We start from the raw sequence: 72089 nt of genomic DNA, 5'->3' as shown, positions 1-72089 counted from the left end.
TTGGAATATTTCTTGCCATTCTCTTCTTGCTTGAAGCATTTCAATTGAGAAGTCAGCAGCTAACCTTATGGGGCTCCATTGTATGTTACTTCCTTTTTCTCCCTTGCTGCCTTTAAGATTCTCTCTTTGTCTTGGAATTTTGCCGTTTTAATGATGATGTGTCTTGAAGTGGGTCTCTTTGGGTTACTCTTGATTGGAAATCTCTGTGTTTCCTGGATTTGTGTGACTTTTTCTCTCATCAAATTAGGGAAGTTTTCCATTATTACTTTTTCAAATAGGTTTTCTATATCTTGGTCTTCTTTTTCTGCTTTTGGTTTCTCTATTATTTGGATATTATTACATTTCATGCTATCTTGCATTTTTTTATCCCTCTTCATTCTTTCAGAGCCTCTTTTTCTTTTCTTGCTCTGTCTTAGTTTTTTTCTACTTTGTCCTCCAACTCTCTGACCCAATCTCCTGCTTCATCAATTCTGCTTTTGATTCCTTGCATTGCGTTCTTCAGTTCCCAAACTGTATTCTTCAATTCCTCTTGGCCCTTGCTGATAGTTTCTATTTTCTTTTTCATGTTGATATAATTTGAAATGAGTTCATTATAATTACCCTGCAGTTTCTGGTAGCTTATTGTGAGCTCTTTGAACTTCCTGATAGCCAGAGCTTTGAATTCAATATCTGATAGCTGACTTGCCTCTATTTCATTTAGCATTATTTCTGAAGCTTCCTCCTTTCCTTTCACTGGGTGGTTGTTCATTTATCTTTCCATTGTTTGTGAGACTATTCTTGTTAGCCTCAGCTTCTTAAATTGATTTGTTCTGGCTCCTTGTGTTTTTGGTGTGAACTTCTGTGGTATAATACCTGTAAGATTCAGTGGTGTAGTCTCCTTGATCTCCCAAGCTCACTGGGCTTAGGATGTCCTTTACGTTGGCTCTGAGTTTACCTTTGGGTTTTTGTTGCTTTGGATCTTTCTTTTGTGGCTGCTTCCCACCAGCTAATGAACTCATGGTCCCTCTGTCCACCACCCATTTTAATTTGTTGTGCTGGTGAGGGTGCGTTTTGTTGAAGCTAGTTCTTCTGTGTGTGCAGGGTTTTGAGAATTCTCTTTTGCTCTTGTTCAGTTGTTTACCCTGGGTAGTTTCTCCAATGTTTAGTTGTATTTCCAGATAGGTCTTGGGTTAAGGTTTGTGTGGTTTCCATTCTCTCCTTCACCTTCTTCTCTTGTTATCTGTTGGTGGTTCCTTTGTTGTTGGGTTTCCTCTTTCAGTAGGTATCCTCATGTTCACTGATTCCACCTACTTTTCTTTTTGTGTGTGATTTGTTGGAGGGAAAGGCAAAATGGTTTATGACAGCAGGAAAGTATTCTATGATATCTACAGTAGCAGCTGGTAGAGAAGACATAGGAAATTCCTCTGGCTATGTACAGTGATAACTATAATCTTCAACCACACTAGCCACTTTTTAGAAAGTATGGAAAGAAGATAGGCTCTTGTTGAGGAGGGAAGATTTGTGAGTTAGATCTAGAAAGCAGTGAGGTTTTGGGAGGTCATATTCTGAGATAATATGAGAATAAAGGATCATAAATAGGTGTACTGTGAGAGAGAATAGAGTTAACCACTACAGTATTATAGTTCAGACAACAATTAAGGGTGGGGTGTTGTCTAGTATTTACAATAGCATGTAACAGCTATTATTTACAATAATATTAGAGCAACAATCATATGACAGAATCTATGAGATACCAAGATTAGGGAGTATTGGACCTTTAATAGTGTGCTAATGGAGCAAGGGGAAATAAAGGACAGTAAATTATCAATACGCTATGAATGAGAGGACAGGGAAACCTCTCAAGTGATACAATATATCTAGCCAAGGTAAAGAAGTCTATAAGAAAGAGGAGGATTACAAAGATACTATTAAAATAAAAGAGGTAGCTAATGAAAAAAATACAAATATGCAGTAACTTGTAGTTTTTCTGCTATAGCAAAGTGAAATTTGTTTCTTTGTCTTTACTGTTGGGATGCCTTCTCATTGGGTCTAACTCTGGTCTCTTTGCAGTTCCAAGTTTTTTGTCTCACTTGTGGGGGGCGGGAGAAAAGAAAAAAAGGCAGCAGAAGGGAGGATAAAGCAGTAAGTTTGGAAAGAAAGGAAGAAGGAATAAAATAAGAAAGAAGAAGAGAGAGGGTAAAAGTATTGAAAGATAAAGCAATAATAAAGTTAAAAAATAAAAGATCATTTCAACAACAACAACAAAAACCTCTTGTTGGTTTCCAGTTGGCCAAACTATTTTTTCTGGTATTACCGGCTGCAGCAGTATGAGCGGGGATTGGTGTGGACTTTCTCCATTCTTGGTGTACTTAGCAGGTTTCATAAGTGCTCTCCCAAGATCTGGACTGGTGCCTCCCCCCAGAGCCCCACTGAGAGCAGACTTTCTTCAGGAGTCACAGTCCTGGGCTAGGGTGCAGGCGCATGACTCCAGGCAGGCTTCCCTGGTCTCCCAGGCTTGGGGGAGAATCTTTCCTAGTTCTATGGGGGAAAGTAAGGGCGACTCTCAATTCTCAGAAGCTGGTGATCACAGACTCTATGCATGATCAAGGTCCCCTGTTTGCTTCCTCATGCCCATTCCTCTTTCTGACACTTCAAGCAAACAGGTCTCTTCAGGCATTTTTCAAACTTGCCTGGCTGTTGTAGACCATTCTGCCTGGTTTTAGGAATTGTATCTTGGTCCCTTGTGGCTAAGGGCAAGGGACGACCTCTGGAATGCCAGCTGCAGGAGATAAAGCCTGTCTCTGGTAGCAAACGCTGGCTCAGTTCCTCTCCCTGCCCCCAAAGTTTGGTTGGAAGTCAATGATGGGTAAGACCCCTCACAGTGGGGGGCAACCTAAGCCAGACTTGATCACTTCATGACTTCATGGAAGGACTGGGGAGTCTACAACATAGAGCAATGGATTCTCGCCTCCGGCTTTGTCAAAGCCTGAGTCCCCATGTCCTCTGGGAGAAGCGCTTCCTGGCCCTAATCCCCTTAAGCCTGAATACCTGTTTGGGAGAGGTGCAGCTCCTTGCCTTCCTAGAGCAAGTCCTGGGAAAAAATCTGGCATCACAAAGACTTGCGAATAAACCTGGGAAATCTGCTTTGTTAAGAGTGCTTTCATTCATATGATAAGGGTTCAGGAGGAAATGAGTATGTCTTCCAAAGTTTCTGCAACTCTATTTCTGACAGACACTAAGTCATAGTAAGCCCTCAGATATCTTTGAAATGTTATCTACTGTTTGATCCTTGCCACCCTGTATTCTTGTGTATTACAACCCAATAAAAGGCTATGGAGCAGGGGGTTGGGGACTTTTTCTCCTTAGAGGAACTGGCCACTGCTGGCCTTTGTCTCCCCTGAGAAACTGGCCACAGCCCACTTCTCGTAACCAAACAGATCCATCATGTCTCAGTCATATTCACTCATGTCTGTGGTACTCGGGAGGACTTGGGAGAAAGTCACTCCCACACCCGGTCAGGTAGGGAGGGAGCTGATGACCTGGCTCTCTCCCAAGGACCCTGCTGCCAGCCCTTGGCCCCCAGAGTCTGAGGCAGACCTGGCCCAGGCCCAGTTCAATGAGGAATGCAAGGGCAACTCTCAACTCTCCCAAGCCCGGGACCACAGACTATATGGGCAGTCATAGTCCCCTTGTTTGCTTCCTTGTGTCCATTCCTCTCTGACACTTTAAACAAACAGATCTCTCCTGATGTCCTTCAGACTGTGCCTGGCCAGGTAGAGAGGGAGCTGATGACCCGGATTTCTCCCAAGGACCTTGCTGCCAACCCTCGGCTCCCAAAGAGTTCCAGGCAGACCCGCTGGGCCCTGGCGCTGCCCAGCAGAGGCAGCAGCCTTGGCCTGTGGCCTCTGTGCTGTTCCCTCCAACCTTATTGACGTGTAGCCATCTTCTCACTGTCTGGTCATTCAGTGTCCGCTACAATTTCTGGACTCCTATTTTTCTATTTGCTGGGTCACTGTTGGCTATTTGCTGTGTTCCTTCGCAGATCGGCTGGGTTTTTTCCCCATGCATGGGGGTAAGTTGAATTCTTTGTCCTGCTGTGCTGCCATCTTCTCCTATCTCCTACTTATTTTCCATTTATTTCCTTTTTCTCATTTTCCATTTCTGTTTTTTAAGTATTTGCCTATTTGTTGGTTGCTTGAACATTTTTTAGGGTTATGTTTTAATTTATTTGCAGTGTTTTGATTATATCACTTACTAAGTTTTCTTACAGGTCATACTAGGTTCTCCAGAGAAACAGGACCAAGAGGTTGTGTGTATGTGAGAGAGAGATAAAAAGCATTTACAAAAAAATACAGCTACCATTCTTAATAATGAAAGATTGAATGCATTCTATTTAAGGTTGGAAAGTGTTGAGATCTGGGAAATTGAGAACATAGCCTGACCACAGCAAAACAGGCTGATTGTAATCTGTTTAGTTTTGAATTTTGAAACCCCACCCTGTTCCTGTCAGCAGTCTCTGTCAGCAGATAGCTAACTGCCATGTCTGCTTCTGTTCAAGGCGTCCCTATATAGAAACTTAGCTGTAAGCGCTCGGCCTGGCTCTCATCTGCAGCCCTTTTGTGCACCGTGCCTCTGGGCACCCCAAGAGTTCACCCCTGTGCAGGTTAAGCTTGGCCAATAAAATAAGATCAAAACCCTGAAAGGTCTTTGAAAATTATTCTCGCGTCTGGTGGATATAACATTTGGAGGCCCCAGCGAGATCTCCCTCGGCGGAGTTTCGGTTGGAAGACCAGACAGGTGGCTTGAGCTAAGTAAGTATCTGGTGAGGATCCTTTTTCGGTTTCTGGGCTTCGGAGAAAATAGCCCTGTGGTGGTAGGCAGGGCGCTGCCGGTAGCCCACCCAGGGACCTTCAGAGGCGGGAGGCCGCCCCTGAAGTCTGGTTTCAGTAATCTGGAAAGTGACCGGTCACGTTAGGGTTTGCGCTGCGCTTTCACGGGAGCACGAATTGTCTGAGGTGCAGCTTGCATGCCAGACACCTCGGATTGCTCTTGTATCCGTGGGATTGTGTTGTGTGTCTGGCTGTCTGTCTGTGTTATTGTCTGCTTGTGGGGAATCATCTCTTTTGAAATCAAAATGGGACAACAGGAATCGTTACCCGGATCCCCACTTGACTGCATTTTGAAAAATTTTTCCGATTTTCAGCAGTGGGAAGCGCTGCCATTTTGCCTCTGGCGGGAGGCGCCGCCATTTTGCCTCTCCGGGAAGTGACCTTTCACAAATTCGGGCCAACTTGCCGCCGGCTGGATAAGCCAGTGGTGGTCGGAGTTCCAACTGGAGAAACGGGGGCCCACGTGCCCTGAGATTTCTCAGACCCTGTCCAGTTGGGGACCACGGCGCCAGCGGGCACTCCAGATGGGAAGCGAGGGTTTTGGACTACAACCTGACCTGAGACCAGGGGCGCCAAATCTATAAGGGCGCCAAATTGGTAAGAGCCCCGGAGACAGGGGTCGGCGGGCGGGAGCCAGGGGCCCGGCGCGGCTGGGGGCAGGGCAGACTGTCTGCAGTGCGCCCCGGCTGGTCGCGCTGTCCGGCCCAGAGAAAGAGGTTTCCCCGAGGGCCGGCTTGGCTGGAGGCCCCGTCTTCTCTGGGAGCGCCCTCCATTTTGCGCTGCACACGGCACCCCCGCCTGGGGCGGCTCGCTCTCCAGGCCCCGGAGGGCCCTGGGGGATGCGTGTCCTCGGCCGGTGACCTGCGGGACTTCGATAGGCCCTGGAGGGAGGGAGAGGAGGAGGAGAGTCACAGCGGTTTAGAACGCTGACAACCCCAGCACGCTACACCGGGCAGCACTGGCAGCCGCAGTAGGCCGCTAGCTGTTTCCTAGCAACAGGTAAGATTTCAGCGAGCGGGGTGGGGCTGGTAGCACTGAAGCTGGTTTTCCAAGTGCAGCGTCTTACAGTGTGAGAAATTTTTAGTTCTAAGATATTTGCCAATAAAGACCTTACAATCCAACTGGTCTGGCAATTGTAAAACGGGCTCATCATACTTTTAAAAGAGTCTTGAGCCTTCTCCCCCTCCCAAATTTAATTTTATTGGCCATTTTAACTCTTAACTTGGAGAAGAGGGTATGCTGTTTGCTTTTCAGAATGACCTTTAGAACTGCAGGCGATGAGAGTGAAGCCATATCACAGAAAAGGCTTCCCCAACAGGTGAGGGACCTCCACACATTAAATTCTCCTGATCCTGATTTCTCCAAGCTGTGTGGAATTCCAAACAACACCCCTGGAGTGGTCACCTAAAAGAGACTTTTCCTACCAACTTAAAGGGACTAAATTAATGATGCAGGACATTTAACGCTTAACCAAGCAGGAGTTTTTTCAGATTCTTCATGCTGAACTGTCTCACCCTGAGTTCAGATACTAGCCCTTGCTGCATATCTTTAAAGTAACTTTGTAAAGTCTGTGCTAATTCTTCCCAAAATTGAAATGTAACCAGACCTGTTCCTTTTGTCTTTCCCATGCATTTATATCATTTTTCAATGGACTGAATTTAGGAATTTGAATTATAACAACCTGGGAATACCTGTTTTAATTCTTGTTTGTACTCTATGATGTATATAGAAGTTGTTTCTTGTAATTGCATTTGAGAATAGCAAATAGCAGACTTCACAGGCCTATTTCGATGTAATTTTATAAACAAGGATAGAGAGATATTGCCGACAGCTCTACCTAATTTCAGGAATTGTACCTCTACCCTCTGGGGCTAAGGGCGAGAGACAACCTCTGGAATGCCAGCAGCAGGAGACAAAGCTTGTCTCTAGTAGCAAAGGCCTGAATGCCTGTTGGGGAGAGGTGCAGCTCCTTGCCTTGCTAGAGTGTGTCCTAGGGAAAATCTGGCGTCACAAAGACTTGCTGATAAACCTGGGAAATCTGCTCTGCTAGGAGTGCTTTCATTCATATGATAAGGTTCCGAGGGGGATAGGTGTGTCTCCTAGGGTTTCTGCAACACTCTTCCTGACAGACACTCCCTCGGACCTCTTTGAAATGTTATCTACTGTTTGATCTTTGCGGCCCAAGAAGGGTTAATTAGGTCTGAAAGGGGGGCCTCACCCCATCCCCAGAGTGGATGGAGGGGGACCTCAGACAGCAGGAGCTCCAGTAGTGATACTGCCCTCTAGAGAACTGAGGCCCACTACAGCTCTCTTGCCCTGCAGGTGGGAGAAGTCTCCACCACGAATTCGCAGCCTCTGCAAGTAGGCTCTACTCACCTGCTGAACCAAGAGTTAGGAGAGGCTTCCTTGACTCCCGAAAACGGAGCTGTAGGGCCCCCACCTTCAGAGGCTGGTGGGACCTCTGTCCTGCCTCCACTGGTGACTGCAGCCTCAGTAAACCACCCCAATGGGTGGAGGGTGGCTTTGTGGTGCCTCCACACCCACAGGTGGAAGGGGCCTTGGGGGCTTCCGGGGTTCCTGAAACTGGAGCCCTGGGACCTTCACAGGTGGGCTGAACCAGAGTTGGGGTACTGCCATTGTAGGTAAAATAGATGAGCCACGTGAGTGCCCCACCTGGATGACAGAGCATGCACGGGCGTTGCCATCTTGGACCTGGATAAGGCTTCTCTTTAGATTATAGGCTGCATGCTACTGCTGTGTGGGCACTGCAGCAGTCAGGTTCTCTGTGTAACTGGTTCTAATAGTAATGGCTCTGGTTTTGAAAGTCATGAACTGAGGTCCAAGAGTGACCACCTGATTTATAGGGTATTTACAATGTCTAAGCTTCAGAAAGGTGCAAAATGTCCCTGGGAATCTAGGGACTTTTAGTAGAAGATGCCTACCTAAAGTTCTAGGAACTTTTAGCTGCCACATACTGAGTTTAAGTATAGTTTTTCCCAGTGTGGGAAAGGAACCAAGATTAAAAGAGAATGATGATTAAATCTATATGAGTAGAAATATGTATAAAGGATATGAAAGTTTTAAACCTAGAGTAAAGGAAACCTCAACTACTTGTTTTCTGGTTTTGTGGGAAAAGAGCAAATTTCTCTGCCATTGGTTGTTTCTGATCAGAAACCCTGTGTATCTTAAGACCTAGAAAAGGTCACTGTAGCCGGTTGGAGAGGATGCCTTTGCCACCCAGGACCCAGGAAGGGTCATTAGGGGCTGATAAGTATTTCAGCCTGAGGCAAAGCAGCATGTCTCTGCCATGAGACCGGGCCTGAAGGAGCATGTCTCTGCGTAGAGGCAAGAGAATGCCTCTACCTGTGTACTGTTTCAGAACTCTGTGTTTCGGGTTTTGCTCTGTATCTGCTCTGAAAATGAAATTGAGGATTCCAGAAAAATTTGAAACTTCATACTCTGTAAGAAAATGAACAATAGAAAGTATAAGATTTGTAAATGAAAGGATGTAAAAGTTTTTTGGATGTTGCTGAAGGTCTGTGGAAAGCTGTGCAGATAGAAAAGGGTATGTAAAAGGTTGTAGAAGTTTGCAAAAGTCTTGGAGAGGAATTATGTTGAGTTAGTAATGGAAGGTATAAGGTATGTAGATACACTCTTAGTAGGTATCAGAAGGAAAAGGATTTTCCATCATGTTTTGTATTTTTCTCTCTACCTGAACCCTCCAGAATTTGGCATTCTGAAGGAATGAATGATAACATAAGGTTTCTTTGTATAAAACCAATAAGACCAGTCATTAATAGTAGTTTTGTTAACCAGGACTTTGACTGGAATGTCATGCCTGAAGGAGGCATATATGGGTTCTGGTCATTACCAGAAAGCCCTGAGGAACCAGGATTGACCTGTGAAGTTAGCGAAAGCCCACGAGAAAAGCCTGATACTTTGGCTGGTTGTGTGGTTCGTGCCAGTCTTTTCAGGGAAGTCACAAAGGTTGCTTTCCTGAAAGATGGCTAAAAAGGAACCTGTAGGCACAATGGAGGCTCAAGGATTTGAGTGAAACAACTGGTACAGGCAAAGCCAGATGGCAGGTGTGTGGTTCTGCTTCTGTGCCCTGAGGGGTGGACTGAGAAGTCAATCTAAGAGTTCCCTGTGTGAGTTCCAGCAAAGCAGACTTAAGGATCAGAAGTGATCCAGGCTGCTCTTGGTTTGTTTATGCAAATGAACAGTCAAAATCAAAAGCAGGACCCAAAGTAGTCCCTGTAATAACAGTGAGGGTGATCTTAAGGAGAAAAATTGTAGTTCAAAGAAAATCACAATGCTTAGTATTGGACATCAGAATGGTGCAGGTAACTGTCTTGAAAATTTGTTTTCATTAAAGAATTGAAACCAGGTTTGTGATATCACTAAAGATGTACAATTTAGAGGTGCAAAGGACCTTGCAATGGAATGTCTTCCCAAAAGACAGTCTCACAGGTGCAGAGACTGGTTTGGAGATTGTTGTGTTAATTAACCTGTATGTTCTTCTGTTTTCATAGGGCATATGCCTATGACCTGCCTATGCCTATGAGTAATTAGTAGCAATACGAGCCTCACTTAAGGAGCCCATCTTTGTCATTGCCCTTCTGAGAATCAACAGTTTGGTTGAACTAAGTAGTTAAGTTAATAAAAGATTGGGGCAGTCTGTGGGCTTCACTTTAGAACTGATTTTCCCTTTTCTGTCTTGATAGCTTGGACAGAAAGGGCTCAGAAATCTGAAAGGAGGGAAATCCTAATGTATTCCCCTCAGCCCGAATAAAGTATAGTAGGCCACAAGAGTCTTGGATAGGTGTAGCATACCTTGTATGCCTTCCTCCAGATAGACCATTCTTTACTGAAGTCCCTGCCTTCGTCATTTAATAGTTATAATTTAATTGGGCTTCCAATTTCTTGCCTAATCTGTCACCTCCAGAATATGACCTGACCAGAAGGCCAACAGTCCAATAATTCCAGCCTCTGGATGCCAAGCCTGCGACTTCCTGGTGACAGCCAACTGACCAGGACCCTGTAAGGTCTTTCCCCTCACAGGAAGGACTCCCTCCATGCTGCACCCCCCCCCCCCTTTCAGGGCACCTCTGACCCAAGGGTAGGTAGGACAGCGTCCATTTCCAGCCGGAAGCAGTTAAAAGAAGATGAGACCTTCATCCATTTTCCTTTATATGATTATAAAGTGGGTGTAAATCTGAAAGGAGGAATATTGATACAGGGTGCATCCAAGGGGGGGGGCCCCGGAAAGGATTTGGGATAAAGTCTGAAGTTCAGGGTGTCCAAGAAATATTGAGATGTCCTCACCCCCCAGGGGGGAGGGATGAATAGAGCAGGGCCATTGAGAGCTGTTTTGCATAGTAACGGTTTTGCAGCTGACCTCTAGAGTGATTATTGTTTTAACCAAGAAACCTTACCTGAAACCCCAGGGAGTCTAACTGTGAGTAAGGCCCCAGAGGGACTCTGGTTCATGTGTACCCAAGGTATTTTTAAGTGCATAATTTCTACCCATCATAAGCTCTGCGTAAGCTCCTATATTATCCCCCAGGTATATCTATATGGGGGAAACCCTGAGTTTCTAGTTGCTCCACCAAGACGAGCAAAGCGAACCCTGTTCCTCATCCCTATAGCAGCCACAATAGGAATAATGGGATCTGTTGCCGTAGGGGCGGTAGCACTCATCCAAGGGGAAATAAACCTTAGGCGGCTGTCTCAGACCTTTTCAAAGGATATCTCACTCCTCCAAGATCAGATAATATATTTAGAGTGCCAGGTAGACTCTCTCGCTGAAGTTGCCTTGCAGAATAGAAGGGGGCTAGACCTCCTTTTCCTCCAGCAAGGGGGGCTATGCGCTGCATTAGGGGAGGAGTACTGTTTTTATGCCAACCATTCTGGAGTCATAAGAGAAAATATTAGGACCCTCATCAAAAGATTAAAGAATAGAGAAAAGGAAGAAGATGACTCCAATTGGTATGCCTCTATGTTCAAGACATCCCCTTGGCTGACCACCCTCATCTCAGCCATTGCTGGGCCCCTTTTACTGCTTTTATTTGCTATTACTTGCTATTACCATAGGCCCTATTATTCTCAATAAGATCCTTGCCTTCATCAAGGAAAGAGTAGAAACAGTTAAGTTAATGGTACTTTCCCAACCATATACCATTCTTCCAGACTATGAAGAGTCAAGGGTTTGACATACTCCCGATGAAAATGGGGGAATGTTGAGATCTGGGAAATTGAGAACATAGCTTGACCACAGCAAAACTGGCTGATTGTAATCTGCTTAGTTTTGAATTTTAAAACCCCACCCTGTTCCCACGGGCGGTCTCTGTCAGCAAATAGCTAACTGCCATGTCTGCTTCTGTTCAACGCTTGCTTGCTTGTCCCTATATAGGGACTTAGCTGTAAGCGCTCGATGCGACTCTCATCTGCAGCCCTTTTGGGCACCGTGCCTCTGGGCACCCCGAGAGTTCGCCCCTGTGCAGGTTAAGCTTGGCCAATAAAATAAGATCAAAACCCTGAAAGGTCTTCAAAAATTATTCTCACATCCAGTGGATATAACAGAAAGAATGATAGGAAGAGAGAGCAAGTGAAAGAGATTGGCTTACATATTGATTGTGGAGGTTTGCAAGTCTAGCCTATGCAGGCTATGTTGGCAGCAGGCTGGTGACTCAAGGAAGAGTTGATGTTGTATCTTGTGTTTGAGGGCTGTCTTCTGCCCCGATTCCATCTTTTTAGGAGAAATCAGTATTTTTATTAATGTATTTAACTGACTGTCTGTGGCCTATCCACATTATAGAGTATAATCTGATATATTGATACACAAAATGTACTGATTAATGTTAATCTCATTTATGAAATGCCTTCCTAGCACCATCCAGATTTGTATCATCATCTATCTGGGAACTATGGCCTAACCAAGTTAATTCATGAAATTAGCCATCACACTAGGTATTGCCGAATTACTCTAGGTATTAAAATGTACACATATACTTTGTCATAGTCTGTTGGTATCAATATTTACCACTCTGAATAGAGTAGAAATATTATCTTTCTTTCTCCACTTTCAATATATAAAGATGTTAAAATATTTTCAACATCTGAGGTCTGTCTGGAAAAAGTCCAGCTATTGTTCACACAAGGAGAATGGTTTGTGTGATATAATCTGGCAGCCAAGGAGAGTTGACTGGAATGCACATGTGAGAACAATGACGACTTCATTGTAGTAGTCAGTGGGGTGGTAGAAACCATTGACTGATCATGTGTACTGTGTGTCCATTGCATTCAAAATGATTGAGCAAGTAGACCAATAAGTCTGTATCAAATTTTGTGTTAAGCTTGAAAATTCCTTTCCGGGAGCTATCTGGGTGGTGCAGAAGGCCACAACTATGGGCAGCTGGTGATCAGTAACTTCATCACGACAATGCATCCACTCATGTATCCCATCTCATGAAGTTTTTTTGGTGAAACATCAAATCACCCAGGTGACTCAGCTTCCTGCAGCCCAGATTTGGTACCCTGTAACTTCTGGCTTTTCCCAAAACTAAAATCACCTTTGAAAGGGAAGAGATTTCAGACTGTTGATGAAATTCAGATGGACAGCTGATGGTTTTGGGGAGAACTATGTAAGGTGCCAGAGTGTCTGCTTTGAAGGGAACTGAGGCATCATTGTTCTATGTCCAGTGTTCCTTGTCTTTCATATCTTCTTCAATAAATGCCTATATTTTTCACAGTACATGTCTGGATACTTTCTGGACAGACTTTGTACATTGAATATTGTATCAGATTGTTATATAAATTTTTCTTCTATAGTCAAATATTATTTAAAACTTACAGGAAGAAATGTAGTTTATTCTATCTTCATAATTATTTTTATAAGTTTCAATTAAATATTTTCCTTTCTGAAAAATATAATCCTTTTCTTAAATTATTTTTTCAGCCATTCTTTAAGGGTAGCTTTGCTAGTAATAAATTACCTTAGCTTTTCTTCATCTTTCAATGCCTTAATTCATTTTTAGAATTGTAGAAATTTGGTATACAACTCTCTGTTTTTGAACACTTGAAATACATTACGCCACTTCTTTTTTATCTTTATGGTTTCATTTAAGAAATTCACTGTTTTGATTTGGTGTTCCCCTATAAATTATATGCCATTTTCTCTGGATATTTTAAATATCTTACTTTTGCCTTTAGTTTTTAAATTTTGATTAGATTTTTTAAATTATGATATATTTAATTAGTCTGTGCATACATTTTTGAGTTTATCCCACTTATAGTTTGGAATTTGTAGGTTATATTTTCTTTTGCTAAATTCATATTTTTGTAAAAAACAAACGCCTTCCACAATATTTTTTAATCCCACCTTTTTTTCCTCTCCTGAAGCTTGGTTGATATAAATTTTGCATCTTTTGTTATAGTTTAATATACTCCTGAAGTTCTGCTTATTTTTTACCTTATTTCTTCTATTTTGTTCACATCAGTTAATGTATATTGTTTCATCATCAGGTTCACTGATTATTCCCTCTGATCCCTCCATTGTGTTATTCAGCCCATCCTATGATTTCTGCAAACAATTCTGTTATTGTACATAATTCTTAAACTTTTTCTGCTTCTTTTCATAGCTGCTATTTATGTGTTTAGACATTCTATATTTTATTCATTTAAAGCATGTTTGTATTTTCTCTTTAAGGTATTTTTATGATGTACTCTTTAAATTTCTTCTCTGATAATTTTAACCTTCTTGTCATTTGTGTTTGTTGTTTTTTTCAGTCAGTTTGAGACATTTTTGTTTATTGAAATGTGTTATTTTCATTTGAAACCTGGTCATTTTGTATATCATAAAATTTAAATCTTATTTAATCTTATTAAAATCTTATATTTTAAAAGACCTTGTTTGGTGTGCTTTTTTGGTGAAGGAATTGGTTGGATAGGGCACACTACCACCCTGTTACTTCCAGGTAGGAGTGGAAGTTTAAGTTCATTACCATTTGGCAGAGTTGGAAGCTTTAGCTCCCTCCCTGCTTGATCTCAGCATCATTCTGAAGGGGGCTGTGGGCCATATCCAGACTCGTAAGCACAGACTGCTGGCTCTCAAACCAGCCTTTCCTGGCAGGTGTGGAAGGTGTAGTTCTTTGTATAGTGGTGTTTGGCAGTAGCAGACTTGGCATTGTCTGCAAATTTTCTGTTATGTAAAGCTGTCCCTATGCTCCTCCTTTAGCTAGAAAAAGAAAATTTTTCTTAGGGACAATTTTTGTCTGTGACTCCTGGCGTTTGTGAATTTTCAACTTCTTCAGCACCTATTCTGGAATATTTGAGAGAAAAAGAAATCCAGGAAACTCACCATTTTCTTATTCCTTGGATCCCAAAGTTCTTAGCTCTTTGAATTCTTCCCACATTTGAGTCTTTTTATTTTTGTTTTATATTTAATATTCAAGATTTTTATTTGTACTTAGTTTGGCCATGTGGAAAATATGTCTATTTCATACCCCCTCCCAATCTAAAAATGGTTCATCATAATTCAATACAGAAGAATATTCTTTTCAATAAATAGCATTGGGAGAAAATGGAAATCTATATTTTAGAAACAATATTGTGCTAAACCTTAAATGGTGAGCAAAAATTTAATAAATCTAAATGTAAAATGTAAGACCAAAATTTTTGGAGGGAAATATAAACATTTTTAGAACCTGTTGTTTGGCAGAGAATACTTAGGCATGATATCAGAAGTATTATCTAAAAAGTACAAATTTGATACATTGGACTTCATTAACATTTAGAAATATTTTCTTCTCTGTTAAAGACACTGTGAAGATACTGAAAAAATAGCATTACAACACATAATATTTGTAAGTTGCATATAAACCAAAAGACTTCTTTGTAGAATATATATATTTCAAAACACAAACCACACTCCTGATCAACTAAATTAGAATCTGTGGACTTGGTACATAGGCAAGTGTATTTTTACCATATTTCTAGATGATTCCAATGTGCAGACAAGTTTGAGAACCACTGGTATAGCTTAAAATACATGTACTGCTACTAATTATAGAGACTATAATGAAATGATAAAACAGAAAAATATATAAACAGACTCCTTAAAGCAAAATATAGAAGTTACCAATAAACATTTGGGATAAGATGAAACTTTAGGTTGGGAGGGCAATTTTTAATAACAATTTCATTCTTGATAACTAATAACCTAATTTTCATTGTAGTAATTAATTCTTGACTATAAGATTCTTTATTTGATCATGGAATAGACTAACAGCTGTAAGAAGTGAGGAGGGATGTGGGGACTGATTGAAAGAAGGTGAAAGTTAGTCAAAGAACAAATATGCATGACGTAGAGACATGGACAACAGTGCTGGGACTGACTATGAAATTGGGGGGTAGGTTGAGTGGAGGGGAACAAAGAAGGGAAAATTGGAACTTCTGTAATAGCATAAACAATACATTTTTTAATTTTTTTATTTGATTGTTTAAAGGCTTTGATTTTTTCAATACCTTCCAAAATTAGCACAGTATAATTCACAAGACATTTTTAAAATTTAATTTAAATGTATTCCCTACTTTTTACTCTCAGACATAACACACACCTATATTCTTCTACCTAGACACACTCAGGATTTATGTTTTATATCAAACAGACAAGTTTTAGTTATAAGTAACTTGGCAATTAGCCTCACTGTGTATAAAATACTGGCAATGATCATTGTTCCTGAGTGAGTGTTGCTCTCAGCAGTCTTGGAGTTTTCATCCACATCAATATTCTATTTGATAGAAATACCTCCTTAATTTCCACTTTATTTTTGAAATAGAATAGTCAAAGAGGGAAGTAACTAAGCAAATCTTTTTTATGAACTTAAGAGAGATCGTTCACAAATTAGATCTTCTATTTCCCTCTGGCCTTTCTATAAACTACAGTAAAGATCCTAATGCATTTTAGTTTTATTTTCTTCCACCACCTCCTATTAAATACATTTTTACTGTTTTTAACTCAGAAAACTTGAGCTGCTTCTTCCTTATATTTTTGGTCTCTTGGCCAAACATCTTCACACTCCTATTCTTAGAACACAAAAACACACATATGCAAACACACGTTCTCCAATTCCCTTCTTCTTACAGTCCTTCTAATCATACCAACTCTTCAGCATCTGCCTGTTCACAACTGTACCTCAGAGCTCACTTAAACTGTATGCTTAGCCCATCTCCTGGTTGCAACTGTGATGATTCACATCATATGTCTTAATTTAAATTAATTTCTATATTGTGTATATGTCATTGCAATCACCAGTCTAAATCCTAAAAGTGTTATAGATCATCCATAACATAAAACATAAAAATCATAAATCTATATTTAAAGTGCAAAGCACTGTGCAATTTAATATATAATAAACTCATTTGAAGATATTTTATTATATGCATATTTATCAAAAACTGCATAAATATACTTTGATGTCTGTATAGCCAAAACCTGTTTTCTAAATTACTTTTTACTATACTGTGTATATATGATATATTTGTAAGATAATTTAAAAATAAACCCAAAGATGTATTTTTTAAATATGGAGAATAATTATGGTGAATACTGAGTGAATTAATTTGACACCACTGTTGAGATATTTGGGTGGAACTTGTATCTATTTTTAAGAATTACTTTATTGGGAATAGGATGATGCTGGCTTCATAAAAAGAGTTAGGGAGTCTTCCGTCATTTTGGATTTTTTGGAATAGTTTGTGAAGGATAGGGGTTAGCTCATCCTTAAATGCTTTGTAGAATTCTCCTATGAAACCATCTGGTCCAGGGCTTTTGTGTGTCAGGAGTTTTGTGATTACTGCTTCAATTTCATCTGCTGTTATTGGTCTGTACAGACTTTCTGCTGTTTCTTCATTGAGTTTTGCCAGTCAGTAAATGAATGGTTCAAAAAACTATGGTACATTTACACAATGGAATTCTATGCAGCAGAAAGAAAGCAGGAGCTCCTACCCTTTGCAAGAGTATGGATGGAACTGGACAGCATTATGCTAAGTGAAGTAAGCCAGGCAGTGAAAGACAAATATCACAGGATCTCACCTTTAACAGGAACCTAAACAACAAAACAAAGAAACAAACAAACAAAACAAGTAAAATATAACCAGAGACACTGAAATAGAGAACAGGCTGACAGTGACCAGAGGGGAGGGGGAGAGAATTTCAGGGGAAAAGGGGAAAAGTTTACATGAACAAGTATAAAGGACACAGAGACAAAAACTGGGGGGGGGGTGTGTGGAAATGGGAGGGAGGTGGGGAGGGCTAGGGGGGTGGGTTGGGAAGAGAATAAAAGATAGAAAACTGTACTTGAACAACAATTAAAATAAAATAAAATAAAATAAGCCTAAAATATTTTATTGAATAGGTGAATTGGGTGCCAACTATTTCATAAAAGAAAAAAGTTTAAAGTAAATTTAATAGGGAGATCATCTTATTTTATAAAATTAATAACATACTTATCTAAGTTGTTTTATTAGGGAGTTTTTCAAGAAAATTGTAACAAAATAAGCACAGTGTTCTACAAAGTATATTTCTGTCACTTAGGGCACCATGCTTCTCCAGTTGCAGTGTTATAAATACTTCTTGTCTCTAATGCATCATTTCTTCCCCAAAACTATAGATGTGGAAATGATCTTGTACAACTACCCCCAGCAGTGGTGACTTCTGGGGCTGTCATGAAGTGTCAGCCAAGATAACAACTACTGGAATTTGTAAAGAGCTAAATAAAGACTGGGGACTGAATAAAACACCTCAACACAGAAAACCATACATCATCTCCTTTGCTTCCATTTTGGAAGTTGGCACATACAGCTTATATTTAGCAGGAAGGGAATGTAATGATTTTGCTTAATGCTCAACAGTTGCTCATTAGGCAGATCAGAAAGAGAAATGCATGATGAAATATTAGTTAAACTTGCAGAGTAGGTGCCAGGAGTATCAGATTTCATGTCTTGCTCACTAACCTTGAGAGACCTTAACAACTTATTTTCCTTTTGCAGTTCCTGGATTTTCCATGCTTAGTGTTGGGACAAGAGTAGTTTCTCAACATCTTTGCGGCTGTAGTTGGAATTTGCAAAGCTTTGAGATCCTTGAAATCACAAGTTCCCTTGTGACCAAATAAATGCCCCCATGTCAGTATTCATGCAGTATAAGGCATGAGAGGGACATAGGAATACAATTTTTAAGAAATAAAGTTTGATTTGATGAAAGTATATCCTTGGTGAGGTTAAAGTTATTTTACATCAAATTGACCTCTTGTGGTCACTTGGTCTTTAGGTGATTCAATCAAATTACATGTATGTGGGCAAGAGATATGAAAGTACATGCAAACGTGTATTTTGTTAAAATCAAGTAGAGGTAGCCAGTTTCAAAGTTAATAACATATAGTTATTTATCTACAACTCAATATTTTTTCATATAGTAACTTGTTTCTCATTGGAGCAATGTTCCTGTTCTTTTATGCCAAGAGCTCTGAAGATAATGAGGCTTTCATAGTAAATTTAGTAAGAGTGAATAAGTTTAGATGTCATTATTTTAATATATTCTTGGTCTGTAAACAGAGTGACTTTAGTTTTCAAGTTGCTGAATTATAAAATGATAAGAAATTGTATAATATTTCAGAAAAACAGTTCATGATCTTATATTTTGTCTACAGTGATTGCTGTGGTAACTATTTCATTTTAGTTTAAGTTTCTTTTTAGTACAATGTAATACTGATAATATTGATTTAGTTGCTGGCAGAAATGTGTAATATGATTTTAGTTTGTTAACATATTTTGAAATAGCCTTGATTTCTTTCACGGTTTACTGCATATAATATTTATTTGAATAAGTAATATTTTAAAAATTCTGGTCATGAAGGCAGGAGATAGCTCTTATCTGACCCATCTAAATGAGCATTGTGCTGGATGTACTCTGTTCCAGCTGATCATCTGGAGACCTATGAGAAGTCTGAGCAGTCGGTGATGCTCATTATGTGGTCTGCTGAGAGTAAAGGAGGCAAGTGCAGAGCCAATATTAGCTGTGGCTTTCTGAAAATAAGTTGCCTATGGTCAGCATTTATGATTCCAACCAGCCACCATTGCCAGTGTTTGAGATGCCATGGGCCTATTCCAAAATTCAGGCTGAGCCTGTGCCAGAGCTCAGTATCATTCATGGTCTGGGTACATTTCTGTGGAAAGATATAACTCACTGTATACATTTTCAGTGACAGAGTAATAAATCTGCTTCTTATTAAAACAACTATTTTTGTAAAACCTCTCTAATAAAAATTGATAGCATAAAAATACCCACACACAATCACATTTCAACTCTAAGTTTTCCCCAAAAATGCAGTTCAGTTTCCCATACCATGTGAAGTTAGAGGAAGAAAAGGAAATAAGTATATGTAGCAGACAGTTGATGCAAAATTAACTAATGAAGATGGTGTTGCATAAATTGTCATAGCCTATGATCGTCATAGGTCAAATGTATTTTATCTTGCACTTTAATTCAAGCTGGTTTCTAGCACTCAAGCTCACCAAAGGAAAATGCTTTTAAAATATTAGCCTGGGACAATATTAGTAAGAAGGTTATAATAGTATTTACTAGGAAAATTTGAGGAAAATAAAATCTAAATTATTGGCAATACATTTTTCCCCAGGCGATGAAGACAGTGTTTTAGAAATATTAAAATTTTCAGGGAAATGTGGGGCTTCATCTGATCTTGGTAAACTAACTTTTGCTGCAAAAGTCAGGTACATTTAAGCCAACTTTTTAATGAGAATAAAAAGTTGACTTTAGCTAACCATAAAGGGTGAAGAGACCATAGGTAAATTTAGTTAACTCCTCTCTGCTAGATTCAGCTGATTCTTTTCCTTTGACATGCAGCCCCCATTGCCCAAGGTACACTTCAGAGGAAATTTTCAGAGGAAAACTGCTTCTTTTGGAGGCAGAGCCAACTGCTTTTTCCCCTAAGTGAACACTGAAACCTGATTGAAATAAGGGACTTTGCTCTCCATAGCAGATGTGATGAGAATTATAAAGGCTGAGTCCATTCATTGGCTGGTCAGATGTCAATCAGATACCCTCAAGCAAGCATTGTGTGTGCTGGATTTAGCAACTGTCATTAATGGGTGGCAAATGTAATGTACAGCACTAATGAAATTAGGTTATAAAAAAGCCAGTGACTTTTGTTTTGAATATTCTCTCTCTCTTTTGTTCTGTCTCCCCCCCTTCCCCATCCACTTTGGGGAGAAAAAAAACCTCATGTTTTAGCAGTCCTATTGTGAGGCCCATGTGGCAAGGTCCTAAAACCTCTAATCAACAGCCAGTGAGAATCTGAGTCTGCCAACAACCACATTAGTGAGTTTTGAAGCAGATTTCTCAGCCTTAGTTGAACTGTAGTCCCAAGTGAGAACTCAATCCAAACCTTGTGATAGAACCTGGGCCAGAACTACTGAGATAAGAAGCTCCAGACTGACTCACAGAAACTGTGTGAGATAATACATGTTTGTTGTTTTAAGATGCTAAGTTAAGATTTGAGGTAGTATGCTACACAGCAATCAATAACTAATACAGTCAGTTTCAATGACAAATTGCAGTAGGAATCCAACTTTTACACCTGCATGCTTTTCTTATTAGATTCTCTTGAAGGCATCCCCACTGTTCCCCTGACTTTAACAATTAGAATTTCTTAAGACTGTTGTCTGTCCTGAGTTCTGTTTTCCTCTTACTCTATAATCTTAGGTAATCATATTTGCCTGTAATAAGCTCAGATACCAATTAAAAACTTACCTTACATGTTCCAATTTCTTGACCAAGTTTGTTCAACCATGGCTTTTTTGACATATTGGATAGGATAAGTTCTAGTTGTGAGGAGGACTGTCCTGTGCACTTTAGGATGTTTGGCAGCATCCCTTGTCTGTACATTCCATGTGCCAGGAATATCCTGTCCTTTTTCAGTACTGAAAACCAAAAACATCTCCAGGTATTGCCAAATATTTCCTTGTGCTGGGGGATCCATGATGCTAGCTGAGAATAACTCCAGTAACCATTATTCAGATTGACATATTCAACCACCTACCCAAGCAAGAATAGTATAATCTCATAGACATCTCAAACCTTACATGTTAAAGTTGAAATTCATAATCTCAAAATTTCCCTCACCTCTCCCTAGAAACCTAGTTACCTTGAGTGCTGCCCATTTCATTAGGTGTCTACACAATCTGCCAACTGCTAAATGCCTTAATGGTAAAGTATTCATCACTGTCAACTAGTTTTTTTACTGCTATCATTTCTCTGTATTTCTATCTTTATCTCAGGCAACTCTGTCCTTTAGTCATTGCCCTCTAATTACCATGTTGTTATTGTTTGCAGAGCATCTTTTGTGCCAGCCTCTATCCCATGTAATTGCCTTTGCACATATCTCTCCAGCCTGTAATACAACCTGCATTCCTTTTTACTTCTCTATCTAAATCATCTCTCAAATTCAGTTCCAATGTCAATTCTTCAAGGAAGCCTTCCCTAATTGTCTCAGACTAGGGTTAGTCCCCCAATTATAATCTCAGTCAGCTTTTTCTTTTTTAAAAGTATAATTATTTTTGGAAACTTGAGTGTTTTCCTATCACCAATAAGTTTAGCTTCATAATGAATGTACCATATCTGTGTCCTTTTGCCTCTACATAAAACTTATACTTTGGTAACAGCCTGCAAAGAGCACTCAGAAAATATTTGATGATTTTAAAAATCAGTGTCTAAATGAACAAAGTAAAAGGTCCTGGGAATTTTGTTATTCATGCCCCTGAAGTCTTGGAGTGACTTGACAGGACTGTATATTTTATGTTAATTCTTCTGTATAAATATTTCCCATTTTTATAATTTGGGAAATGTATGCTAAAACTTTATGTGTGAGATTCACTATTCTTGTATGATACAAAGAATATTACTGAACAATGAATTATACAACTGTTATTAGAGTTAATGAACCAACTGATTATGTATAACATGAATAGTAATATATAAAGAGAATGAACATTTATTTTGAAAAGTGTCAAAATACTTCAATTTTAGAAGTGTAAATGAAAAAGCTTTTCATTCCCAGAAATTATAATTAAAACAACAGATATATTTATGTACATAAAAAAATTCTATGCAGCTAAAAGTGACACCATAATTAAAATTTAAGAAAACAGACATTTATGATAAAGTATTACTATATTTAAAGAATTTTTTCAGACTAATAAGAAATGGCAAATCATATATTGAAAATATTGGGGAAGTGTATGCAAAAATAGAAATGAACTATACATATTATTTGAACAAAATAAAGCACATTCTGTTTTATAATGTCCAAAATATTGGAAGCAACTTATATAACAACAAGGATGATTTAAGAAAGTATGCATCTCTTAAATAAATTTTATTCACAAAATAAAATTGAGACAAGAAGTCTATATTTGTTAACAAGAAGGTATGTATATTTACATATACCTACACATATTTTTCACATAGTTAAGTGAAGAATAGATTACAGAATATGACTATTAAGATACCATTTTCATAAAAATGTGGCATGTATAGATCAATAAAAGTAGTGTAGACAAAAAGATGTCACTGTGGTAATTATGTTTAGATGATGGAGTTCTATTACTATTTGAACTATATATATTGGTCTAGATTATTTATAATGTACACCAATTACTTTTATTTTATTTATTTCACATTTTTTTACTGTTGTTCAAGTGCAATTATCTCCATTTTCCCTCCATCACTACCCCCACCCAGCAATCCCCAGTTCCCACACTCAATTCTGGCCCCCTTTGGTTTTGTCCATGTGTCCTATATACATGTTCCTGAAAACCCTTCCTCCCTTTCCTCCCATTATCCCCTCTCACCTCCCCTTTGGTTAGAGGGAACAAACTGTCAGTTTGTTCTTTATTTCAATGTCTCTAGTTATATTTTGCTTACTTGTTTGTTGATTAGGTTCCACTTACAGATGAGGTCATATGATATTTGTTCTTCACCACCTGTTTACTTCACTTAGCATAATGCTCTCTAAATTCCTCCATGCTGTTGAAAAGGGTAGGAGCTCCTACTTTCTTTGCGCTGCCTCATATTCTATTGTGTACATGTACTATTGTTTTCTGATTTCCTCATTTACTGATAGGCACTTAGGCTGCTTCCAACACTTCGCTATTGTAAATTGTGCTGCTATGAACATTGGGGTGCATAGGTTCCTTTGAATTGGAGATTCAGGATTCTTAGGATATAATCCTAGCAGTGGAATTCCTGGGTCAAAAGTCAGTTCCCTTTTTAGTTTCCTGAGGAAACTCCATACTGTTTTCCACAGTGGCTGCACTAGTCTGCATTGCCACCAACAGTGCACTAGGGTTCTGTTTTCTCTACATCCTCTCCAACATGTGTTTGTTGATTTGTTTATGATGGCCATTTCCACTGATTTGAAGTGGTATCTCATTATGGTTTTAATTTGCATCTTTCTGATGGCTAGTGATGCTGAGTATCTTTTAATAAGTCTTTGGACCCTTCGTATATACACCTCAAGAGATGTCTGTTACAGTCCTTTGCCCATATTTTAATTGTGATGTTTGTTTTCCTGGAGTGTAGTCATGTGAGTTCTTTATATATTTTGGAAATCAAACCCTTGTCCAAGGTATCACTGGCAAATATGTTTCCCATACAGTTGGTTCTCTTTTCATTTTAATGCTGTTTTCTTTAGACATGCAGAAGATTTTATTTTGATGAGATTCCTTTTGTTTATACTTTATGTCCCTTGCTCTAGGGGACATAATGGTGAAAATATTATTGCATGGAATATCTAAAATTTTCCTGCCTATGTTTTCCTAAAGGACTTTTATGGTGTCACAGTTATATTTAAGTATTTTATCTACTTTGAATTTACTTTTGTGTATGCTATAATTTGACGATTGAGTTTCTTTCTTTCTTTCTTTTCTTGTATATAGCTGTCCAGATCTCCCAATACCATTTGTTGAAGAGGCCCTTTTTACTCCATTTTATGCTTCTATCAACTCTGTTGAATATTAATTGACCATAGAGACTTGGTTTATTATTTTTTTTGTGAGCTCTCTATTCTATTCCATTGGTCTATGTGTCTGTTGTTATGCCAGTATCAAGCTGTTTGGATTACAGTAGCCTTGTAATACATTTTGATTTCAGGCATTGTGATCCCTCCTACTTTGTTGTTCTTTCTCAAAGCTGTTGTGGTTATTCGGGATCATTCGTGGTTCCACATAAATTTTTGAAGTGTTTGTTTTATGTCTGCGAAATATGCCATTGGTACTTTAATCGGGGTTGAGTTGAATCTATAAAATGTTTTGGGTAGTATGGACATTATGATGATGTTAATTCTTCCAATCCATGAACATGGTACATGCTTCCATTTCTATCTTCCTTAATTTCTTTCTTCAGTGTTGTGTAGTTTTCTGCATATAGGTCTTTTACGTCCTTGGTTAGGTTTATTGCTAGGTACTTTATTTTTCTAGTTGCTATATCAAATGGGACTTTTTCCTTATTTCTGTTTCTGATATCTCACTTCCACTGTACAAAAAAATGTCCTCGGTTACTGATTATTTACTTTGTATTTCACTGTTTTGCCAAGTTCACTTATTAGGTGGAGTAGTTTCTTGGTAGAGTCAATAGGATTTTCTATATACACTATCATGTCATCTGCAAACAACAATAATTTTGCTTCCTCCTTTCCAATTTGGATGCCTTTTATTTCTTTTTCCTGATCGCTGTGGCTAGGACTTCCAGTACTATGTTAAATAGAAGTGGTGACAGCAGACATCCTTGCCTTGTTTCTGATCTAGTGGGAAAGCTTTTAGTTTTTGCCCATTGAGTATGATGTTGTCTGTAGGTCTGTCATATATGGCCTTTATTATGTTGAGGAATGCTCCCTCTATTCCCACTTTGCTGAGTGTTTTTTATCAAAAAATGTATGCTGTAACTTATCAAATGCTTTTTCTACATCAATTGATATGATCATGTGATTTTTGTCTTTCCTTTTATGTGGTGTATTCCGTTTATTAGTTTGAGAATATTATACCATCCTTGCATCCCTGGGATGAATCCCACTTGGTCATGATGTATGACCTTTTTAATGTATTGCTGGACGTGGTTTGCCAATATTTAGTTGAGGATTTTGGTGTCTGTGTTCATTAGCCATATTGTCCTGTAGTTTTCTTCCTTTGTTGTATCTTTATCTGGCTTTGGGATTAGGATGATGCTGGCTTCATAAAAAGAGTTTGTGAGCCTTCCACCTTCTTGGATTTTTTTACAATAGTCTGTGAAGGAGAGATTAGCTTTTTCATAAATGTCTTCTAAAATTCTCCTGTGGAACTCTCCAGTTCAGGGCTTATGTGTGGCAGGAGTTTTTTGATTACTGCTTTGATTTCATAAGTTATTATTTGTCTCTTCAGGCTTTCTCCTCCCATTTCATCGAGTTTTGGGAGATTATATTTGTCCATTTCACCTAGGTTTTCAAATTTCTGGGTGTATAGTTCTTCACAGTAATTTTGTACAGTGTTTTGTATTTCTGTGGAATTGATTCTAATCTCTCCTTTTTCATTTTGATTTTGTTTATTTCTATTGTTTCCTTTTTTTTCTTGATGAGTTTGCTTAAAGACTTATTGGTATGCTTATCTTAGAAAGAACCGGCTCATGGATTTATTGACCCTTAGAATTGTTCCTTTAGTCTCTATGCCATTTAATTCTGCTCTGATCTTGGTTATTTCCTTTCTTCTGCTTGCTCTGGGCTGGCTTTGTTGTTGTTCCTGGAGTTCTTGTAGGCATAGGGTTAGGTTGTTTATTTGAAATGTTTGTATTTTTTTAAGGTAGGCCTGTATCACTATGAACTTTCTCTCACAACTGCCTTTGCTGTGTCCCATAAGTTTTGGATTGTTGTGAGTTCATTTTCATTTATTTCCAGAAACTTTTTGCTGTCTTCCTTAATCTCATTCTTAACTCATTCATTCTTGAATACGATGCTATTCAATTGCCATGATTTGAGTGTTTTGGGTTTTTTTCTTGAGGTTGTTTTCTAGTTTCAGTCCCTTGTGGTTGGAGAAAATGCTGATATGATTTCAACTTTCTTGAATTTGTTGAGGCTTGTTTGGTATCATGTCATGTGGTCTATCTTTGAAAATATTTCATATGCTTTGAAAAGAATGTGTATTTTGCCTCTTTGAGAAGAAACATTCTACATAGATCAGTCAAGTCCATTTGATGCTGAACTGATTTTTCAACACTGCAATATCTTTGTTTATATTTTGTTTGGAAGATCTATCTATTGTTGACAGTAGTGTGTTAAAAGCCTCCACTTTAATTGTGTTGCTGTCAATATCTTTCTTGAATTTATCCAAGATTTTCCTTATGTATTTGGGTGTGGCAATGTTGGGTTCGTATATGTTTATGCTATTTATGTCTTCTTAATGGATTCTTCCCTTCAGTATTATAAAGTGTCCTTATGGGTCTCTTTTTATGGCCCTTGCTTTGAAGTCAATTTTGTCTGATATGAGTATTGCTACCGCAGCTTTTTTTTTCCCACTCCATTTGCTTGGAATATATTTTTCCAACCCTTCACTTTCAGTCTGTGTAGGTTTTTTGTTCTGAGGTGGGTCTCTTGTAGGCAGCATATATGTGGATCATGATTTCTTATCCATTCAGCTACTTTGTATCTTTTGATTGGAGCATTTAATCTATTTACATTTAAGGCTATTATTGATAGGTACTTATTCATTAACATTTTATTTTCTTCATACCTGTGTTCCTCTGTCTCTCACTCTTTTTCTTCCTTTTCTTAAAGCAGTCCCTTTACCGTATCTTTCAGAGTGGGTTTGGTGGAGCTGTAGTCTTTCAGCCTTCTTTTGTCTGGGAAACTTCTTATTGTGCCTTTCATTTTAAACGAGAACCTTGCTGGGTATTGTAATCTTGGTTGTAGGCCTTTGCTTTTCATTACTTGAAATATTTCTTGCTATTTCATTCTGTCCTGTAGTGTTTCCTTTGAGAAGTCAGCTGCTAGCCTTATCAGGGCTCCCTCGTATGTTACTTCCTTGCTGCCTTCTTAATTATCTCTTTGTCTTTGAATTTTCCAATTATAATTATGATATGTCTTGGATTGGGTCTTTTTGGGTTCCTCTTGATTGGGACTTACTATGTTTCCTGAATTTGTATTACTTTTTCTCTCAACAAATTAGGGAAATTTTTTATCATTACTTTTTCAAACAGGTTTTCACCCCCTGTTCTTCTTCGCCTCCTTGTATCCCTGTTATATATGTTTCCTATTGTCCTGCAGTTCCATTAACACCTCTTCATTCTTTTTGAGTCTTTTTTTCCTTTTCCTGCTCTTTCTGGATGTTTTTTTTCTACTTAGTCCTCAGCTTGTTGATTCAATCCACTGATTCATCTAGCCTGCTTTTAATTCCCTCCACTGTCTTCTTCATTTCAGAATTGGATTTTTCATTTCCTCCTGGCTCTTGTTGATAGTTTCTATTTCCTGTTTTATACTGGTATAAGTTGCAGTAAGTTCATCAAAGTTTCCCCGTAGTTTTTGGTAATTCTCAGTGAACTCATTGTTCACTGAGGAACATTGTTCACTGTTCAATGGTTATAAGGAAGCCATAAACCAGTGGCTTCTTTCTAACCCTTGCTTTGAACTCAGTACCTGATAGTCGACTCACCTCTATTTTATTTAGCATTCTTTCTGAGGCTTTCTCCTTTCCTTTTTTGGGGGGTTTGCTTCTTTGTCTTCCCATTGTTTGTGAGATTCATTGTTAGCCTCGGGTTCTTAAATTGGTATGTTCTGACTCTGAGTTTGTCATGGTAACAGGGTACAGCCAGGCCCCACCCCCCCCAAAGGAATTTGTAATGGAGTCCAGGATTCATGGTGTCCAGGAAATGTTAAAAATATAGAGTGTTCTTACCCCCACAAGTCTGAACTGAGGCATGGGATAAATGAGGCAAGGCCATTGAGCTATTTTGCATATCAATTTTGGAAATAACCCCAGGAATGGTTGTTTAACATATCTATAACTTTTGACTGATTTCATAGATATGTTAAGTAGCTGTGGCCATGCCTTGAGCCAGGGAGATGGGAGTGATTTCCACTCAGGATGTAACTAAGAGGCAACTCCCCTTAGTTATAGCACCTTTATGGGAGCTTGGAGATGGCTGTTTACATACCACAGGGCCATACCTTCCCAGACTTACTATAGCATCTGAGGAAGGCTAGAAAAATATGGGAATGCTGGCAGATGTAGCTGATTGTGGGAGGAGTTGGAAATGGGGATACAGAGGAAAATTTGTGCTGGGATTTAAACCCAAGCATGACAGCCATGGGTGTGGGAACCATGTAGCTTTGGGTCCTCCTTTTGCCACATCACTTAGGAAGCAAGAAATACCTTGTGTGGAAGGAAAGAGGTGAAAGGACTCTTGCTGGCAGGCCCTGAGAATATGTGGTTTTAGATAAAGAACTGGAAATCATGGCATCCACACAGCTGACGGTACTGGGAATCACAGGAGGCCTCCAGATGAGCACGGATTATTGGGAAGAACCAGGGGCTATCTGAGCCACAGACTTCTATTTCTTTTCCTGAGATATAGCACCCCAGACTGGGCAAATGGGAGGAGGAAGGACTATGTGTATTTGTGGGTGTTTTAGGGACTTTAGGGTTTTATTGAAGACATTAAGTCATTACTCTAAGGCTGTATAACTTTTAAATAGTTCCTTTTCATTTCCCCAATTTCTAGCATTGAGAGCTAAAATTTCCTGGCAGCAGGGAAGGCAAACCTAGTACAGAGGGACTTTGGGAAAAGGGGGGCCCATTTGGTACTGGTATATTACCCCCCAACAGGTCTGTTCTATAATAGTGTGAAATTCTATGGCAGGAGACCTGTGAGATTCAGTGGTGCAGTCTTCTTGATCTCCTGAACTTGCTGCTCCTAGGATGACATTTGTGTTGGCTTTCTGGATGTTATTGGATTTTGATTGCTGTTGGGTTGTTCTTTGGTGGGTCCTTCCCTCCAGCTGGTTGACTGAGGGTCACTCCACCCACCATGACTTGTATGCTGTTGTGCATGTGCTGCCAGAAGAAAACCATAAAGTCAGGGGAACAAACCCATATTTGCAATGTTATTTACCCACTCCCAGAAATCTCAATATTAACAGCAAATGAATCAATATTAATGAGGGTATAAGGAGATTATAACTATTGTAAGAAAGGAGAGAAATTATAGTGTAAAATCTAGTGACTTTATATGTACAAACTTGATGGACAAGAAATGAATATTAAAAAGCTATGCAGGAAAGAAAATATCTCTAATAATGGAGAAGACCACAGTGGATTATGTCTTGGAAGCCACTAGTATTTACCACTGATTTTTCTTTCTGGATATGCCTCTGGTGATGTCAGATGTTAACCTGATCTGACCTTAGGCAGCCTGCTCTGAGATTGCCAGGGATCTGCTGTCTATGGCTGTTTCCTTCCATTGTTAATCAACTCACTGTACACTCAGCAGTCAGACTTAAGCCTCATAGGGTGGGGTAGAATTCCTTCTGGGATTGGAGCTATTGTTTCCCTTCAGGCTGCTGCTCAAAGGAGACTGGTCTGCCGGAGCGCTATGGCTTCTGCAGTATGGGTGAGGACTCAGTACCAAGATCTTGGCAGCTGCTCTCTTAGTTCTCTCCCCCAAACCTCCATCCCAAGTCTTTCCTCAAATGTCTCCAGCCCACTCTGCCCCATCCCCGACCTTTATCAGGTGTCTACCATCTGTGGCCGTCTCCTTTAGTTATTGATCTAGTCTCTCTGCACTCAGCAGTTAGGGTTAAGAACCACAGAGCCAGGGCAGATTCTCCCTTGGGGGCAGGACTGTTGTTTCCCCTCAGGCTGTTGCTGCTCAGAGGGGAGTGGTCTGTCTGAGTGTGATGGCTGCCACCATTTGGGGAATGACTCAGCACAGGGATCCCAGTGGCAACTCTCTTAGCTTTCTCCTCAAATCTGCCACCCCCAGTCTCTTCTTGGGCACTACAGCCCACTCTGCTCCCACATTTTCCAGAACCCTGGGTAAGTGACAGCAAATAAAAATTTGTGCATTGGCCCTTCAAACAGCTCTTTCTGTCTCCAGCGTCCATCTCTGGCAGAGAGCAACCGTGGTGCTTTTCACTGCTAGTTATTATCTGTGTACTTTTGTAAGAGGGTACAGCCAAGGCAAGGAAAAAATGGGGATTTGTAATGGGGATTCAGAACTCAGGTGTCTAGGAAATAGTAGGGAAAATATATATATATGATATCCTCACCCCCACCAGTCTGAACTGGGGGCCGGGACACATGGAACAGGGCCATTGAGAGCTGTTTTGCATAGCAGCAGCTTTGCAGCTAAGGTGTGGCATAGTAATTTAACGTATCTATAGCCTTTAACTGGTTTTGTAGATATGTTAAATAGCTGTGGCCTTGCCTTGAGACAGGGGGATGGAAGTGACTTCAACACAGAATGTAATTTGGAGGCAATTCCCTTGGTTACAGTGCCTGTGTGAGAGCTTAGAGATGATTGGCTCCATGCCATGGGGCCATGCCAACCCAGACTTACTATGGCAGCCCAGAAAACCTGGAAGAATACAGGAATGCTGGCAGCTGTAACTGATTGTGGGAGGAGTAGGAAATGGGGCTAGGGAGGAAGACTGGCATGGTGATTTAAACCCAGAGGTGGCAGCCCTGACTGGAATTACCACATGGCTTGGGCAGAGGTTGGGACCATGTGGCTTGGATGAGAGTTTGAACCACGCAGCTTTAGAACCCTCAGATCTTCTTTAATCTTTAGCTGAGAATCACACAGTGGGGACCATGCCATTAATGGAGGAACAAGTCACTTTTACATAGAGGGCTTCTTCACAAAATGAATTGTCTTGGCTGTCCACAACTTTTGTTTAGTTTCATAATGGTGAGTATATAAGTTGGGCTCCTTTGGTGGATCAGAGGAAGGCTATTAAAGCAATATTTTATCTTCCTTTTGTCACACAATTTCTGCCCAACTCTAAGGGCCAAATTTAGAAATGCAGTAAACTAGATGTGCTCATGAAATTGAATGCATACCTGTGCTGTCTACCAAAACACCCCCAAATTTCCCATTGCTCTATGCTCTGATTCCTACTGGTGGCTGCAATGGTGCCAGCAGGTGAAGTTTCTTCTCCATCTTTTGAGCAGGCTGGCAGCTCCAGCTTTGAGAATGACAGTGATCAAACCTTTCCAAATAAGAACAAGTTGCATTATGTAAACCTTGAATAAATTACAACACAAAATAAAACATTCATTAATTTGTAGAAATTATAGAGCATCAAATGAGACAAAAAATTTTATCTACATAGTTGTATATTCATGTCTTCCTGTCTATAAACATATGTTTGTGGGGAGGAGCTTTGTCCAGCAGAGCCTCTCTGCCTGTCGAGGATGAGAATAATTCTACCAAGACATAATCCTCTTGTGGAGGAAAGGTGGCCAATCTTTCAAAGGAGAAGGGCCTTGAGCCTGTTTCTCAATGAGCTTTTATTGGGTTTAATTTGCATAGGAATACAAGGTGTATATGTAAAACTCAATCATTGTCAGGCTGTAATGATCAAACAATAGATACATTCAAAGAACTATGAGGGCTTATGCTGAGTCAGGGTCAAATAGATAAAGGTCCATTAAGTTTGGGAAACAAACTTATTTTGTACTTGGACCCTTATCATTTAAATATAGGGCATTGTTAGCAAAGCATGGTTTCATAGGATTTTATGCATTCTTAGGCCTGATCACCCTAGGAAATCCACCTGTCCCCGCATAGGTCCACACCTACCTCAGGCATTGTTTCAGGCTTAAGTCACGCTGAGGAAGCTAAGCAATCAGAAGATTAGGAGACTTTTTGCAGATAGAATGATGACTCATGCCCTTGAAAAGCCGAGGGGTAAGGGTTCATCGCCCCTTTTATATAGTTCCCTATGTCCTTGCCTGATGGCCCCTTCATAACTGTGCCAGTCTTAGGCCATCCCTCCCTGGAGGAATCTTACTCATCATTGGTGAACCAACCTTGCCTTGAGCCGGACAAGGTAAAGTAAAGTGGGCAGAGGCCATGCCCTTGCTGGTAAGATAAGTTTTGTCTCCTTAGTAGCTTATGGTACCAAGTGCTTTTTACTCAGTCTTAGCCATGAGGGGTTACGGCTTCTGAAACTAGGCAGGGAAGTTCCCAATATATTCCCACATGCTGTGTATTAATAGATTAACATACAAAATTACAACTTTGCTTTTGCAACACTATAGTTTAGGTTGTATTCACAATCATATTTCTGAGGTATTTTTGTCTGCACCATAAGCATCTTTTCTGGGCTGGAACTTGGCATACAGTACAAAACAAGATGTGTGTTCAGCTTTGTCCTAATCATGAGGCAAATTTCACAGGAAGTCTGAGATTTTTTAAACAGTTTTTCTAGCTGACCTAGTAAAATATTTTTTAATTAACCACAAAAATATATAGGTTAAAATTTCTAACAATGATTCAAAACAAAAAATGAGCAGAAAGTTTATGTTTATATTTTCTACATTGGGGAGAATGGAATATGAGTTTTAATTTAATTACAATTTTTAAATTTGTTAAACTATTTGACCTGTATATTAATGACTTTTAAATTAATTTTTACAAAATATACAAAACAATATAAGGCATCTTAGTTCACAAGAAGATACATATTGTATGTGACATAACTGACTGAAAGTTGTTTTCAAAATGATATTAACAAAATATAAACACAGTTAAAATCCATATTCACATCAAAGTGTTTTAAAATGTTATTTTAGAGAAAAAATAGTTAATAAAATTTTAGCAAGGTTGTTGACTAAAATCAAAATAGTTCAGTATTCTACTTTGAAAGAAATTTTGCAAAAAATTTATAAATTTGGGACAAAACAAAACTTCAAAAGTCAAATTAATTTACTGGTTAGATTGTTTCCTTTGCGTTACTGAAATTCTCATTATTTTCCTGATAGTTCTAGCCACATTATTTTAACCAAGTTTCTTAATTTTTTGCATACATCTTGCTTGCATTTATTAGAAAAACATGTTTTAAAAATGAAATCTCTCTGTAAAAAACTATGGGTTAAATACCAGGCAAATGTTTTTCAAGTCGCATAAAGTTTACTTTATAACTTATGAACATCTTTAAGTCATTTTTCAATACTTTTCAACTTTCTCAGAAGAGCTTTCCCTTCCTTAAAATTTGGGAGTGAGAAAAATATGTATTTTGTGGAATGTCAGGCACATGCTTATTCACAATTAGCTGTGAAGCATATGGAATAAATTTTTCTTATGGTATACAACTTTAAAAGTTCATATTGGAAAATATTTTGGAGGTTTTCACACTGGATTTAAAACATTGTTCATGATATTTAGTGATCCTAACGTGTTTAGCTTCAACTATGTAAGTATTCATGCCGTATATCAGATCATGGAAGATGAAATAAAGAAGCAATTTTCCAGAGTTGGAAAGACTAACTTTTGACTTATTACTCTAGTATTGTTAAGTTCTGCACTCCTTTCCAAGGATTCTGTGTTGTTTTCTAACTTCCCCTAATATACTCTTCTGAGAATTGTGAAGTTATGTGGGCTCCACTGACCTGAAGTCTACAATGTATATAATTTACTTAACTCTACACCCTTCACCAATTACCATGTCGAGCAGTTGGACTTGTTTTCACTTCACTGCCTAGTAGCAAATGCTTTATGTCATTAATCTCTGTGGACTAAACCAGAGCAAGTCACTCACCTTTCAAGTGGGAAAGCTAGTGATGGGTTTGAACCAGGAAAAGCCAACAATACTAGTACCTGTGGAAGGTGGAAATTATTCAGTATTATGGACCTGAACTTTACTTCCTGTTCTATAAAATTTACATTTGACAGTCCTACTGTTTTTCTTAGGACACATTTTCTTATTCCAAGGTAGCATTTTACAGATGCAAATGACTGCAAACTTGGCATAGCATATTCTAAAGTTTTCGGCAGGAAGAGTACCTGTTTTCTGGAATGTTTATTTCTCTTTTTGTAGCAAATAATCATTTTTTTGGAAAGGAGAATTTTTTAACAGAAGCAATATGCTCTGAAATATAGAAAATAAAAGTTCATGTTCATTTTTCTACCTGTCTTCCCATACCTTACGATATAAGCAGATTTCTGAAACTAACACTTGCATCAGTTTTGCAGGATAATGATTTATGTTGGTATATTTTCTTGGATATAAGATAGAGAGTGATAAAGCCCCATGCCAGGTTACAACAGCACTGGAACATGTATGAACACAGGAATGAGTAAATGAATAAATGCACAAAATGAATATTATTTTGGGGGGAGAGACAGGTGGACACTTTACCTATGTCTGTGCCTAATATTTCGAGACATAATGCTTCTAGAAAACTCAACAATATATGAGTGTTATTCTGCCTGCATCACTGCTGCCTTTTGTGTGCATTCTTGTCACAGAGATAGCTAGGTTATCCACTGTGAAGACAAATAGTGTAGAGAGGACTGTATTTGTATAATTGTGTTGTTTTTACTTTATCTGGTGCTGGATACACTTAGAACATTGAGCTATTGGTGTTGAATATTTTATTAATTTCAAAAATAATTGAAGATCTACTAAGTATGGGGGGTAGTAAAATTATTACCATGAAATAGTTGTGCCTTACTGGTGCATGTGATGTAGATTATTTCTTCCAAGAAAGACAGTGTTAGCACATTCTATTATTTTCACAAAGTGTTCAGGTCTTCATGATATCTTTCCCATCTTTTTGTAAACACTGAGATTATTGAATGGTAAGTGACATAGCTCTTGCTTAATATCTTAATATGTTGTCTTTTTAAAAAGATTTTTATTTACTTTATTTTTTAGAGAGGGGAAGGGAGGGAGAAAGAGAGGGAGAGAAACATTAATGCGTGGTTGCCTCTTACCCACCCCTCACTGGGGACCTAGCCTGCAACCCAGTCATGTGCTCTAGACTGGGAATCAACCCAGCAAACCTTTGGTTCACAAACCAGCGCTCAACCACTGAACCACACCAGCCAGGGCTTGATATGTTGTCTCGTAAGTGAAATTCTGTTCCCTGTCACCAGTGTTGTTTATGTTCTATTACATCATTGATGAATTTGCAATGAAATGCTAACTGGATGCTCTCCTTTCCTGTTCTCTCTAACTCCTGGTTTTCTTACTTATTGAGCAAAATATTATTCATATTTAATGTATTACACATATAGTTATATGCACACTGCATATTTTACATAGATTATAGATAGTTGGCATTCATATATTACTTAGTATGTTACATGCTTAAATTATTATTCATAATTATAGTATTATGATATTGTCAGTGTTTCTTAATGCCAAAGATAGGTCACATTATTAAGCTGGATGCTGACAATGCAGCCCCATTTTTCTATTCCAGTCTAATCTTCCATCCTCCTTTTGTATGAATCCTCTACTGCAAACAAATGGGACTACTTATTACTTTCATCATCTTGAACTTACTGGTGGCATTTGAAAACACTAATGTTGGGCTGTATATTTTTTTCTAGCTCATCTGATTGAAAAAGTACTATAAATAAAAGTGGCAAATATATCAGCTATTAAAAAGATCTTTATTTGCTTACCAAGAGTCATTTTGTCTCAATGACATTTTTCAGCCAAGAATAAAAAGGCCAGAGAAATTTTGCACCAAAGTATTTTTCACCACTCAGTCTAATCGTTTTTTTTCTTGAGTACTTACAGAACACATCTTGATGCCTTGAGTGACTCAGTGTTAGATTCAAGCCCTTACAGAGTTTACAATTCAAAGCAAACTGGATAAGATACTATGGAAACGAATCACTCAGTGATATTCTCAAACTTGGTCTTCTCTGAGGAGCCTATTTCCCCAGATCCAGGAGTGAGGAGCTCTAGTGCCCAACACAAACTGCTCATCTGGTACAAATAAACTCCAGAACCTAGTAAAGAAAAAAAAAAGAATGTGTTTTTAAAGGAATTTTAGATGCCTTATAATAAATCTGGATGTGCTTAAAATGTCCCTGAGGAGTTTCAAAAAGTCTGGATGTGTTTTCTCAAATAACTACTTAAAGCATATTAGAGTTTTATAATTGCACTGGGGACTTTTCAAAGCATATCAGAATAAAACAGTAGAATATAGGCCCCAATATGCTAATTAATAGATAGCTAGACACCTGAAATAAACCCACAACACTCCATTAATCAGGCAGTAATTGAATTGGCACAGTGCTTTTGTGCAAACTACATGATAATTGAAAACCACTGGCAGCAGTGAAGGTAAGTTTCTCCACAATAGGACATAATAGGGCACCCTGTGTCCTGCTGTCAGCAGGCAGAGTCCCTCCTGCCATGAGGTTGTACATTGGGAGAAAGTTGGCTGCACTGTGAGTCTGGTGAAACTTTGTCTCCTGCTGAGATGATCTTTTAGGTGTGTGATAAATATCCAGTGGTCCCAGGCATCCTGGAAATACAGGTAATGGTTGATGTGCTTTTCTCTGTTACCTAAAGACATCTGCTAATTAATATGACTATAAAATAATAGTGAGGAACAGATGTTTTATTTGCTGATTTTATATCTGACTCTTTGAAAGTTAATACCTAGGGATTTAACTGGTAAATACTACTTTGTTTACAAAAAAGAAAAAAAAGAAACAATGCATGCATTTTTTTCCCACACAATCAATGTGACATAATTCTGGAGACTGGTTGCCTATAGTAAGAGCTCAATGAGAGGGAGAGTGATTGCTTCTAAACAAAGAGAAGAAAATAGCATTTTAAGCCTTTTTACTACAAAGAGAACATTAAGCATACATCTATACCCAAATAAAAGGTTATTGCAATAAAAAAGTTTTGCTTGTCACACTGTGATGAGAATGCATAGAAAAAAGATGTGGACAAAATAAAGATTGGCATAATTTTTCCCATCTAGAACTTTAAAACAAATCATCTTGGAGAAAACATTTTCTAGTCCTTTAACTATACAGGTAAAACATAAAACATGTGAAAGCATGGTGAAAGAGAGAGCGTTCATAGCTATGAATATCTATGTGGAGAGAAATAGTTTAAGAAACTTAGCAAAATTATCCAATATTTTCATTCTAATTTACTCATTTTCTCCCTCTCTGAAAGTGTGTACAGTGTGAAATGTACCTGAGATGTTTGTTTCTTAATCTAGGCTATCTGAGTCAGATTCTTCTTGCTGTGTTTGTTCCAAGATGTCTTTGTCACAAAAGATCTACTCTGAGTGGTAGTTCCTTTTTCTGATCATGTTATTAAATATTACTATTAAGAAAAAAAACAACTTGGATTTAGGTGCTGGATATGCACTTATGTCTGTGATCTCAGGCAAGTCACATGACCGTTCAACTTTACTTCTCTTACTCATCTAAAGGGGAAACTGTATGATTAGGCTTTCAGAACCTTTTTATTTCCATTCATGATCACTTTACACAACCCTCAGTTTTCCTTTCAAAATTTTCAAATTTATAGGGTAATGTATGTAGCATAAGTTCAAGAAATCCAGAAACAAATTAAATAGAAAATGGCTTTATTTTTAAATCAACCCCTCCTAAGCTTCAGAGAAGTTGCAAAACTTCATATGAAGGCCTCCAGGCCACAAGTGTTCCTGTCCACTAATCCAGAGGCAGGCTTGAGGACAGCCCACGGCTGAGGCAGGATCTTAACTTTGAAAAAGAGTTTTCATTGTGCCAGACTGGCTTATTGTCCTTCCAGCCTCTTGCTTGCAAACTGAACTTTGTTATCAGTAAATAAATGTATTTAAAATATTCCTGCTTTCCATGTAATATGATAGAACAATAGCTAGTGTCCACCAGTGATCAATGACTCAAATGCCAGTTCCCATGCCATGGGTCCTGGGGCTTTCTTCTGTGAAACAAAACAAAAATCAAATGTCTGATGGGTGATTTCCTTATTTCGTTGTCTTCTTAAGCTCATATGGGGTCAATTTTACTTTTTTTACTTCAAGGTGTTGCACAGTGACCTTTTATTATCTTGTACGAATGACCTTGTTGTATGTGTGAGTGCATTTGCATCAGCTCTGGTGCCTTTTCCTATGCTGAGGTTATTGCCAGTCTTTCTGAAGCACTTATACCTTAACTCTCTAGCTTTAATGTTTCTAGGTCCTACCAAGGCTCAACTTTCTCCTCTCCTTTCTTGACCTTTATCTAAATATACTGGATTGTGATGAACAGGCTTGAAATGATTTTCAAAACATTGATTCCTTCTAATTTGAATCTCTTTATATCTTGTATCCAAGACTTCCTTCCAACTGTCCCTTCAAAACATAACTCATATTTTCCCACTTCTCATCATGTGCACTGTCCCACCTTCTGTCATTTCTTGCATAACACTTCTGCAGTAGCGCCCCCACACAGTCTATCTACTTCCATTCTTGCAACCATAGGATCAAGTACAAATACTGATGACTTGGAAAAATAATTGTCTTCCTTCCCTCATTGTATTTAAAAGTTTATAAGTTGTTTCCCATCATGTTTAGAATAAAATGTGCACTTCATACTGAGATTCCAGGAAGCTCAGAAAGTCCCAAAGAAATTGGACCCAAGGAGAAACACACCAAGGCACATCATTATTACAATACTCAAGATGAAAGAGAAGGAGAGAATCTTCAAAGCAGTGAGAGAAAAGGAGACAGTTACTTACAAAGGAGTGCTCATAAGACTGTCAGCTTGTTACAGAAAACTCAGCCGCTTTTAAGTATAGGGAGTGGAACTTTATTTATGCATGCGGACCCAGAGGAGGCAGTCTCCAAATTCTGGATCCTGAGTTCAGGTGGGGGCTTGTTTTTATAGTGTGGCATGCAGAAGCAATTTTACTAAGCCTGCATGGCAGAAGCAGGTTTACAGAAGCAAGAAAGCAGAGCTGCTGAGAGAACAGCTGATAGGGTCATACAATGTTGTTTTGTTCTTACTTCTTAGTTACTTAGTTTCTCACCCTTCCTTATCTTATTGGCTCAGCAAATGGACCGTGTCCTTCTGATTTGTCTGGGCTTGTCTAAGTAGGTCTCCTGCTACATCTCCCCCCTTTTGATGCTTGGTAGTACCGTTAACTGGACTAGCATCACTATAAGGCTGTCCTGTATATCTTGGGGTATCTTCTGATAATGATGCTGCTGGAGGGACAGGATCTTGGTGGTTGTCCTGCAAGTTACTGTAGCTTCTAGATTCTGGACTATAGTCTGTAGTATACAGAGGCCGAAGCTTAAACCTAAGAAAAGTATGATTAGCAGCCCAAGGAAGGATAGTATCTACTGGAGCCAGGCCTGGGGATTTAGTCCCTAATTTCTCTAATTCTAACTTTCTGTTTCTTTGGTGTGGTGGTTTATATTCTCTCTGATTTCTTTAACTTTCTTTGCTATGATCTCTGACTGATTTACATAGTAGCGACATTTCTGTCCTAGGAACGTACAGGTCCCCCACTTTCCCTGGATTCAGAGCATTAATGAGGTTTCTTTCCTCATCATTTTTCTCCTCCTGTTATTTACTATTAGGGAGGTGTTCTGAGATTCCTTTCTCTTTCTGGAATCATATACAAGACAATGGATGAAGGTCTCATCTTATAACTACTTCCGGCTGGACATGGACATCGTCCTACCTACCCCTGGGTCAGGGGTACCCTGAAAGAGGAAGGGGGGTGCAGCATGGAGGGAGTCCTTCCTGCAAGGGGAAGGACCTTACAGGGTCCTGGTCAGTTGGCTGTCACCAGGAAGTAACAGGCTTGGTGTCCAAAGGCTGGCATTACTGGACCGTTGCCCTTCTGGTCAGGTCATATTCTGGAGGTAACAGATTAGGCAAGAAATTGAAAGCACAATAAATCATAAATATTAAGTGAAAAAGGCAGGGACTTCAGTGAAGAATGGTTTATCTGGAGGAAGGTGTACAAGGTATGCTACACCTATCCAAGACTCTTGTGGTCCACTATACTTCACTCGGGCTGAGGGGAATACATTAGGATTTCCCTCCTTTCAGATTTCTGAGCCCTTTCTGTCCAAGCTATCAAGACAGAAAGAGGAAAATCAGTTCTAAAGTGAAGCCCACAGACCTCCCCAACTCTTTATCAACCTAATTGCTTAGTTCAATCAAACCATTGAGTCTCGGGGGTGGGGAGGGTGATGACAAAGATGGGCTCCTTAAGTGAGGCCTATATTGTAATTAATCATCCATAGGCATAGGCAGGTCATAGGCATATGGCCTATGAAAATAGAAAAACACACAGGTTAATTTACACAATAATCCCCAAAACAGTCACTGTGCCTGTGATACTGTATTTTGGGATGACATTCCACTGCAAGGTCCTTCCTGCAATGACATTTAACAGTGGCAATTTGACAGGTCCTTTGCACCTGTAAATTGTACATCTTCAGTGACATCACAAACCTGGTTTCAACTCTTAAATGAAAGTAAACTTTCAAGACAGTTAGCTGCACCATTCTGATGTCCAATACTGAGCATAGTGATTTTCTTTGAGGCACAGTTTTTCTCCTTAAGATCACCCTTAGTTATTACAGGGACTACTTTGGGTCCTGCTTTTGATTTTGACTGTCCATTTGCATAAACACACCAAGAGCAGCCTGGATCACTTCTGATCCTTAAGTCTGCTTTGCTGGAACTCACACAGGGAACCCTTAGATTGACTTCTCAGTCCACCCCTCAGGGCACAGAAGCAGAGTCACACATCTGCCATCTGGCTTCGCCTGTACCAGTTGTTTCACTCAAATCCTTGAGCATCCGCTGTGCCTACAGGTTCCTTCTTAGCCATCTTTCAGGAAAGCAACCTTCGTTCCTTCCGTGGAAAGACTGGCTCAAACTGCACAACCAACCAAAGTACCAGGCTTTTCTCATGGGCTTTTGCTAGCTTCACAGATCAATCCTAGTTCCTCAGGGCTTTCTGGTAATGACCAGAACCTATACATGCCTCCTTCAGGCGTGACATTCCAGTCAAAGTCCTGGTTAACAAAACCACTATTAATGACTGGTCTTATTGGTTTTATGCAAAGAAACATTATGTCATCATTCATTCCTTAAGAATGCCAAATTCTGGAGGGATCAGGTAGGGAGAAAAACATAAAGCTTGAAGGAATATCTTTCTCCTTCTAATACCCATCAAGATACATCTCCATGCCTCATACTTTCTATTACTAACACCACATAATTTCTTTCTAAAATTTTCACATTTCCATTTATTTTTATAGCTTCCCACAGATTTTGTGCAATATTCACAAAGCTTCTATAGCCTTTTTACTTGTCCAGATTTATCTATAATTCACTTTTAATCCCTGTTCCTTTCCCATACTGGGAAGGACTGTACTTGAACTCAGTATCTGGCAGCTAAAAGTCCCTAGCACTATAGGCATCTTCTACTAAAAGTCCCTAGATTTGCAGGGACATTTTGCACCTTTCTGAAGCTTAGACCTTGCAAACACCCTATAAATTAGATGGTCAGCCTTGGACCTCAGTTTATGACCTTCAAAACCAGAGCCATTCCTATCAGAACCAGTTACACAGAGAACCTGACTGCTGCAGAGTCCACACAGCAGCAGCATACAGCTCATAACCTGAAGAGAAGCCTTATCCAGTTCTAAGCTGGCAGCACCCATGCATGCAGGGTTGTCCAAGATGGCAGTGCCTATAAATGCTCTGTCCTCCATGGTGGAGCACTCATGTGGCTCATCCATTTTACCCAAAATGGCAGCACCCCAACTCTGGTTCCGCCCACCTGCATTGGCAGCCCTGAGGCTCTGGCTCCGGTCTCCAGAGCTAAGGAGGCCCCAGAGGCCCCCAAGTCCCCTGGTGCAGAGGGTGAGCAGAGCCCACTCACAGAAGCTACGAATCTGTGGTGGAGACTTCTCCCACTTGCAGGGTGGGAGAAGTCATAGTGGGCTTCACCTCCCCAGAAGGCAACATCACCACAGGAGTTCCTGCTGTCTGGGGTTCCCCTTTATCTATTCTGAGGATGGGAGGAGGTCTCCCAAAGACTAACTCATATGGGGTATAGCCTGAAGGGTTAGGGCCATTCCTAACCCTAAGTAGTGGTAGCAGCAGCAAATCAGTCCAAGGTCGTCCAGTCTCCTGGTGGAACTCAGCTAGAGTTTCCTTGAGAGTCCAGTTCCTGTGCTCTACTTTTCCTGAGTTCTAGGGTCAGTATACAGTGTGCAATTTCCATGTGATATGGAGGAGCCTTGTTACCTCCTGTATTATGTTTGAGATGAAAGCTGGACCATTGCCACTCCCAATAGTCAGGGGCAATCTGTACCTTGGGATGATTTCCCTCATCAGGGCCTGGGTGACTTCTCAGCTTTTCTTAGTCCTGGTGGGGAAGGCTTCTACCCATCCAGAAAAGGTGCAGATGAAGACTAAGAGGTACTTATATCCTCAGCTGGATCTGACTTCAGTAAAGTCCACTTGCAAGTCCTCAAATGGCTGCCTCCCTGAATGCTGTCTGTATTCCTGGCTTTATCCCTGGGTGCCCTGCCACATTGTTCCGAGCACACAACATACTACATCACCGCAGAGGTGCAGAGCACATCCAGGTTAGGGAAGTAAAGGTACCTTTTTAACAGGTTTTCTAGGGACATCTTGCCCATATAAGTGAGGCTATGGCACTACCTCACTAGATTGCTGGCTTGCCCCTGGGGGACATATATTTTCCCATCTGGCAACTTCCAATTCTCCTCAGCAGTTTCCTGACCTCCAGCTTGTCATGCCCACTCTGTTTTGATTTGTGCCCCTTCTTTAAGGACATCCAGTACCCTGTCTTGGTTAGCAGTTCAAACAGCTGGCAAGGGCCCACCCACCACCGGTCTCAGGTTGGTGCGGCTGAAAGGAGGTCATCTACACACTACAGTAACACTGGGTATGTCTCCTTCTCGGTGAATAATTTTAGATCTCTGGCCACTGCCTCTCCAAGGGGAGTGGGAAAGTTTTTTTTTTTAATATTTTATTTATTTATTTTTAGAGAGAGGGGAAGGGAAGGAGAAAGAGTGGGAGAGAAACATCAATGTGTGGTTGCCTCTCGTGAGTCTCCTGCTGGGAACTGGTCTGCAACCCAGGCATATGCCCTGACTGGGAATTGAACCGTGATACTCTGGTTCGCAGGCCCGCGCTCAATCCACTGAGCTACGCTAGCCAGGGCGGGAGTGGGAAAGTTTTTGAAGCTTGTGTTAGTCTGGTCTGGGTCTAAGCCAGCTAGGCTGAGGACTGTAGGAGCCTGTAACCCTGGTCTTTGTCACCTGCCAGTGGGCTTTTTTCTTTTTCCTTGTTTACTTTTCTACGGAGTATGAAGTTTCAACCTTTTCTGGAGTCCTCAATTTCCTTTTCAGAGCAGATACAGAAAAAAATCCAAAACACAGAGTTCCAAAACAATACACAAGTAGAGGCATTCTCTTGCACCAGTGCATCCACTGATGCCTTGCAGAGACATGCCCCTTCAGGCCCGGTCTCAATGCAGAGACATGCTGCTTTGCATCAGGCTGAAGCACTCCTCAGCCCCAATTGACCCTTCCTGGGTTCCGGGTGGCAAAGGCATTCTCCCCAAATGGCTACAGGTGACCTTTCCTAGGTCTTACAATACAGGTTTCTGATTAGAAACAGAACCACATGTGAGAAATTTGCTCTTTTCCCACAAAACCAGAAAACAAGTAGTTGAGGTTTCCTTTACTCCAGGTTTAAAACTTTCACAACCTTTATACAGTCATTCACACACAAACACACAGACAAACATCCGAGAGTTTATACAGTCCCACCTGAGTAGGACTGCCCAGGTGGGGATACTTTCCCTTTCCAGATGGCCAATTGGTCTCCAGAGGACTTACGGCTAATTGCCTGTCTGAGAGGTGATCAGTCTCTTCTTCCACCACAAGAGGTAAGTCTGGTCTCGGGCTCTGGTCCCCGGGGCACTTACCGATCAGCTCCTTTCCAGGTCTGGATAGTACCAGTCCTCACCCCACCTGCCCAGGTTGAAGAGCAGTCTGGAGGATGAATTCCACGAAGCCTGGGGTGTCTGGGACCCAAAATCACTGGGGTAGATGCTTCCCTTCGGCCACCAGGCTCCCTCTCAGTCACTCCTCTGCCGTCTTCATTGGAGGCAAAAAAAAAAAAAAAAAGACGTGCTCATGTGAGTCTTTCCTGGTCAGGGAACCTAAATGTTACAGAAAACAACTCAGCCACTTTCTGGTGTACGGAGTGGAACTTTATTTATGTGTGCACGGACCCAGGGGAGTCAGTCTCCAAATTCTGGACCCCGAGCTCAGTAGGGGCTTGTTTATATTGTATGGCATGCAGAAGCAATTTTACTAAGCCTGCATGGCAGAAGCAGGTTTACAGAAGCAAGAAAGCAGGGTTGCTGAGAAAGCAGGGCTGCTGATAGGGTCATACAATGTTCTTTTGTTCTTACTTCTTAGTTATTTAGTTGCTCACTCCTCCTTATCTTAGTGGCTCAGGAAATGGACCGTGTTCTTCTGACTTGTCTGGGCTTGTCTAAGCTGGTCTCCTGCTACACTGTAACAACCGAACCTGAAAAAACAAAAAAACAAAAATAAAAACAAACTAAGGAAACACTAGAACAGGAGCAGAATCACAGAAATGGAAATCATATGGGGGGTTATCAGTGAGGGAGTAGGAAGGGGAGAGAGGGGGGAAAGATACAGAGAATAAGTATCATAAATAGTAGGTAGAAAATAGACAGGGGGAGGTCAAGAATAGTATAAGAAATATAGAAGCCAAAGAACTTATATGTATGACCCATGGGCATGAACTAAAGTGGGGGAATGTGAGTGGGAGTGGGTGTGCAGGGCAGAGGGGAATTAAGACAGGAAAATGGGATGACTCTAATAGCATAATCAATACAGTATGTTAAAAAATACTAAAAGAAAAGAGCACATGTAAATAAAAAGTTGTTGAGACTGTGCACCATTAAAGTTTATGTATTTAAACTGAATTTGAATTTCTTATAATTCTCAAATGCCATTAAATATTATTTTTTATTTTTATTGAATTACTTTGATTTTATTCAACCACTTAAAATGTAAAACATTCTTAGCTTATAAGCCATATTAAAATATAATATGTGGCCAGATTTGACCTGTAAGCATAGTCCATCAACTTTTCTTTTTGGACTGTTGAACTGTACTTTACTCCTTCTTTGACTTGCTAAGAATTGAGAGTCTGGAGGAGTTTTTCACTTTATGCAGAGTCTGGATCTCTGAAGGCTTTTGCTTCTCTAATTTTGTTTCTAAGAATCCTTTTCAAGTGTCAAAGTCATTAATCCTTTAAAACTATAATTACTTCATTTCTTGATACCCCCAGAAATTCTCATTTGTATAGGAATGGAAAATGTGCCCCTTTATGTACAGTCTTCCTCAATGGGTAGCATCTGTTTTTGTAAGATTTTTCTATAAATAAATGTTAACCTGCATACATTTTTTATATCATTCTATTCAGTTATTCTACTCTGTGGTACTCTATATATTCCATTGTTTCTTTCCTCCCAGCTTTAGACTGGGGGTTGGAAAGTGGAGAGAAAGAAATAGAATATCATACATGCTCCCTGCCCTTGGGATCTAAAAAAAAAAAAACTTCTCTCCTTTTAAAAGTGCTTAAAATTAATCATATATTTTCTTTCATTTTTGCTGCAGCTTAGAATTTTTATGCATGAATTTAAAACACACAGAATAAACATTATATGTGTATATATATAATCTGTTTCATCTCTGACAAAACTTGCAATAGTAGGTTGCCTACTAGGGTTTCTTCTTTAAAAAATTTGTCAGTTACTTATAATTATAGCTTTCTTTATGAGAGGAAGTTTATCCCCAGTCTTTCTCAGGATAAATGTATCACCTGTGTTCTAGATTCCATCCCCCTGCCCACCGTATTAACTGAATAATAGAACCTCTGTACTTTGTACTCAGTTTTTGCATTTCCCATATCTTCCTCCAGTTGCTTGCTCAAGATTCTTAAGTCCTTATTAACCTTCCTCTTCATCCTGACTTCCTTCAAACTGTTGTCCTATTTAATTCCTTCCCTTAATTCCAACTTACTTAAAAAGATATTATGTGTCATTTAGTCACTAGCTCTTTCAGTTTCTATCACTCACTACACAACAAACCTCCTAAAAACCTGTCTTAAAACAACAGTTATTTATTTTATTTGTTCATGAACTGGTGGTTTGGGGAGGCTTCTGTTGGAATATCTCAGCTCTGTTCAATGAACATCAGGTGGAGTGGTCAGAGTGGGGACTGAAGAATCAAGTTTTCCATATGGCCTAGAAGTTGGGGCTTGACATTTTGTAGGTTTCTTGGGTGACTTACAGCATGATGTCTGGGTGCCAAAAATAGGTATCCATAAGACATAAGATGAAAGTACTGAAAACAGCCACTAGATTCTGTGGCTATTCTGTAGCTACCAGATTCTGTGGCTTCTTTTTAGCACTTTTTTATATGACCTCTTCTCTTGGCTGACCCTCTTGAGTGTCCTTTCTATCTATATTCTCATTTCCTTTAGCACTGGGGAACAGTGAAAAAAAGCACACTTGTTTTTTTCCTCTTTTTACCCTTTGTTTCTCTATTTGTCAATCTCATTTTCTTTTCTTGCTCACCTTAAATCTTCAAATTCTCCTTGGTTTATCCTCCCATCCTCTTTCTAGGTGTTGTTCTGAGTCATATAGCACCAATTTTATATGAATATAGCTTTCAGCTCTCTTCTTAGATGCTGAGCTACTGTTCATTTATTGTTCATGCAGCATAATTAAAGAATAAAATATGCCTTTTACTTAAAAATTATAAATTTTTCATTTTCAGAAAAATGCAGATATAAAAATAGTTAGTACATTTGGTATTTATTTGTTTGAAGCTAAAACTGGAGTTTTGTTTGGTTAGGGAGTAAGGATGAGTTAACCTTCAGGATGTAGGGCAAACTCTATTCTTTACATGAGAATAATGTGTCCTTGCATTTAGCAACTGAGATGGGCAAATTTATTGAGACAATCTTACTATTTTTCTATCTGACTTTCACTAATTTTTGAGAATATGGAATTTGTTAAGTGGTCACTTTTCCACCTCAGGCACTTTGCAGTTAAACTCAGAACTGGTGAAGATCCAGTGTCCTTTATCCTCACCCAGCTCAAAAGAGAACTTAATGGAAAGTTGTCATATGGCCATTTCTTGTGAAGAGGCATTAACCAAAAGTGTTGGTGAATATTTAGAAAAGTATCAATATATGGCCTAGTCTTTTAACGTCACCATCTGAATAATGTTTGCTCTGCAAAGGATGCTAGGATAGCAAATACTATTATGATCACATAATGCATCAGAAGAAGCCATTGTTCTTTGATTCAAAAGACAAAGAAAGCTACCGAGTCCTTTTTCAACAAACAGTTTGAGCCTATTAGGTATTTTGAGCTTCCAGGCTTATACAAAGAAACTCTATACTTAGAGTTGGCCCATTTAAAAGAATTTAGTAACACATTGGGGAATATTTCCTTGAGCTATCTTATTTCTTCTAATCATTGTTCCCCTTCACTGGAGAATTTCCCATTATTCAGCAACATATGGATGAAACATTTTTTTGAGTAATCATGTCTGGACAAAGTAATCATTTCTCTCATTAACCAATTATTCTTCAAAATCAAATGGAACAAACACATTCACTAGAAAAATTTATTTTAATACACCCTGTGGAATCATATCTCACATCTCTCATGTTCAAATGGATTAATTCAAAGATCACAGTGTACATAAAAAGTTGTTTCTTGGTTTTTTTGTTTGTTGTTGTGGTTCACTGATAACACATGATCTCAAAAAAGGATGTTACAGATCAAATACAAACTACACTTTTAGAAGGGGAAAAAGATAAGAGAATGAAGACATCTATTAATGTGGAGAAATTTTAGCTCCAAGAGTTTTCTTTGCCTTTCTTTTCTGTGTCACCACAAGGTTATGGTTAGTTTCAACTCTCCTGCTTTTTTAAGAAGCTCTGTGATAAATGACCTGACCAGGATATGAAGGGTGAGTGCTATGTTAAGCTGTGCTTTCCAAAAGAGTCCAACACAATGGTTGGGAAAAATAAATTATCTCAGAACTTCAGTGAACATTGTAGTTTTGAATGATATCCAGCATTGGGAAAATGAGGAAGCATTTTCAGGGTGTCATTGGGCTGGGGCAGGAAGACAGGGAGCCCAATGCTCTTTGTTCTTTTACTCAATGATATTTTGCTGGTCTTTTACTACATGATATTCTATATGCATAAATTTTTCTATTCTATGGTATTCCATGGATTCACTTTGATACAAGAAGCTTCCCCTAATTCCTGTTTCATTTCTCCTGTGATTGACTTTATTGGCGTGTATTTGGAGATCCAGTTTTACAGTTTCTTACCTTTTTGGCCTCAGAAACCAGAATACTATCAATAGAATTCTGGGTTCCCTGCTATAATTCAAGGAGTGCCAAACATTTTCAGGTAAAGGTTAACAGTAGAAATCACTGAAGCAAAGCCTAAGAACATAATTTTTTAAGTCTCAGTTTTTTTTCTTCACATGTTAAAATAATGACTCACTACCAAACAAAACATTTAAAGTTTACAAGTTCTAGTCCTTTCTTTGCCATAATTGGCTGTAGAAATAAATGCAAACTAGAAACTTACATTCTCTCTTAACCTCAGTTTGCTTTCCTATAAAACAGATACCTCTGCTCCAAAATCCTGTGGATGTTTTTGTGTGTTTGTCATAACAATTTTGTATGTTGTCTATAACAACAAGTAAAGACAGATCTGCCAACATCAAAAGTAACAGTAATAAAATGTATAGAGCTATTTAAACCTTACTCATTATACAATACTTTGCATTAGCTATTTCAACCTTTTTCACCTCACGGCACACAGAAACTAATTACTAAAATTCTGTGGCACACCAATAATAATTTTTTGCCAAACTGACAAAAATACGTATAATTTTGATTTATTTACACCAGATGGTTATTGTTGTGTTGGCTGTTGTCATTTTAAAGTTGACAACCTAAGGGAAAACAGGTTAGTGCCCAAGTAAGTAGTCAGGTCTATTGCATGTTTTAAAAATTTGTGGTGCACACTGGTAAAAATTGTTGTTTTAATTAATTATTTAAATAATTTTATATCCTTAGGCTGGTTTGTTCTTTATCCACAGTATGATGTTTTACTTACAATGACTTTTTAAAAGTTTCTTGTCTGTGCTATTAAATGCCACAACCTAATCTCACACTTCAGTCATTAATGACCATTGTCACAGTTCTCTGCACTGGGCAGATTTGGGATGACAGCTGTCACTGGAGCATGATGCAGTTTTATAATAGTTTTATGATTCACTCTTTGAGATGAAGATTTGGACACCTGATACCAGCCTGTGATTTCTCCCTGTAATTTTCAGAAGGGAAAAACCAAATAATAGCCCCTAGGGCTCATAGGTCTTATGCCAAATGTTTCAGAAATGACACCAGTGGGAATTGAAAACCATATTTATTTATTTTTTTCTAGTAATGCTGATCACTTTCATTTGCTAGTGCTAGTTGATAACGGGGTGGGGTAGAGGCTGGTTTGCCTTCAAAATCAAAGCAAAGCCATAGTTTTCTCCACATTTCATTTTCACATGATTGTGGAAGTGTTTACAGTGACGTGTCAGTTCACTGTCAGCAATTTTCATGACAAACATGTGGTCTGTAAAAAATGTATTCAGTATACTGAGCATGCTCTCTTTAAAATTTAGAATATCTTTTAAAATATCTGGCTTCTACAACTGGACATTAAACACAAGTCAGAAGGGATATCAGCAAGATTGATTTTTTTTAAATGTGATTCAGTATTGACAATGCAAAAATCCAACTTCATTCAGGACAGCAAAGATAAAGTTTGTTCTTCCCTTAACTTTTGGTGTTTACCTAAATTTTGGCTTCAACCAAACAGATTAACCTGGGGTTCTGAGAAGTCAGTCTGTCCTCAACTGAGGTTCAAAATGCCTCCTCTTTCCACAGCTGGCACTTCCATTGAACACGCAGACCTCCTCCCTCTTCTCCTCTAAGACCAGTTACCAGAAAATATCAGACTAGTGACTGAACCACCTTGGATAGTAGGAACTGATGAGTAAAGTTGTAAAATACAAGTATCACCATTTAAAAAATTTTTTCAGGAAGATAAAGGTTTAAAAGCAGTTAGTATTAATTGTGCAGGGGCCTGTGATTATAAACCTCACACAGTCAGATAACACAACAGAAAACAAGCTGCTGTATGTAAAGCAGGAGCACTTTTATGTGAATCTTAGAAACCTGGCCTGTGTCAAAAGTCAAGGCAAACAACAGGTACAATGAAGAACAACTACTGAAATCTCCAATGAATAATTTTCAGTTAAATAAACTTTACCTGGATGAAATAATGTGCTAAATTTTTATGAGAAAAAAATAATTAAACTATGTTTATGTGTTCTTCAGAGGCTGACCAGCATTTGTAAAGGCAAAATCCTCAGCCTCCTCCCATACAGCAAGGGGCATTTGGGGCTCAGATATCCTCTGGTCATGTAGTAGGGTGTGAAATTGTCCTGATGAAAAAAAGTCAAGGAGATAGTGCAGTAACTAGTGAAGCAAGTAGGGGCCTGACTTCCTGGTGTTTAGGACAAGATCATTAAGGAATATGTATTTCTGAGAAGCTTTAAAAAGATAGGAACTTAATGGTATGCTATTGAGGAGAAATAAAGAAAGAAAAATAACTAATTGTAAGCAACAGTAGATGTTCGAGTGATCTACAAGACCCATATAAGTGGAACCTGTAAGCCATGCCTTCTGCAAACTACTGCTGTACTGCCGGTAGCTGAAATGATTCTAAAATTTAATAGGTATTTAATTGTAAGTAATATTAAAATATGAGATATTGAATGATGATAACATTTAGGGAAAAATTAGGGGTAGTGTAATGTGAAATTGATTTCTCCTTAAAAAAAAACAAGGCATTTGGGAACCTTAGAAATTATGTAACTATTAATCTGTCCTGTGGGTTTGTAAATCCAAGGGAACCCTGAATTGTAAAGTTCTATCCTTCATACAATGCAAAGTAAATTTCAAGTAGAGAACTGCCAGTTTAGAAGTTTTCCAAACCTTAATCCCTCTGAAGGCAATAGATAAGGTAGAAACAATTTGTGATTTGGAGTCTAAGGATCTCAGTCCACCTGAACTGGCTGTGGGGACTTGGCATGTTGCTTAACTAACTTGGAATTCACTCATATATTCTTCCCAGTAGATATAAGTTTACATGTATCACAAAACATGATTAAATTCCATAATATGTCTAAATGGTTCATGGTCCTCCCTCTGCTAAGAGCACATATGAAAATAATTGATCTTTTTCCAATGAATATTTCCAACATTGACTTGGATCTCTACTCTTAGTCCTTTAATGAAATATTGGGTGGATTTCTTAACTTTTAGATTACTTTGAATATTAAATAACTGATTTAAACCTTTAGTCTGAAATTTGGTTTACTTAGTTTATCAACTCAAATGTCAAGATCAACTTGAGCTGCTTATAGTAAGGTATAATTTCTCTCTGGGAGATCTCTCCTCTCCCCTGTCTCTCTCATACACATAGTTATTTCCTGTGTGTGTGAAAAGCTGACTTAATTTGTGATGCTCTTAATGTTAGTTTTGGCTGCTTCTCTGACTACTGATATATCTGTGTCAGGCAACTAAGGGGGTTTCCTCTATAAGTTCTTAAGAGGGGCTGCTATATTGCATAGTGCTTGATAGAGTGGTACATCTCTGTTCAGTTTCTCCCAACCCTCCTCTGGCTCTATGCCCTAATGGGAAAAGTAGTAGAAATTGGCTCAGTCCTTCTATCATTTATCATCTCTAGACTGACCCCTTGAGTTATAGGGCCCATAAAAATGCCTTGCCTTGTCGATTTGTGAGAATGCAGGCATTTTCAGTACATGTCCTTCCACTTCTCCTCTTCCCTATCCAAATAGGCACAAAGGCATGTTAACAGACTCTAGGACTTCCTGCTGAACCTCCAAATGAGAAACAAGAAGTCAGTCAACTCTTATGGCAGGCATCTGCAGTATTAGTGAGTATATCTCTTGTATTTCCTCTATCTGCCTTGGTGAGGCAGAGTTCCTCCCATCAAAGAACTATGCACCTTTAGGTCCATGATTCTATTGGGTAAGCAAGCTGTAGTTAGATATTCAAGTGAAAGACTGGTTGGTAAAAAGATTCTTTCTTATCTTAGTAAGGACTCCCAAAATATTTGTGGGTGTTCATGGCTTGCCTTCTTAGAGTTTCTATTATTCTACTTATATTACCTATCTGTTCTCTCATCTTGTCCAGTCATTTAATAGCAGCATTAGCATATTAATCATAGTTACTATAAATTCCAGGTCAGATAATCCCCATGAATTTGTCATAGCTGAGTCTGGTTCTTATTTTTTGTCACTGCAGACTGTTTTCTTTGTCTTTATCATGCTTTGTGACATTGTTTTTGAAAAGCAGAAAAAAGATATTAGGCCTAAAAGACTGTGGTAAAAGGACTTTAGTCAAGGTTTTATATTTAGTTGGTTAGGATTCAGACAGTGTTTATGGTTTGCTTTAGTTGTGGACTCAAAAGCTAAAATTTCCCTGGAGTCCTTATTTTTTGTCTCCTGTTTTGTCTTTGGGTTTATTTGGAGATTCCTCCTTAAATAGCATTGAAACTTGAAATTATTTCATTTTAATCCTCAGCAATCCTATTGATGTGCTGGCAAGGTATGGTGAGAGTGGGAGTGTTATGGAATCCTATGATTAGGTCTCAGTCTTTTAGTGAATTTGAATTGAGTATGTCCCTTCCCAGAGTTGGGTATTTGGCATTGGGTACCAACATTGGGTAGCCCAATATTGGTTAGACCTTGGTAAAATAGTTCCCCATGAGATCAGATCTTTGTTAAGGGGAAGATAAAACTCTAGATATATTTCTCATAGTTACTTTTCCCTCTCTTTGTGCCAGAAGCGGAATTTTCATAGTAAGAACATGAGTATCTCTTAGAAGTAAACATCATAGAACTTTGGGTCCTCCCTAAGGCTGGAACCCTAGGCATTTTTATCCCTCAAGTTAGTCCATGTTCAGTTTCCAGGAATTAGTCAATGATCCTGTAAGAACCTATCAGTTGCTGGCTCCAGTGCAGTTTTTGTTCCCGGTAAGCTTATATTCTCTGTATTCACCTGTCTAACCTAACTTTTTGAGTGGTGATTTTTTTTTCTATGATCACAATCTTTTGATGGGTTTAAAATTTAGTTTGTTCAGCTGTTTTTATATTGTAAAAATAGCATCAATGAATTTTAAGGTGTTTCATTGTTAGACCACAAGCCACAAGTTAGTAGCTTGCTTTTAGCCATGTGTCCTTGTACCAGTATATTTATATAAAACACCTGGTATTGGGCCTGGTACATAATAAGAAGACCATTTTAGAAAAAGTTCCTTTTTATAAATCCTTTAATCTCGAATTTGAAAATTTAGGAGAAATCATGGAAGCATTACTTTGAATGTAAATAACTATAAGAAATATAAGTGTACCAGGAATCGATATATGAAGCCAAACCATTAAAAAAAAAAACCACACACACATGAAAAAATGGCTTCTATTACCATTTTGAAGATATATGACTTCTGAGGTTAACTGAATAATAACTTAATATTTATCTTCCTGTAACAAGAGCTGGCGGGATTAGACAAAAAAAAAAAGTACTGAGAAATCTGAGAATTCACTGAGATGGTTGTAGTTTATAGTAATCCCTTCTGAAGTGCAGCACATACGAGTTCTCACATCACTGTCCTAGCTTGTATGTGCTGCACATTCAGTGTCTGTCCAAGTTGAAGTGTGGCCATATAGAGATGGAAACAGAGGGAGAGGCCCTAATGCACTATTTTCACTGTTAAAAGCAAAATGGATCTCTATAGCTCTATATCTGTCAATCAGTCTATATATCCATCTATCAATACCTATCTTATCTATCATTTATCTATCATCTACCTGTAATCTACCAACTCTCTCTCTCTCTAATCTCTTATCTATTACCAAATGTATCTAGATAAATTTAACCATGATATATCTAATTCTTTTTTCTCCTGCATGGAAACTGCTGGTGTTGTGTGAGAGAAGTCAATCTAAAAATGTTATGTTGATAATTACTAGTAAGGGTGACACATTCTTCAAAGTTCTAGAAACTTTTGTAACAGGTGCCTTGAAATCAATTTGTGAGAGATAAGCAAAAAAGAATGTATCAATTAGCTCTTATCTTCCTAGAAATTACCAGGTGAGGATTGACCCTCCCTTGGCTGCTACATTTTGTATTCCTGAGCACCCTCTGAATTCTTTTCAGATACTGAGGTATTAGGGAGTCAGAGCAGGGAGCAACCAACCTGATTTGAGTATGAAGCTCCCTCAAACTACTTTTATGTGAAGCTGGTCCTAGCAATGTTTGGGTGTACACGAGACTGAGGATTTGACAGTGGAATACAGATCATGTGATACTTGTGGAAATACACAATTGCTGTTAATAGAACTCAATCCTATTTTCTGGTGGCCCAACAGTGATTAAAAAAACCTTGAAAATACAATGGTATCAGAAGAAGCTAGCTGCTTTTCTTCTATTTTTCTATGAATACTAAAATTAAATAAAAACAGTTCACCAACATCTCAAACACCTGGATGTATCTTCTTACAACCAGTTATTTTTGTAATAAAATGTGTTGCCAAAATAAACTATCCAGAATGTTTCAGAAAGAACAGAGCAGAAGACACTATTAAAAGTTTCTTATTTAATTATTTAAATATCAAAGTATGTTGAGATCCGAAAGTGGGATTTTCAACTTAGTTAAATGCAGGTATGTTTTTATTTCCAAACAAGAATTATTTTTGTCTCTCTCTGTTTGTATATATGTATATGTATTTTTATATGTATGTGTATTGATAAACTATATCATTTATCTATCATCTATTTATACATATTTATAGAAAGATACAGATGCATAGGTACAATATACATATATCTAAACAAATGTGTATATGTATATATGCATGTTAAGGGAATGTGTCTGTGATATTATATGTATATTTGGAAAAAGATATATGTGTGTATGTTTGAGATGTGATTACACACATCTATATGTATATCATCTATATCTACATCTATCTATAGCATTTATCTCTATCTCTATAGAAAGAGAGAGACAAATACTTTTTTCCTTCAAAAAGAGACACCTCAACTCAAGCATAAAATTCAGCATAAACAAAATGTAAACTTAGGCATACTTCAAATTTTAAGACATAGAGAATTTAGTTATTTTTTTATAGATTCTCTCCAGTGGTGTTTTTTTGATACTTACATTTTAACATTTAATTATATATATATATATATATATATATATCTATATATATATATCACATTTCAATTAATTAAAAACCAACTAACACTCCCTCATGCCCTCACCTACTCCTTTATTATCTTCCCCCAAATAAATGAAAGAATACATTTAACTCTTGTGAGTCCACTATTTTTTAATAAGTTATCTGTCCATGTCTTCTGACATTCTACTGTTTGCAACTCTGACACCATTTTCCTTAGTTCTTCAAAAATTGCTCTGATATTTATCTAAAGTTCTCTGCAATCTTTCTTTCATTTTTCACCTTTGCTTTTCATATATATATATTTATTTATTTATTTATTTATACTTGATTGTGTAATCTTCTCCATTATTTCTACATTATGTTCTATATTTCACATATTCTTCCCTCTGATTACTTCCTGCACCTCCTCATTTATCCAACTTGACCTTTATCCACTCTGAATGCACTTGTTACAATGTGATACCCTTAGGTATACATTAATTTCCCATTGATTTTTTTCATTTCCCTTTTCTGGCCTTTAGATAATTCCATTACTTTATCCCACTGGGTTGCCCCCCACTTCTTATCACACTCTTTCAAAGAGTGTGCCATATTAAAATATAGCACTTTTTATTACTTAGTATTTGGATCCAAACCATAATCATTTGTACCTTTGGAGTCTCTATTTTGCAGTAAGCTGTCTCTGTAGATGGTGCCTAACTTGGCAAAAAGTGCCATATTTTTCGGTTAATTATCCTCCCAAAATAAATATGTATTATGCCATTTAGTTTAGTTTCACATGCCAAGAGAAGAAATATAATAACCAGATTCATCACCTTTATGTAGCAGAATATACTTACAATTTGACCCATGCACATAAATAGCAGATTACTGCCAAATTCTCACATATCCTGCTTCTTTCTCTCCTCCCCTGCAATGACTTTCTACTTGAGAACAGCCATTGCCCTACTTGACCATTTTCCTTAAACATATTTTGAGTCTCTAGACTCATGTACATTTGGGGGCTATAAGTAATTTTAAATGCAATTGACATGAAAATTTGATTGTAATCAAATATATTTCAGTCTCTACTTCCATAGATTTATTGATTTACTCAAAAACAGAAGAGTAATTTGTGGCTGACAACAGTGTTTGTTGACCACTTACTATTAGTAGGGAAAGATGTAGATAATACAAATATCTCTCCACTGTGTGTTTCAAAGTGCTAAAGACTATAATAAAATTAATATTGAAATTTTAAACTACTATTGTAATTATTGTATTGGGTTGTGCTTAAAATCATAGCAACTAAAATCTTTCCTAACACTTTATTTTCATGATCTCAGTAACTAAGTTACTCTCTCTCCCTCTCTAAAGTCAATAAACATATCCCCAAGTGAGGATTTATAAAAACAAGAATACTGAACTGTTCAGTCACCTCAATTACCTTTTTCATGCTACCCTTTCCCAGTTACAGCCACCCTTTTCTATTGCCTGCACCACCTCAAACCAAAATCAAAATACTTACATTATTTAATACATATGGATAATTTTTCTTAAAAAAGTAGGTATTTGTTTATTATTTGAGGTTGTTTCCTAGAAAATAAACTTAAATATCACTGGTGTATTTGTTTTTCAACTATGACTTCTGGGATGCTTCTTTTCTACTTTCTCCTGCTAAAATTAACTTCTGTTCTTTACTAAGAAACCTCATAAAATTCAACTTTTGTCATTAATTCTTCTACTAAAAGTGTGTTGCTGATATTTTCAGGTTTATTTCCAGACACTATCCATGGGATAGTTATAAAGTTGTGTTTGTGCAATCATACACATGGTCATTTTCTTTTTTACTAGTGGTATGTTCATTGTCAACTAAATAATCAATGATTGATAATTTGAACATATTATAGATTAATAACATAATAAAAATAAACTAACAATTAAATTGTGTGTGTGTGTGTGTGTGTGTGTGTGTGTGTGTACAGTAAGGGTTCCTATGCCTGGAAATGTTCAGAGGTGCAATGAGAATGAAGAGTGTCATACTAGGAACACTGTACACTAGTTTACACTTGTTTCATCACTGGCAGTGGACCTACAGGCAACATATTCCACCTCTCTGAATTAGTATGCCCATGCCTGGAGATGACTGTTTATACTGTAAAGTTCTAGTGAAGGCTAGCGATAGTACTTGAGGCCAACTGCCATTTGGGAGTTGCCTAATATGTGATTAAGTATAGCATTGACAGTATTTAAGTAATATAATTTATTGTGTTAGAAATTATTCATGGTTTCTGAACTTTTTATAGATCCTTCAAATAAATTATCTTCTATAATAAAAAATAATGTGAAATTAGCCCTGGCTGGTGTAGCTCAGTGGATTGAGTGTGGGCCTGTGAACCAGACAATCGCAGTTCAATTCCCAGTCAGGGCACATGCCTGGGATGCAGGCCAGTTTCCTGCAGGTCAGTTTCCAGCAGGGGAGGCACAAAAGGCAACCATACATTGATGTTTCTCTCCCTCTCTCCTTCCCTTCCCCTCTAAAGATAAATAAATAAAATAAAAAATAATTGTAATGCAAAATGAACAGCCAAAAATTATAATTTTGATTTTATATTATTTAAAGGCAAGTTACATCTAGATGTGACCTTAAATTTAACTTTTTAGAGTTTTAAATAAATGCTGGACTACAGAGTAAATGAACAATACAAAGTTGGAGTTTTTAGAGACTTTGCTTTTCGGAACTTGGAAATGCTCAATATTAATATTTAATGATATTGAGTATGTGATTATACAAAAAATCTTTTGGTCACACATAATGTATGGCACTCATGAAATTTTCACATGGCATAGATCGTGAATACAAACATTCAAGAAGAATACTGCTTTGCTCAGGATACATTCATGCTGTCTCAAGACTGAGACTCTCTGGCCTTAGGCCAGTGGTTCTCAAATGTTAACGTGTATTAAAATCCCCTGGAGGCTTATGAAACTACAAACTACTAGGGCCCACACTGATGGTTTCTGATTCAGCAGATCCAAAGTAGGGCTGGGAATCCTAATGAGTTCCCAGGTGGTGCTAATATTGCTATACATTTGTTCAGGTAACCACCACCACAAGATATAGAACTGTATCCTGGCTGAGTGGTTCAGTTGGTTGGAGTGTCTTCCTGTACACCAAAATTTTGCAGGTTCCTTTCCCAGTCAGGGCACCTACCTAGGTTAAGTGTTTGATCCCTGGTTGTTGTGCATATGGGAGGCAACCAATCAATGTTTTTCTCTCACACTGATGTTTCTCTCTATATATGCCTTCCTGTCTCTCTAAAACCAAGAAACATATCCTCAGGTAGGATTTCTTTTTAAGTATGCAAAACTGTTGTATCACCCGCAATATCTTTCTCATGCTACCCCTTAACAGTTACAACCCCATTCTATCTTCCATACCACCTCAAACCAAAAGCAAACAGTAATCTGTTTTTTGACTCTTCAGTTTGCATTTGGAGAATAAATGGAATTTTCATTTCCCTGGGACAAGTGCCCAGGAGTGTAATGTTGGGTTTATAGTAATTGTATGTTTATTTTAAAGCAATTAACAAACTATTGTCTTGAGTGGTCACCAGTAATTCCCATCGAAAATGTATGAGAGATCCAGGTTTTTAGCATCCTGGCCAGCATTTGGTTGTTAATATTTTTATTGTAGCCACTCCAATAGGTATGTAGTGACATCTCATTGTGGTCTTAATTCGCATTTCCCTGATAACTAGTGATTTTAACATATTTTATGTGTTTACTTGTCGCCCTTATATCTTGCTTGGTGAAATATCTCTTCATCCCTTTTTATTATTTTCTTGCGATTTATTTCTTTATAATTAAGTTTTGAAAATTCTTTACATATCCTAAATATGAAGTCTTTATTAGATATGTGGCTTTCCAATATTTTCTCCTAAATTGTAGCTTTTACTTTATTTCTCTTAACAGGGTTTTTCACAGAGCAGCATATCTTTCATTTTGTGATACTTCACACCCCCATATCCCTTGAATTTATTTAACAATAACTTTGCTGCCTCAATTTTATACCACATACTTAATCAGAAGAGCACAGAGCACACACATCCAATGGAGAATGACAATGATTCTTTCTGAGCTAAGAAAGACATATTTCCTTATATATCTATTTGATATGTTCTACACCAGAATATAAATTATATTTACAGAGGGATACATGCAAAGTATTTATTAGAATGAGTTGGCTAATAAAATATTCCAAGTTTTTCATTTTGAATTTTCAGTTATTTTGTTGACATGCTATTTTAATTTTTGCTTTTAAAGAGTTTTTTTGTGTGTGTGTGGTATTTTCATATCGCTGTGGGAACATTTTTTCTTCAAGAAAAGATAATTTTTCAGCCATTAATTTTCTTAGAAGTTATTCAAAGAAAAGAATGGTGTAAGACTCTCAGGTTTAAGAAGTGTATCCTACAAACTCTTGTGTATGTGATCAATTGATATTATGTCTTATTGTGACTTTAGAATTTTAGTGTAAGAGTTTTGCGTTATATGAGTAGAAAGAAGTATATGGGGGATAAAATGTTACAAAGGAAAAGAGAATAATATGTTAATTACCATGATAATACAAGATAAGAACAAAGTTGAAAAACTAAATGATGACTTTAATGATTAAGGTAAGGATGCTAGGTGGATGATCTACATTGGAAATTATATCCTAGTTTCATAAGTTGGCATTGAGAATTATAAGGGGATATAAACTCCATCAATCAGAACTGCCCAAATGAAAATACTTTTCTCATAGATAGCAAGAAATATAATGACTGTCAAGAATGTATTGCATCCCTGACCAGCATAGCTCAGTGGTTGAGCATTATCCAACAAAATTGAAGGTCACATGTTTGATTTCAGTCAGGGTACATGTTTCTCTCACACATCAGTGTTTCTCTCCCTCTCTTTCTCTTTTCCTTCCCCAAGCTCTAAAAATAAATAAATAAAATATTGTTAAAAAGAATTAATTGCATAAATTGTCTTATTTCTATTACATTTTTATTAGTGATATGTGGTATTTTCAATGCATTACACCCTTCTAGGCATCTCCCATACAAATCCAAATATATAAGCACCCCACATTTTCCTGAAACTTGTACACTTTCCATATTCTAAATATATAACTTGTGGACTATTCTTGACTTGGAAATACACTGAATGCTTTGTAACACACACAAATTGGGAATTTTTAAAATATTTAATATTTTGTCTGCTTTTTATAAGCTGAACAGAATTTTCATGACCCACTTTTAAGGGAAAAATATAGGCATCTACATGAAGTTGGGAAAAGCATTATATGAGGGAAGATGCCCAATTTGCAAAGATGAACAATTAATTAGGAAGACTATTGGAGGGTGCTCTTTGTTAACATACTTTGTTCACATAGTAACATATTTTAAAGAAATTAGTTGTTTTTTCTTCTCTGTGTCTTTCATTTTTTTCTTCGTGTCAAGGTGAGATCATATGGTATTTGTCCTTCAATGCCTGGCCTATTTCACTCAGCATAATGCTTTCCAGTTCCATCCATGTTGTTGCAAAAGGTAGTAGCTCCTTCTTTCTCTCTGCTGCATAAAATTCCATGGTGTATATGTACCACAATTTTTGGATCCATTCATTTACTGATGGGCACCTAGGTTGCTTCCAACTCTTGGCTATTGTAAATTGTGCTGCTATGAACATTGTGGTGCATAGGTTCTTTGAAATTGATGTTTTAGGATTCTTGGGGTATAATCCTAGCAGTGGAATTGCTGGGTCAAAAGGCAGGTCAATTTTTATTTTTCTGAGAAAATTCCATACTGTTTTCCATAATGGTTGTACCAGTCTACAATCCCACCAACAGTGAACTAAGGACCCCTTTTCCCCACAACCTCTCCAACATTTGTTGTTTGTTGCTTTGTTTATGATAGCCATCCTGACTGGTGTAAAGTGGTATCTCATTGTGGTTTTAATTTGCATCTCTCTGATAGCTAACGATATTGAGCATCTCTTCATGTGTCTCTGAATGTTCTGTATGTCCTCCTTGGAGAAGTGTTTGTTCATGTCCTTTTCCCATTTTTTAATTGGGTTGGGTGTCTTCTTAGAGTGGAGTCGTGTAAGTTCTTTGTATATTTTGGAGATTAAACCTTTGTCTGAGGTATCATTGGCAAATATGTTTTCCCATACAGTTGGTTGTCTTTTTAATTTAATACTGTTTTCTTTAGCCATGCAGAAGCTTTTTATTTTGATGAGATCCCATTTGTTTATTCTTTCCTTTATATTCCTTGCTCTAGGGCACATATCCGTAAAAATGTTGCTGCGTGGAATATCTGAGATTTTCTTGCCAATGTTCTCCTCTAGGACTTTAATGGTGTCATGGCTTATATTTAAGTCTTTTATCCACCTTGAATTTATTTTGGTGTATGGTGTAAGTTGGTGCTCAAGTTTCATTTTTTTGCACGTAGCTGTCCAGTTCTCCCAACACCATTTGCTGAAGAGGCTATCTTTACTCCATTTTATGTTACTGCCCCCTTTGTCGAATATTAATTGACTGTAGAGGGTTGGGTTGATTTCTGGGCTCTCTGTTCTGTTCCATTGGTCTATGTGCCTGTTTTTATGCCAGTACCAGGCTGTTTTGATTACAGTGGCCTTGTAATACAGTTTGATATCAGGTATTGTGATCCCTTTTTTTCTCGTTTTTGCGTCGTTTATTTTGTTTTTTTATTTGTGTTTTTTGTTTGTGTGTCTTTTTGTATTTGGTTGTTTAGTTTTTATTCGTTTTTTTTTTTTTTTTTTTTTTTTTTTTTTTTTTTTTTTTTTTTTTTTTTTCTTTTTTTTTTTTTTTTTTTTATTTTTTTTTTTTTTTTTTTTATTTTGCTTCGATTTTTTAGGTGGGGGGGTGTGGGTGGGGGGGGGGGGGAGGGGGGGGGGGGGGGGGGCGGGGGGGGAAGGGAAAAAAAGAAAAAAAAAATTAAAAAAAAAAAAAAAAAAAATAATAATAAATAAAAAAAAAAAAAAAAATAATGTCTTGTGGCTATTTTTGGTACGAATTAAAATAATGAATATATAGAAGTATAAAAAAAAAAAAAAAGAAATGTTTTTTTTTTTTTTTTGTAGCTATCAATTACTCTTTTGTAGAAAATGCTTTTAGCAACATGTCATGTGAGTGACTAATCTTTAAAAGTGATAAAGGATTGTCAGAGTTTCAATGGAGCTATTAAGCTATGTTGAGAAACATACCCTTTGAAAGACTGATTGTAGATTAATATTGTCCGACAGAATACTCCACAATCATGAATGGAGTAGTGATGACTCTATTGAGCACCTGGAAATGACTTTAGGAGCTAAATTTTTAATTTATTTCAATTTAATTAATTAAAATTTAAATGTAAATAGCTACATGTGGCAAGTAATTACCATACTGGACACACAGATTTAAATAAATGATAAGTTTAATCATATACTTCAGATTTTTTAAAACAAAATTAATTTTGGAGAACTATAAGAAATTCAGAAAAATCATTAATGTTTGGTTAAAACCCCAACCTGAGTGTGTGGCATGTAAGGGCCATTCAGCATTACATTTTCCATTTGTTTCTTCTATTTGGTGATACTATTAAAGTCCATGTACCTGATATTAAAGCAAAATTTAAATTCGACCCATTTTTCAGAATGATAAAGAAGTATTCAGTAGTGAAAAAAATCTGTGAGTCAGATGGAGTAGATTCTTTTTATAGTTTTATCCATGACAATGCAGTATTAGAAAAGTAAAAATGAAGTGCTCTCTCTCTTTAGAAAAGTGAGCGGGATAAAGTGGTATCTCATTGTGGTTTTAATTTGCATCTCTCTGATAGCTAATGATATTGAGCATCTCTTCATGTGTCTCTGAATGTTCTGTATGTCCTCCTTGGAGAAGTGTTTGCTCAAGTCCTTTTCCCATTTTCTAATTGGGTTGGGTGTCTTCTTAGAGTGGAGTCGTGTAAGTTCTTTGTATATTTTAGAGATTAAACCTTTGTCTGAGGTATCATTGGCAAATATGTTTTCCCATACAGTTGGTAGTCAGGATGGCTATCATAAACAAAGCAACAAACAACAAATGTTGGAGGGGTTGTGGGGAAAAGGGGTCCTTAGTTCACTGTTGGTGGGAGTGCAGACTGGTACAACCATTATGGAAAACAGTATGGAATTTTCTCAGAAAAATAAAAATCGACCTGCCTTTTGACCCAGCAATTCCACTGCTGGGATTATATCCTAAGAATCCTAAAACATCAATATCAAAGAACCTATGCACCACAATGTTCATAGCAGCACAATTTACAATAGCCAAGAGTTGGAAGCAACCTAGGTGCCCATCAGTAAATGAATGGATCCAAAAATTGTGGTACATATACACAATGGAATTCTATGCAGCAGAGAGAAAGAAGGAGCTACTACCCTTTGCAACAACATGGATGGAACTGGAAAGCATTATGCTGAGTGAAATAAGCCAGGGGTTGAAAGACAAATACCATATGATCTCACCTTTAACAGGAAGCTAAACAACAAAACAAACAAGCAAGCAGAAAAAAAAAACAACAAAAAACAAAGACACTGAAATAGAGAACAAGGGGATAGTGACCAGAGGGGGAGAAGGAAGGGAAGTTAAGGGGAAAATGGGGGAGGGATTTGGAGGAACAAATAGGAAGGACACAGGGACGAGAACTAAGGGGGGTGGAAATGGGAGGGAGGTGGGGAGCAAGGGGCGGGGGAGGCTGGGATGGGAAAAATAGACAAAAAACTGTACTTGAAAAATAACTAAATAAAATTAAAAAAAAAAGAAAAGTGAGCGGGAGAGTTGGAAGATGGCAATGGAGTAGGAGGGAGCAGATTCCACTCCTCCCTACACACAGGAGAAAAACCTGGCCAACCTATGAAGAAACAGAGCAAACAGCCAACAGTACCTCAGCATATAGGAAAATAAGAGACCAGAATGTGTAGCAGACACTGAAAAACCAGAAGGTAAGGAGACTACTGCAGGACAATAAGGTCCGAGGGACCAGCATGGAGACAAGGCTGTAGCACCAGGCTGGGTGCCTGGCACCTAGCTCTGGGTCTATCACAGACTCTTTGGGAGCCACAGAGTTCTTGGGAGAGAGCAGTTCTGGGTCAACTGCTCCCTCTTGCAGAGAGGGAAATAAGGACAAAGAGGCAAACAAACAAGGGCTGTGATCACCCACAGAGTCTGTGGTCACCCGCTTGGGACAGTTGAGAATTCTGCAGTGATGCCCACTGACCTGGATAGTCAAGGTCTGGCTGGAGAATTGAGATGTACTGAGCGGCAGGCTTGAGGAGGAGGAATTCTCGAACAGTAAAACTGTTTGAGGGATTCTCCAGAGACAGCCACTCAGCTTACTTCCCACCTAGTGGGGCAGCAATCTCGAGGTTCCACAGAAGTCCCTGCGTTTCCCCATAGCATTGGGAAGGGTTCACTTCCAAGCCAAAGGGACCCAGGCAGCCTGGCCGAGGGATGTTCCCACCTGCTCCCTAGCCTATGGCAATGACCCCTAGGGAAGGAGCACTCTAAGGAAGATTTAGATCTCCCGCCTAGGGCATGGGAGAGAGGTGCCAGACTAGCTCTTGGGAGAGTGCTTGAAATACTGGCTGAGTACACAGGAAAGGCCACACCAAATGCCCCTTAGCCTGCTGTAGACAGCAAGACCAGAAAAACCGGTTTGGCCAGTTTGAAACCAACGAGGTTTTTTTTAGGGATCTTTTATTTTTTTAATTTTTATTATTGTTTTATCTTTTAATACCCTTTTCCTCTCTTCTTTTTTGTTTTATACCTCCTTCCTTTCTTTCCATTTTTATATCTTCTTCCTCCCTTCTCCTGCCTTGTTTATTTTATTTTTTATTATTTTTATTTTATTAGTTATTTTTCAAGTACAGTTTTCTGTCTATTTTTCCCATCTCAGCCCACCACCCCCCGTGCTCCCCACCTCCCTCCCATTACCACCCCCCTTAGTTATTGTCCCTGTATCCTTTATACTTGCTCCTCTAAATACCTCCCATCTTTTTTCCTTAAATTCCCTCCCCTCTCCCCTCTGGTCACTGTCCCCTTGTTCTCTATTTCAGTGTCTTTGTTTTTATTTTGTTTGCTGGTTTGTTTTATTGTTTAGCTTCCTGTTAAAGGTAAGATCATATGGTATTTGTCTTTTTTTTTTAAACACATGTGAGACAAAAAACTTCGAACTGTGAAAGGACTGGACTTGGATCCAAAGAGGGGGCATCCCAACAATTGAGACAGTGAGACAAATATCACTTTGCTATTGCAGAGAAACAACAAACAACTGCATATTTTTATTACTATTGTTTCATTTTTCTTACATCTTTCATATTAATAGCATTTTTGTATTTCTTTTCTTTCTGTATACTCAGTCTTCTTTGCTTGGTTAGTTATATGGTATCATTTGACAGGTTTCCCCTGTTCTCCCACAGTGTATTGCTAATTTACTATCCTTCATGTCACTTGTGTTCCTTTAGCAAACTACTCAAAGATCTATACCCCCTATTTATGTCATCCAGATCACATAGATTCTGTCATAAGATTGTTGCTCTATTATTGGAAATAATAGCTGTTCCATACAATTATAAATACTTCACATCACCCCTCCCAGAACATAGCCCACTTCACAGTTTCCTGAAATCTATTGGTGTAGTGGTTAACTCTATTCTCTCAACACACTACACCTATTTACTATCATTTACCCTCACCTTACCGCAGAATCTGAACTCCCACAACGTCACTGCTTTCTATATCTAACCCACAATCCTTCCCTCACTAACAAGAGCCTTATCTTCTTTCCATCCTTTCTTAAAAGTGGCTAGTTGGGTTGAAGATCATGGTTAACACTATACATAGCCAAAGGATCTTCTATTACTTCTAAACTGACTCCTACTGTAAATATCATAGAATACTCTCCTGCTGTCATAAACCATTTTGCCTTCCCCTCCAACTGATGACAAAAAAATAGTAGGTGGAAGCAGTGAACACCAGGATACTCACTGGAAAAGGAAACCCAACAACAAAGGAACCACCAACAGATAACAGCAGAAGAAGGTGAAGGAGAGAGTGGAAACCACACAAACCTCAATCCATGACCTATCTGGAAATACACCTAAATAGTGGAGAAACTACCCAGTACAAACAACTGAATAAGACCAAAAGAGAATCCTCAAAAACTTGTACACACAAAAGAACTAGCCTGAACACAACCTGCCCTCAGGTTGTGTAATTTTTTGTGCCCTCACCAGCACAACAAATTACAAGATGTGGTGTACAGAGTGACCATTAGTTAACCAACTTGTGGGAAGGACCAACCAAAGAAAGACCCAACATCAATCAAAACTCAAAGACAAACACAGAGCCAACTTAAAGGACAGTCTAAGACCAGTGAGCTTGGGAGATCAAGGAGACCACACCACTAAATCTCACAGGTATTCAACCACAGGTATTCTACCACAGAAGTTCATACCATAAACCTGGGGAGCCAGAACAAGTCAATTTAAGAAGCTGAAGCTAATAAAAAGAGTCTCACAAACAGTGGGAAGACAAAGAAACAATCCCCAAATCAAAGGAAAGGAGGAAGCCTCAGAAATAATGGTAAATGAAATAGAGGCAACTCAACAATCAGATATTGAGTTCAAAACATTGGTTATCAAAAAATTCAATGAGCTCACAATGAGCTAGCAAAAACTACAGGGGAACTACAATGAACTCACTGCAAACTATATCATATAAAAAAGGAAACAGAAATTATTAACAAGGGCCAAGAGGAAATGAAGAATACAATTTCAGAACTGAAGAACACAGTGGAAGGAATCAAAAGCAGGATTGATGAAGCAGAAAATTGTATCAGCAAGTTGGAGGAAAAAAAAACACCCAGAAAGAGCAAGAAAAGAAAAAGAGGCTGAGAGAATGAAGAGGGATTAAGAGAAAAGCAGGACAATATGAAACATAATAATATTCGAATAATAGGGATACCAGAAGGAGAAAAAGAAGAGCAAGAGATAGAAAACCTATTTCAAAAAATAATGATGAAAAACTTCCCTAATTTGATGAGAGAAAAAGTTACACAAATCCAGGAAACACAGAGAGTCCCAATCAAGAGGAACCTAAAGAGGCTCACTTCAAGACATCATCATTAAAATGGCAAAATTCTAAGTCAGGAGAGAATCATAAAGGCAGCAGGAGAGAAACAGGAAATAACATACAAGGGAGCCTCAATAAGGTTAGCTGCTAACTTCTCAATGAAAACACTCCAAGCAAGAAGAGAATGGCAAGAAATATTCCAAGTAATGAGAACCAGAGGTCTGCAACCAAGGTTACTTTACCCATCAAGGCTCTTAATCAAGATAGAAGGCCAATAAAGAGCTTCCAAGACAAAAGAAGTCTAGAAGAATATATTTCCATAAAACCAGCTCTGCAAGAGATGCTAAAGGGACTGCTTGAAGGAAAGGAAGGTAAAGAGGGAGACAGAGAGGAACACAGGTACAAAAATGGCAATGAATAAGTACCTATCATTAATAACCTTAAATGTAAATGGATAAAATACTCCAATCAAAAGACATAGAATAGCTGAATGAATAAGAAAGCATGACCCACACATATGCATCCTACAAGAGACCCACCTGAGGACAAATGACCTATACAGACTAAAAGTGAAGGGCTGGAAACAAATTTTCCAAGCAAACAGCCAGGAGAAAAAAAAAGCCGGGGTAGCAATTCTCATATTAGACAAAATAGACTTCAAAAAAAAAAAAAAAGGGCCACAGAGATACCCAGAAGGTCGCTTTATAATACTCAAGGGAAGAATCCACCAAGAAGACATAAACATTATAAATATATATGCACCCAACATTAGGAGCACCCAAATATATTAAAAAAATCTTAGAGGACTTCAAGAAAGATATTGACAGCAATAAAACTATATAAGGGGATTTTACCACCCCACTGTCAAAAATTGACAGATCTTCCAAAAAATATCAACAAAGATATTATGGCATTGAACAATGCCGTAAATAAAATGGACTTAACTAATATATACAGAGCTCTTCATTCCAAAGAAGTTAAATACAGATTCTTCTCAAATGTACATGGAACATTTTCAAAGATAGACCACATGATAAAACCAAAAACAAGCCTCAACAAATTAAAAAAAAGAATTAAAATCATACCAAGTGTTTTCTCTGACCACAAGCAACTGAAAGTAGAAATCCACCCCAAGGGAAAAAAAAAACCACTCAAAATCATGGAGTGAATAGCATGCTATTAAACAATGAATGGGTCAAGAATGAAATTAGGGAAGAAATCAAAAAGTTTCTGGAAACTAGTGAAAATGAACTCACAACAACCCAAAACTTATGGGATACAGCAAAGGCAGTCCTGAGAGGGAAGATCATAGCAATACAGACCTACCTAAAAAAGATAGAAACATTTCAAACAAACAACGTAAGCCTATGTCTACAAGAACTTGAGAAACAACAACAAAGATAGCAAAGAGCAGGTAACAGGAAGGAAATAACCAAGATCAGAGCAGAATTAAATGACATAGAAACTAAAAGCACAATTCTAAGAATCAATGAATCCAGGACCTGGTTCTTTGAAAACATAAACAAAATCACCAAGCCATTATGTAGGCTCATCAAGAAAAAAAGAGAGAGGACCCAAACAAACACAATCAGAAATGAAAGAGGAGAGATTACAACTGACACCACAGGAATAGAAGGGATTGTAAGAAATTACTATGAAGAACTATATGCCAAGAAATTTGAAAACCTAGATGAAATGGACAAATTTTTAGAAAAATATAATGTTCCAAAATTCAATGAAGAAACACAAAGCCTGAACAGACCAATAATAGTAGACAAAATTGAAGCAGTAATAAAAAAAAAAAAACCTCCTGACACACAAAAGCCATGGACAAGATGGCTTCACAGGAGAATTCTACAAAGCATTTAAGGAAGAGCTAACCCCTATTCTTCATAGACTATTTCAAAAAATCAAAAATGATGGAAGACTCCCGACCTCTTTTTATGAAGCCAGCATCATCCTAAACCCAAAACCAGATAAAGACACAACAAAAAAAGAAAACTTCAGACCAATGTCATTGACAAACATAGATTCTAAAATCCTCAACAAAATATTGGCAAAATGCATCCAGCAATACATTAAAAAGATCATACACCATGACCAAGTAGGATTCATCCCACAGATGCAAGGATGGTTCAATATTTGCAAATCAGTAAATGGAATACATCATATAAACAAAAACAAAGACAAAAATCACATGATCATATCAATAGATGCATAAAAAGCATTGAATAAGATTCAGTACCCTTTTATAATAAAAACACTCAGCAAAGTGGAAGGAAATAGGGGGAGCATTCCCTAACATAATAAAGACCATATATGAGAGACTTACAGCCAACATCATAGTCAATGGGTAAAAACTAAAAGCTTTTCCACTAAGATCAGGAACAAGACAGGGTTGTCCACTTTCACCACTTCTATTCAATATAGTATTGGAAGTTTTAGCCAAAGCGATCAGACAAGAAAAGGAAATAAAAGGCATCCAAATCATAAAGGAGAAAACAAAACTGTCATTGTTTACAGATGACATAATAGTGTACATGGAAAATCCTATAGACTCCACCCAAAAACTGCTTGAACTAATAAATCAATGTGGCAAAACACAGGGTTACAAAGTTAATATCCAAAAATCAAAGGCATTTTTGTATCAACAGTGAAACAGCAGACGCAGAAGTAAAGAAAAAAAATCCCATTCAATAACAGCAAAAAGAAAAATAAAATAAACCTAACCAAGGAGATAAAAGACCTGTATACAGAAAACTACACAACATTGAAGAGAGAAATCAAGGAAGACACAAATGAATGGAAATATATACCATGTTCATGGATTGGAAGAATTAACATCATCAAAATGTCCATACTACCCAAAGCAGTTTACAGATTTAATGCAATACCTATTAAAGTACCAATGGCATATTTCATAGACGTAGAACAAACACTTCAAAAATTTATATAGAACCATAAATTACCCCGAATAGCAGTTGCAATTTTGAGAAAGAAAAGCATAATAGGGATCACAATACCTGATACCAAGCTGTTTTCAAGGCCACTGTGATCAAAACAGTCTGATACTGGCATAAAAACAGGCACATAGACCAATGGAACAGAACAGAGAGACCAGAAATAAAACCAAGTCTCTATGATCAATTAATATTCAACAAAGGGAGCAGTGACATAAAATGGAGTAAAAATAGCCTCTTCAACAATTGGTGCTGGGAGAACTGGATAGCTATATGCAATTGGAGCACCAACTTACACCATACACCAAAATAAATTCAAGGTGGATAAAATACTTAAATATAAACTGTGACACCATTAAAGTCCTAGAGGAGAACATAGGCAGGAAAATGTCAGATATTTCACACAGCAACATTTTCCTGATATGTCCTCTAGAGCAAGGGACATAAAATAAAGAATAGCAAATGGCATCTCATAAAAATAAAAAGTTTCTGAATGGCTAAAAAAAACAGGATTGAAATAAAAAGAATCAACTCTATGGAAACACAGATTTGCCAATGATTCCTCAGACAAGGGTTTAAACTCCAAAATATACAAAGAACTTACATTGATTCCACACTAAGAAGACAACCAACCGAATTAAAAATTGGGCTAAAGACTTGAACAAACCCTTCTCCAAGGAGGACATACAGAAGATCCAGAGACACATGAAAAGATGCTCAATATCACTAGCTATCAGAGAGATGCAAATTAAAACCACAATGAGATACTACTGGTCAGAATGGCCATCATAAACTATGCAACAAACAACAAGTGTTGGAGAGGTTGTGGAGAAAAGGGGACACTAGTTCACTCTTGGTGGGATTGCAGACTGGTACAACCACTATGGAAAACAGTATGGAATTTTCTAAAAATGGACCTGCCTTATGACCCAGCAATTCCATTGCTGGGATTATATCCTAAGAACCCTAAAACATCAATCCAAAAGAACCTATGCACCCCAATGTTCATAGCAGCACAATTTACAGTAGCCAAGAGCTGGAAGCAACCTAGGTGCCCATCAGTAAATGAATGGATCAAAAAAATTATGGTACATATACACAATGGAATTCTATGCAGCTGAGAGAAAAAAGGAGTTCCTATACTTTGCAACAGCATGGATAGAACCAAAAGCATTATGCTGAGTGAAATAAGCCAGGTGGTGAAAGACAAATACTATATGATCTCACCTTTAACAGAAAGCTAAACAATAAAACAAACAAGCAAGCAAAATAAAAACAAAGACACTGAAATAGAAACAGGGGGACAGCGACCATAGGGAAGAGGGGAGGGAATTTCAGGGGAAAAGGGGAAGGATTTACAGGAAGTAGTATAAGGGACACAAGGACAACAACTAAGGGGGCTGGAAATGGGAGGGAGATGGGGAGCACTGAAGGGGTGGCCTGGGGTAGTAGTAAAAGGCAGAAAACTGTACATGAACAATTATAATAAATTAAAAAAATAGAAAAGTGAAGTGGGAAAGTCACCACTTTCTTCCCACATAATACTGTGATTTTATTCAATTAATCCATATAAAATTTTAATTTT

Source organism: Artibeus jamaicensis, unplaced genomic scaffold (assembly GCF_021234435.1).
Source record: "Artibeus jamaicensis isolate MK-2021 breed Jamaican fruit bat unplaced genomic scaffold, CSHL_Jam_final contig_384, whole genome shotgun sequence".
Taxonomy (NCBI): domain Eukaryota; kingdom Metazoa; phylum Chordata; class Mammalia; order Chiroptera; family Phyllostomidae; genus Artibeus; species Artibeus jamaicensis.
This window is presented reverse-complemented; position numbering follows the sequence as displayed.